Source organism: Dasypus novemcinctus, chromosome X (genome assembly GCF_030445035.2).
Source record: "Dasypus novemcinctus isolate mDasNov1 chromosome X, mDasNov1.1.hap2, whole genome shotgun sequence".
Taxonomy (NCBI): Eukaryota; Metazoa; Chordata; class Mammalia; order Cingulata; family Dasypodidae; genus Dasypus; species Dasypus novemcinctus.
In genome coordinates, this window is record NC_080704.1 from 174,672,122 (window position 1) to 174,744,210 (window position 72,089).

Consider the following 72,089-nt stretch of genomic DNA (forward strand, 5'->3'; position numbering starts at 1 on the left):
ATGGGGCACTCCTAGGCAGGGATGTCCCTGTGTGGCACAGCACTCCTTGCCCACGGCAGTGCTGTGCATGGGCCAGTTTACCACTCACTGGTTGGGAGGCACTGGGGATCTAACCCCGGACCCTCCATATGCTAGACGGGTGCTCTATCAGTTGAGCCACATCAGCTTCCTTGCAGTGTGTTTAACTTTTTATTGGTAATATATGTACAACTCACAATTTCTCATTTTAACCACTTTCAAGTGTATAATTCAGGAGTATTGTTGTTGAATTATAGGAGTTTTATATCCTGGATATAAACCCTTTTCTGATATTTGATTACCAAATATTTTCTCCCATTCTGCAGCCTCTCTTCTTACTATCTTGATAATGTTCTTTGATACGTACATTTTTAAAAATATAATGAAGTCCACTTTTCTTCCATTCCTTGTGCTTTTGATGTAAAATCTAACAATTCATCACCTAATATAAGTACTGATAACATTTTCCTATGATTTCTTCTAAGAGTTTCATAACATAACCCTTATATTTAGGACATTGATTCATTTTGAATTATTTTTTATATATGGTGGGGAACCAAATTCATTCTTTTGCACGTAGATTTCCAGTTGTCCCAGCACCATTTGTTGAAAGATGATTTTTCCCCTATTCAGTTGACTTGCTCCCCTTGATGAAACTCAGCTGGCTATAGATGTGTGGGTTTTTTTCTTTGAATCTCAGTTCTATTCCATCTGTCTATATGTTTATCCTTATGCCATCACCACATTGTTTCAATTACTATAGCTTTGTTGTAACTTCTGAAATCAGGAAGTGTGAGTCCTCTGACTTTTTTTCCCTTTTTTCAAGATTGTTTTGAGTATTAGGGGCCCATTGCAATTCCATAGGAATTTGAGAATCAACTTTTCCTTCTTGTAAGAAAGGCTGCTAGAACTTTGATAGGTATTGCATTGAATTTACAGATTGCTTTAGTTATTTTTTTCATCTTAACAATATGAAATCTTCCAATCCATGAACATGGAGTGACTTTGCATTTATTTAAGCCTACTTTCATTCCTTTCAGCAATGATTTGTAGTTTTCATTGTACGAGCCTTCAACTCCCTTTGTTGAATTTATATTCCTAAGTATTTTGTTTTTTATGTACTATTGAAAATGTATTGTTTCTTACTTTCCTCTTCAAATTGTTCAATACTGGTTCCCTAATGGTTTTTGAGTGTTGATACTGTACCCTTCAACTTTACTGAGTTAGTTCATTAGTTCTGGTAGCTTTCTTGTGGATTCTTTGGTGTTTTCTATACGTAAGGACATGTAGTCTGTAAATAGGGATAATTTTACCTCTTTAGATGCATTTTATTTCTTTTTCTTCCCTGAAATGGCTGGAATTTGCAGTACAATATTGAATAACAGTGTTGACAGTGGGCTTACTTGTCTTCTTCCTGATATTTGGGGGGAAACTTTCAGTCTTTCACAATTGTGTATGTTTACAGTGGGTTTTTCATATAAGAAAAAGAAAAAAAAAACAGAAGAAAAATATAAAAGTAGAAAATACAAAGAGAACCAAAGAGGAAAAATCACATACTGGAAAAAACTACTTTAGTATATTCATGCAAAAACTAACGGAACATAATAGCAAAAATCAAGACTTTATACAACGCAAGGTTGCTTAAACAAGTGTAGAAACTTGAAATAAATATAATCTATTAACATTTAAATGCTTTTTAAAAATCATCAGCATGAATATTACAAAGAAAGACATTAATTACATCTATTTAAGATGTTTTCTAATCTGGCAAACATAGTTGATGGTAGACTGTAAATTTACAAATCTGATTTTTTTAAAAGCAATGCTTTATTTGTAACCGCAGCAGGCACACCTTTTTCTGTACATAGATGATACTGAGAACCAGTTAAAATACACTTCACATAGTATGGCTTGTTTTTGCAACATACATTGAAGAAATACAATCACAGAACATAATACGTAGTTTTTCTGCAAAAACTTTAGAATAACTACAGAAAATTTCATAAGCAAAAGGGCTCAAAGTATGTTACACTTTTATTCTCCCATTTTATTACTTACTCGTAATACATATTTTAGCAACTTAAAAATTTATAGCTTTATCATCAAGGTCAGAGCTTTAGAGGATATGAATAAATGAAATTAGCTAATTAAATTAAGAAAATCCTGGGATATGAAATGGTTGAAGTCCATTTGCATACATGACTTTAGCAAAATTTTAGCTTTTCAAATTTTGTTTTTTTTCCAAATTTTGACTTGGATGAAAACTTAAGCCATGGAATCATACATACAAACATATTAGAAACATTTATCTCTTTAGTGAATACTAATTAAAAGGTTACCAAAGGTTTTTCATTTTAATATTAAATAAAAAATTAACCAACACCAGTGTTTAACTTGGCTACAAACTGTAGAGTCAAATTGCTTTCATTTTATGACCATTACTTCTCTCACGCCTTCACTAGTATATTTTAAACATTCCAAAGAAAGGACAGCATTATGCTGAATATTACATTTCAATGAGTTATTTAAAAGGTAAACAAATTAGCACTGAAAACAATCATATGAAAATTATTTAGTCTTAAAATTGAATAGATAAAAATGCATCTTTTTATCTCACTGTTTTAGAAAAGCAAAGCAAATAAATAAGCCTATATTCTCCAAATGGAAATGATATTTTTGCCTCCTCCCAACAACCTATAAGGATGATAATCCTTTTCATTTTAAAACTTCTGTTACTTTCAGGAAGATTTCAAAAAAATTTGGATGACAAACTCTCAGCGAAAAGCTTCTCCATACTTATTTCAGAAGTTTCAAATAGTGTGAATAAACTGGCTAATATAAAAAATGAAATACAAATACATGTCTTTTTAAAGGCTTTTTGTACTACATTTAGTAGTAAGCAGTCTGCTGGGTTATCTTGGGAGGGTCTCTCAGAGGGCACTGGGAAAGGGGAAAAGGAACTCGTTCTCCGTTCCCCAGTGCATGCAACAAGCAGCAAACAGCAAAGATTCACTGTAAGCTTGCACTTGCTGTGCTTTCTGCCAGCAGAACATCCATTTAGTCAATTTTGTAGATTTGGAATATTTGAACCTAGAAAGTGTCTGAGAACTCCCATTGACTGTGCTCCCATTACCTTTCTTATATGTACATATGTATAAATGCACCAGGAACCAAATCCGGAACCTCCCATGTGGGAAGCAGTTGCTCAACTGCTTGAGCCACGTCTGCTCAAAATATGAGTACACTTCCAATTGTTCATATAATTAGCTTTCCACCATCTTAAACAGTGATCATTTCCTGAAGATGCTACTCCTGTTCCTGTTTTATTCCATTTCACTCGCCAGACCTGAGAATTATGACTATCAAACTGAGCACTACGTGAATTTAGAATTTTGTTGGCCGACCAGAGGAAATAAATTCTATCCTGGCAGATTGTAAAATAAAAATGGTCGTATCTTTGGTTGCTATAGCTAGAATATGAAAACACATTCCCAAGTTGGAGAAAATGCATTATCATGTACAGGATCAGTGACTGTCATGAGAGTTTCTGTTTCTGCATATTTCCTGCTGTCTTATTATATTCAAAAGTCTGCATTTGAACCACTGACATCAGTTTGTACTCCTATCATGGGAGAATGAGCATAAGAGCTTGAAGGGTTCCAGGAAATACAACTATAGCTCAGCTTACATGAAATTTTCTGCTGCAGAGACTACTGTCTGAGGTCCCTAACATCTCATGTCTCCAACAGCCTTAGGATACCATCTGTTGAACAGGTTATTAACATAAGACCCATATGCTTGGGAGCAAATTTCACATTGGTAACTGATATTCTGCTTTTCACTAGAGCTATTATCTTAATCCAATGACTCTGCCCTTGCAGTTTAACATTTACTTCTCCTGTTTCTTCTCAAACAGCAACTGCTCAATCAAAGGAACAGGAAGTGAAAACCTTTCCAAACTCTGGCTGGGCCCATATCCTAAACCACACATATCTACCACGTGTCTTCACATCACCACTTTCACTTTTATCCAAGATCTTGATGCTCTTGGATAAAAGCAAGTTGCCATCTGCCGCCCATGGAAGTTGAAAGAGACGTGGTGGATGAGAACTTTGAGACTTGCTGCAATGCTGTGTGCAACAAACATCGGTCCCACCAGGCTCCTGTGTTGATCCTGTCCCGTCCCAAAGAAGGAGCCTGCGTGGTGGCTTGTGGGGACCTGCTGTCTGCTGAAGTACCAAAACTGCACAGATTATTTGTTGTTTTTTTTCCTTTCATTCCATTAATGTGGTGAATTATATTGATTGATTTTCTTATGTTGAACCATCCTTGCATTCCTAGGAGAAATCTCACTTGGTCATGGTATATAATCCTTTTAATATACTGGTTTGTGGTATCCATTGAAGATTTTTGCATCAATATCCATAAGGGGTATTAGCCTGTGATTTACTTTTCTTGTGATATTTTTATCATGCTTTATCTTGCAATATCAGTGTTATGATGCCCTTAGAGGAATAGAGGAAATATTCTCTCCTCCTCAATTTTTTGGAAGAATTTGAGAAAGATTAGTGTAATTCTTTAAATGTTTGGTAGAACTAAGCAGTAAACAATTTTTTCTTCTTCTTCTTTATTTTCTTTTGAATTTTACATTTAAAAAAATGAGGTCCCCATATAACCACCACCCCACCCACGCCAACCCTCCCACATCTACAAATTCTTCCATCAATGCGGCACATCCACTTCACTTGGCAAATACATTCTGGAGAACCGCTACAGCACATGGACAGTGGTCCATATTGTAGTCCACACTCTCCACCATTCCACCCATTGAGCCATGACAGGACATACAATTTCCAGCATCCATCCCTGCAGCGCCACCTAGGACAACACCAAATCCTGAAAATGCCCCACATCATATCTCTTCTTCCCTCTCCTGACCATCAGCAGCCATTGTGGCCACCCTCTCCACATCACTACTACATTATCTTTCCTTACTAATCACAATTCTTCCCCAGTGGAATACCAGAAAGTCCACTCTAATCCATACTCTATTCCTCCATCTTGTGGACATGGGATGGCTATGTCCAGACTCCTCTAAATCAAGAGGGTATTTAGATTCCACATGCATGATGGATGCAATTCTCCTTCTTGCAGCTGTAGGCACTCTCGGCTCCCTGGTGTGGTGGTTGACCCTTTTCACCTCCCGTTTAGCCGGCCAGTGTAACTCCAAGAAACCAGAGGGTAGGAGCTGCAAATCTGCTGAGGCTCATGGCCTGGTCATCACATGGACAATTCAGAGATTCAGGTCTCCTGAATATACAGCAACCCAAATGCCAACCACAGGTCTGATAAAGTAACAGAAGAGGCATGTGTAGAAAGTTTATATCTGAGTCCAACTCCATCACACTCAGGAACACAAACTCCCAGGTAGGGCCAAATGACATGGCCCTGAACTCCAGAGCCTTCTCCCTTGACCATAGAACCTGTGGGTCGCTGCAGCCCTCAGGAGAACCAGCACCTGGGTTTCCATCTACCTTTGCTGTCTCTGGTACCCTGCTGAGGCATGCCTAAGAATCACCCCCTGATGACCTCCTAACTCTTTTTTTTTTTTTTTAAAGATTTATTTATTTATTTAATTCCCCCCCCCCTCCCCTTGTTGTCTGTTCTTGGTGTCTATTTTCTGCGTCTTGTTTCTTTGTCCGCTTCTGTTGTCAGCGGCACGGGAAGTGTGGGCGGCGCCATTCCTGGGCAGGCTGCTCTTTCTTTTCATGCTGGGCGGCTCTCCTCACGGGCGCACTCCTTGCGCGTGGGGCTCCCCTACGCGGGGGACACCCTTGCGTGGCACAGCACTCCTTGCGCGCATGAGCGCTGCGCATGGCCAGCTCCACACGGATCAAGGAGGCCCGGGGTTTGAACCGCGGACCTCCCATATGGTAGACGGACGCCCTAACCACTGGGCCTAAGTCCGTTTCCCCCTCCTAACTCTTTTTTGGAGACTCTTAGCCATATAAACTCACTTGTCCTTTCCATTTCCACCTTTTTACCCAAAGTCAAAAATCAGTTTTTTAACACCTGATATTACATGTAAGCAGAGATATTCTGCCGGTCTGAGTTGACTTCTTTGTTCATGGTCTTTGTGTAGCTACATCATCAGCTGGATGCTTCGTAGTAATCCCTCGGTGCCGGCGAGGCTCATCCCTGGGTGTCATGTCCCATCCTGGGGTGAAGGCAATGCATCTACATGCTGAGTTTGGCTTAGAGAGTGTCCAATTTTGAGCAACATGGAGGCTTTCAGTAGGTAACACTTAGGCACCCCACAGCTATAAGCCTAGTTCATATTTCAGGCACACAGGTTCATGATCGGTGCCATCAGTATCAAGGGCTCATTGTTGGACCATCTGTCTTTATTGGCCTTTGCCATTACACTTGGGGGACTGTTGTTCCATTGGCGAATGTGATAGAGCTCCCCTGGTCAGGATTTCAGCACTCTCTCATCTGTCATTTCCATCTGGAACCACTATGAAATTATCCAAAACTTTCCATGTACCTGTATACATGCCCTGGAGATCGCCGTCCCAATGGTGTGCCCCCCACTAATGACACCCCACACAAGTGCTCCTCCCCCACCAAGTTGAACCTCTCTGTAGCCCAAAACTTCTTCACAAAGGAAGCCCAATATATTGCCAGGTTCCATTAATAGAAAAATGGAATATAGTGATGGGTTTAAAGTTTAGATACAGAATACATAGAAATTTATAAAGTTTAAATAATGTAAAAATAAATTGGTGTATCAAAGAAATGGAAAAAAGGAAAAAGCTTTGTTTTTGACGTTTTGCCTTTCATCACTGCTACAGGTATTGCCGTGTATGCAAAGTGGCAAGGTAATTTCTTCAATTTTTTCCTCAGTGTCTACCTCCTTTCTTTCTTTTTTCCTGATTATTAAGTTTCTCTTGACATAAGTTTTATGTCACAGTAATTAACATATACCATATATAGTACTGTCCCCGTCTCTTTCCCGCCCAGTATTGGCAGCCGGCGCTGCCCCTCTTTCTCCCCTTCTCCGTCTTCCGCCTAGCCGTTATCTAGACAGCCCACACTTTCTCCTTCTCCTCCCTTGCTCTTAACCCCTTAGCTAGCTTACTGTCTAGTAACTGCTTACTGTCTAGTAACCGCCTACTGTCTAGTAACTGCCTACTGTCCAGTAACCGTCTACGCAAGCAACAGCACCCGCCGGCACCAATCAAGTCCCTTTACGTATCCCTAGACCCTATAAAACCATGTCCCCTTCTACAATAAAGCAGACTTGTGCCCAGACCTTGTCTCCGTGGTGTTCTTGCTTGCACTGCGCGTCCCCCGTGCCTAAGCGGAGAGAGCAAGGGCCCAACGGCTTCGTGCCGACCCCCTCCTCTCCTTCAACCGTGAGGCAGCCCCCATCCGGAGAGCCCGCCCGGCCATCCGCGTCGACCCTCCAAGAGGCCCGCCGCTGCCCACATAGTACTCCCATATATCCCACATAAAACCCTTTGTCCCCTCCCTACAGTGATCTTTTTACATGTACATATTATATTTGCTGCAGCAAATGTACAGATGTTGCAGCAAAAGCTTTCAAACATGGTTCCATTTCGGTATACATTATGGTTTATATTTTAGACTATACAATTTTCTAAATTTTTATTTATCTTATGTTTTACATTATGGTTTATATTTTAGCTTATAGACTTTTATACATTTTTGGTGTAATTTAACATGACCTATATCCACCATGGCATGATCTTGGGGAACACTTCCATTGTCCCACAGTTACCCTAATTCCATGTATTCAACACTTCTTTCCCCCTCCCCTCAGGGTCCACCATGACAATCAATTTTCATTACTTGAGGGACCATATTCAGAGATATTTGCAAAAAATGTTGAGAGGTTGACACCCTTGATTGCCCTATCCCATTGAGAGCCACCGATTCTCTCAAGAGATACAATTCCCTGTTTGAGAACATCATTCCTTCCCAGGATGTGGGTATACCGTCACTCTCTTTGTATGGGTCTCCACCCAATGATCTAATTTACTATGACACAATGAGCACTCACACACTCCCCAGAAGCTTGTCCTGTGTCAAATGCCCCTCCCCCCCACTTAAGCATCCCAAACAGGCAACCTTCCATATTACATTCTCTAAAGAGTTTTCTCTGCACCACAATTTCAACCACATACCTGACAATCTCCCATGATCTAATGTTCCCCTCACCCTCTCCCAAATCTCTTGGGCAATCTGACCCATCCTCCCATCCCTAGTGCATCTAATGCCCATGCAGCCCCACCCAGAGTTATCCCTATGCCCCTATTTTATCCCCTCTCTGTACAAACACTTAGCTCCAACTTATCATAGATTTCACCCAAGTAGCTGTCAGCTCACCACCTTTCACTACCCTCCAACTACCTTGAAGAGTATCATTCAGTCTCTAACTCTCTGAGACAGCTTGTTTCACTTATTGCATATCAGAGAGGTCATGTAGTATTTGTCCTTCAATGCCTGGGTTGCTTCACTCAACATAAGGTTCTCAAGATTCATCCATGTTATCACGTGTGTTTGTACTTATTTGTTCTTATAGCTGAGTAGTATTCCATTGTATGTATATACCACATTTTATTTATTCGTTTGTTTGTTGATTGGCATTTGGGTTGATTCCAACTTTTGGCAATAGTGAACAACGCTGCTATGAACATTGGTGTGCATATATCAGTTTGTGTCCTTGTTTTCAGAATCTGGGTATGTAACCAGCAGTGGAATTGCAGGGTCATACGACAAATCTATACCTAACTTTTTAAGAAACCACCAAAATATCCTCCAGAATGGCTGGATCCTTATGCATTTCCACCAGCAGTAGATGAGTGTTTCCATTCCTCCACATCCTCTCCAACAATTGTAGTCTTCTGATTTTTTGAAAACTGCCAGTCTTATGGGAGTAACATGGTATCTCATTGTAGTTTTGATTTGCATTTCCCTAATAGCTAGAAATTTGGAGCATTTTTTCATGTATTTTGGCCCTTTGTATTTCTTCTTTGGAGAAGTGTCTGTTTAAATCTTTTTCACATTTTTTAAATGGGTTGTTTGTCTTTTTATTTTCAAGATATAGGTGTTCTTTATATATGCAGGATATAAGTCTCCTATCAGATATATGGTTACCAAATATTTTTTTCCCATTGTGTAGGCTCTCTTCACTTTCTTGACAAACTCCTTTGAGGTGCAGAAGGCTTTAATTTTGAGGAAGTCACATTTATCTATTTGTTCTTTTGCTACTAGTTCTTTTTGTGTGAAGTTCATGAAGCCATTTCCTATTACAAAGTCCTGTGGATGCTTCCCTATTTTCTTTCCAAGGTCTTTATGGTCTTGGATTTTATATTTAGGTCTTTGATCCATCTTGAGTTAATTTTTGTATAAGGTGCAATTTGGTAATCTTCTTTCATCTTTTTACACATGGATATCCAGTTCTCCAGGCGCCATTTGTTGAAGAGGCCATTCTCTCCCAGTTGAGAGGGTTTGGTGGTCTTGTCAAATACCATATGGCTGTATTAATGGGGATCTACATCAGAAATCTCAATTCGATTCCATTGGTCAGTATGTCTTCCTTGTGCCAATAACATGCTCTTTTCACTACTGTACCTTTGAAGTATGATTTGAAGTCAGGTAGTATGATTCCTCCCATTTCATTTTTCTTTTTCAATGGGTCTTTGGCTATTCAGGGCCTCTTTCCTTTCTAAATAAATTTCATAGTTACTCTAGTTCATTAAAGAATGATGTGTTGATTTTTATTGGGATTGCATTGAATCTGTACATCAGTTTTGGTAGGATAGACATCATAATAATATTTAGTCTTCCTATCCATGAACAGGGAATATCCTTCCATTTATTGTGGTCTTCTTTGATTTCCTTGAAGAGTGTTGTGTAATTTATGTGAATAAGTCTTTAACCTCTTTAGTTAAATTTATTCCTAAGTATTTGATTTTTTTAATTTACTGTTGTGAATGATATTTGATTCCTGATTTCCTCCTCAGATTGCTCATTATTGGTGTACAGGAATGCTACTGATTTTTTGTTCATTTACTTGTAACCTGTGACTTTACTGAACTCATTTATGAGTCCTAGAAGCTTTGTTGTAGTCTTCTCAGGGTTTTCTATATATAGGATCATATCATCTGCAAATAGTGAAATTTTGACTTCTTTCTTTCCTATTTGGATGCCTTTTATGTCTTGTTCTTGCTTCAGTGCTCAACCAAGTTCATCTAAGTTTATGTTAAATAGGAGGGGTGATAGTGGGTATCCTTGTCTTGTTCCTGATCCTAGAGGGAAAGATTTTATGATTTCACCATTGTAAATGATGTGAGCTGTGGGTTTTTCATATATAGTCTTTATCATTTTCAGAAAGTTACCTTCCATTCTCATCTTTTGCAGTATTTTTTCAAGAAAGGGTGCTGTATTTGTCAAATGCTTTTTCTACATCTATTGATATGATCATGTGATGTTTTCCCTTCAATCTGTTTATGTGGTGTATTACAATAATTGATTTTCTTATGTTGAACCATCCTTGCATACCAGGAATGAAACCCAATTGGTCATGGTGTCTAATATGTTTAATGTGTTGTGAATACGATTAGCAAGTATTTCGTTGAGGATTTTCATGTCAAGGTTCATTAGAGAGATTGGTGTGTAATTTTCCTTTCTTGTGGTGACTTTGTTTGGCTTTGGTACTAGAGTAATGTTGGCATCATAGAATGAATTAGACTATGTTCATTCTGTTTCAATTTTTTGGCAGAGTTTCAGGAAGATTGGCATTAAGTCTTTCTGGAATACTTTATAGAATTCACCTGTGAGGCCTTCTAGCGCAGGGCTCTCTTTAGTTGGGAGGTTTGTAATGACTGATTCTATCTCTTTACTTGTGATTGGTTTGTTGAGATTGTCAGCTTCTTCTTTTGCCAATATTGGCTGCTTATATATTTATAGGAATTTGTCCATTTCTTCTGAATTGTAGTTTTGTTAGAATATAGTTTTTGAAAGTATCCTCTTATGATAGTCTTTATTTCTGTGGGATCAGTTGTGATATCTCATTTCTTATTTTGTGTATTTACATCTTCTCTCTTTATTTCTTTGTTAATCTAGCTAAGTGTTTGTCAATTTTATTGATTTTCTCAGAGAACCAGCTCTTGTTGGGTTTTTTTTATGTTTTCAAGTGCTTTCTTATTTTCTGTTTCATTTAGTTCTGCTTTGATCTTTGTTCTTTCTTTCTTCTTCCTTTGGGGTTGATTGTTGTTTTTAAAATAACTCCTCCAAGTTTGATTTTAGTTCTTCAACTTTAACTCTTTCTTCTTTTTTGATGTGTGAATTTATGGCTATAAATTTCCCTCTTAGTACTGCTTTTGCTGCATCCCGTAAGTTTGGATATGTTGTGTTATGATTTTCATTAATTTCAATGTAGTAATTAATTTCATTTTAGATTTCCTTCTTGGCCCGCTTTTTTTCTAAGAGCGTGTTGTTTAACTTCCAAATCTTGGTGCCAAATCTGGGTCTCCAGCCCTTGCAGATTTCCAGCTTCATTCCACTGTGGTCAGAGAAATTATTTTGTATGATTTCTGTCTTTCTGAATTCACTGAGGCTTTTTCTGTGGCCTAGCATGTGTTCTATCATGGAGAATGATCCATGTGCACTTGAGAAGAATGTGTATCCTGTGTTTGGGTGTATTGGTCTGTATATGACTATTATGTCCAGCTCCTCTAATATACTGTTCAAAGTTTTTGTTTCTTTATTGATTCTCTGTTGAGATGTTCTGTCCAAAGTTGATGGAGGTATATTAAATTCCCCCACTTCAATTGTAGAGGCATCTATTTGTTCACTTAGTTTTACCAGTGTTTGCCTCAAGTATTGGGTGACACCCTTGTTTGGAGCATAAATGTTTATGATTGTTCTTTCTTCTTGAAAGATTATCCCTTTCACTAGTATGTAGCGTCCATCTTTGTCTCTCATAATTGTTTCGCATTTAAAGTCTATTTTGTGTTATGTTAATATAGCTACTCCTGCCTTTTTTGGTTATTGTTTGCTTGTAAGATTGTTTTCCAGCCATTCACTTTCAACCTCCTTGAATCCCTGGGTCTAAGATGTGTTTCTTGCAGACAGCATATAGATGGGTCATATTTCCTTATCCAATCTTCCAGTCTGAGTTTCCTGACTGGCGAATTTAATCCATTGACATTCAGTGTTATTACTTTCAAGGAATTAGTTATATTAGCCATATATTCTTTGGATTTGTGTTTACAATATTCTGTTTGATTTTCGTTCTTTCCTTTTGTCATTTTAGTTGCTCTTTCACTCTTCTCCAGCTCTGTCTCTCTTTTTCTTTCTTCCTGCAGAACTCCCTTTAGTATTCCTTGAAGGGCAGGATTCTTGTTGCATACTCTTTTAGTTTATCTGTGAATATTTTGATCTCTCCATTATTTTTGAATGCTAACTTTCCTGCATAAGAGTATTCTCAGTTGGAATTTTTTTCTTTTAGTAACTTGACTTTGTCGTACGACTTGCTTATTGCCTCCATTGTTTCAGATGAGAAACCAGCACTTAATTTTATGGCATCTCCTTTGCATGTGATGGTTCCCTTTTCTCTTGCTGCTTTTAGTATTTTTTCTTTGTCTTGAGTGTTGGAAAACTTGACAAGTATATGTCTTTGGGTAGGCCTGCTGGGATTTTTGCTCTTTGGGGTGCATTGTGCTTCCTGGACATGTACATCCTTCTCCCTCAATAGGTTTGGAAAGTTTTCACCCATTATTTCCTCCAACACCCCTTCTGTCCCCTTTCCCTTCTCTTCTCCTTCTGGGATGTCTATGATACATATATTTGCATGTTTTGCATTGTCATTCAGGTGCCTAAGGCCCTCCTGAATTTTTGCTATCTTTTTATCAACAAATTCTACTATCTGTTTTTTTCAAATGTTCTGTCTTCCACATCACTTAATCTCTCCTCTGCCTCTTCGAGTCTGCTGTTATTTGCTGAGAGTGTGTTTTTGATTTCTCAAATTGTACTGTTCATCACCAACATAGCCGTTATATTTTTGTGTATGATTGCAATTTCTGCTGTATTCTCTCCAATTGTTTTCTTCATATTCTTAATCTCTTCCTTCACCTCATCAAATTGGTCCCTAATGTATGTTTTGAGATCTTTAATTACTTGTTCAATGTTCTGCTCCTTTTTCTGGTTTTTAGTTTGTTCATTGGATTGGGGCATGTTTTCCTGATTATTGGTTTGGTTTATAGTTTTTTGTTGCTCTCTGGTCATCGTTATATCTTGATGGGCTTATCAGTTGCTTAGCTTCTTTGTCTAGTTTGAAGTTGAATTAGTTGCTGTTTTTGCTTGCATGTTGTCTTCTCTTTGTCTTTGTTATTCTTATTCTATTTCCTTGTTGTTGGCTAAGTTCATTGGAAGGAAAATATTAGGGCTAGAGAAAGAAAAAGGAGTAAGAAAAGAAAATGAATAATAGTAGTATTGATAGTAAATATTAACAGAGGAACCATGTGAGATATAGGAGAATGTATATTAGACTCATGTAAGGTATGTAGAGTTATAACATTAAGAAAAGTAGAGTGTATAAAAAGCTGAATATGGGGAGGAATACAGTGTGAATTAACAGGCCTGTGTTGGTTGGAAGAATACAGTATGGATTAGCATGGACTTACTGATATTCTATTCATGAACTACTGTGATTAGTAATCGACGAAAATGTGGCATTGGTGTGGAGAAAGTGGCCATGGTGGCTGTTGGCGGTAGGGAGTGGGAGGAAGAGATGTGATGTGGGGGCATTTTCGGGGGTTGGATTTGTCCTGGGTGGTGCTGCAGGGACAGTTACTGGACATTGTGTGTCCTCCCATAGCCCACTGTGTGGACTTTGGGAGAGTGTGGGCTATGGTGTGGACCATTGACCATGAGATGCAGTGGTGCTCAGAGATGTATTCACCAAGTGCAGTGAATGTCTCATGATGATGAAGTAGGTTGTTGTTATGGGCAGAGGAGTGGGATGAGGGGGGTGGGGTGTATATGGGGACCTCATATTTTTTTATTGTAACATTAAAAAATAAATAAAGTCAAATAAAATAAAAGGCCTGTGTGTTCAGGAGAGATGGAAAGGGAAAAGAGAGGACAATAATACAAAGAGTGAATATAAGGCAGAAAGCAGAAAAAAGGTATTAGTAATAAAAAGTCAAAAAATAGGGGGGCAAACAAAGTGAGGTGTAATGTAAGAGAAAAACAATAAATGATGGAGGATAGAAAGATGTAGAAGAAAGGGATTAGTGTTGGTGGCCAAAATCAATACACACAGAAAAGAGAAAATGGAGAATGAGGAAATACAGCAAATGTGAATCTTCCTGCAGGACCTAATGTAAGAAGAATAAGAAAGCAGAGAGAGAAAGAAAGAGAACAAAAAGGGACAAAAGGGACTGTGAAGTAAGCAGGAAAAAGAAAAAGAGATAGAAAGAAAAAAGAAAGAAAAAAAGGGCCTTGGGCAATTAAAGAGGAATGAAAAACAGGAAAAACCAACCAAATACTAGGGAAACTTTCAAGCAAGGAATCCTCTTTGTAGTTAAATAAAACGCTTAGGGATCTGACGTTCCCCCTTTTCTCCCTTCCTCACTTCCTGCTCTCCCAGGCAGCAGGAAAGCTGCCTGAGAGGTCCAGTAGGAGATTCAAGTGGGTCCTTGTTGAATCAGCTCCGCACAGAAAACAATGACTCTTAATTTCCAGAGAGAGAGCACCCACACCTCACCAGGAACCCCAAGTATGCTACTGGAGGCTTGGAAAGCAGCTCCTACAGTCCCTCTCCTTTAGGTGTGCTATGAAAGGGCTAGTTGACTTTCTGTCTCCACCTTTTCCCAGGCCAAGTTTCCTATCCCAGGGTATATACGTGAATCGGGCTTTCTCAGCAGATTCGCCACTCCTCTTTTCCCAGACTCTCCCAAAGCCAGCCTCCAAGTGCAACAAGAGAAAAAGAGAAAAGATAAAAAGGAGGAGTGGGCACCAGAAAATTGAACGCACACTAGCCAGTCCCCCCTAATGTACCCCCCACCGAATCCCTCCCACCCACTGAGTCAGTCCAAATCCAGAAGGCCAGGGCAATCCTGGACCTCAGGGAGCACTGGACTTGGGAAAGGGAAGTCCGGGACTCTGCAGTCCCAGGGAACGTTGGTCCTTGGAACACAGACTGTTGGGGGCTCAGGGGACACTGACTTCGAGACCACACATCCAGGGACCACGGGTCCCAGGACCGCCTCTGCACAACCCACAGATCTCAGGAAACACTGCGGCCGCCAGCTCCAGGGGGAATGGTCCCGCCAGCCCACAGCTTCCGACCTCTGTTCTTGTAAGCCGCAATTCTACCTTTAGCAAGCATCACTTCCACCACTCTCTCTCCAAATTGATGTCCACACACCTCTGCCCTGCAAGTCCCCAAGACACCTGCTCCAGCAAGACTCCAACCACACTCGACCGCCTCTTCGCAGGAGAGACAGTATGGTGCACTCCCTCAGATGCCATCTTGCCCCGCCTCTATAAGCAGTGAACAATTTTGACCTATCCTTTTCTTTGTGGGTTGGTTTTTTGTTTGTTTGTTTATTACTACTTTAATCTATTTAAGTATTACAGGTCTGTTCAGATTATCTATTTGTTCTTGAGTCAGTTTTGGTAGTTTATGCCTTCTAGGAATTTGTCCATTTCATTTAAGTTACCTAATTTATTGGCATACAGTTGTTAGTGGTATTTCTTTATAATCATTTTCTTTCTGTAATGTTGTGATACTTCTTCTTTCATTGCCGATTCTAGTAATTTGGGTCTTCTCTCTTTTTTTCTTGCTCAATCTAGCTAAGGATTTTTTGTTGTTGTTTTCTCTTTGATTCAGATGTGGTTTTTTAAATTTATTTTAGCTAAAGGTTTGTCAATTTTGTTATTCTTTTCAAGGACCCAGATAGGTTTCACTGATTTTCTCTATTATTTTTCTATTCTTTATGTTATTAATTTCCTAATATTTATTATTTCTTCCCTTTCTGTAGGATAAGTATGCTTTTCTTTTTTCCACTGTCTTAAGTTCAAAGTTTAGGCTACTAAAAGGAGATCTTTCTTCTTTTGTATAACAGGCATCTACAAGTATACAATTTCCTCTAAACACTCTTTAGTTGTATCCCATATGTTTGGTATGTTGTGTTTTGTATTTTCATTCATCTTAAACTATTTCCTAATTTCCCTTTTGATTTCTTCTTTGAACCATCGTTTATTTAGGAGAATGTTAACTTCCACGTATTTGTTAGTTCCCAAATTTCTTTCTATTATTGACTTCTCATCTATTTCACTGTGTTCAGAGAACATACCTTGTAGTATTTCACGTCCAAAACAGTAGCCACTAGCCACTACTAACATTTAAAATAATTTTAATTAAGTATATTTAAAATTCAGTTCCTCAGGCTGACTAGCTACATTTCAGATACATGGGCTAGTGACCACTTTCCAATGTAAAGTGCAGTTAATGAAACATTTCCATCATCACAGTAAGTTCTATTGGATAGTGCTAGTCTAAATCTCCTCTCAGATATTCAGAAATGCCAATTTCATCTTCACTGAGAAATTTCTCATGGAGCTTTTCACCTCTGACCAGTTCTAGATGGTTCTTCTCTTTGACTGATACCTGTTTCTCATCCTCGAATCTACTTTCATAACTCTTGGGGATACTTTGCCTGTCTTTTCCATTAAATCTCCAGTTTCCTGTATCCCTTGACTTTTTCCTTGGTTTGCTCCCTTTTTCAGTGGCATGAATCCTCTGGCAACTACCTTAGAGAGGGTTTATTTGTAAGTAAGTGTTTGTGTTTTTTTGTTTTTTATTTTGTTTTTGTTTGTTGTCTTGCTTCTTTTATTTTTATTTTTTTTCACTCTCTGCTTGGGTTTTTTGCTCATTATCTGGTCATTGTTTTTTTTCATTGTCTGCTCTTTGTTTTTGCTTGTGGTCTGCTCATTTTTTTGTTGGATGTCTGCTTGTTTTTTGTTTGTCTTCTTTCGGAGGCATTGGGAACCCAACCTGGGACCTCCCATGTGGGATGCAGGTGCACAACTGCTTCAGACATATCCATTTCCAGAAGAAAGTTTTTGAGATATTACATGCCTAGAAACACCTTTTTTCAGGACTTACTTTTTTTTACATAGTTATGCATTCATCACTTCAATCATTATTAGAGATTTTCATTATTTCAATAATAATAATTTAAAAACAGACAAAATTCTTCACCTCTCAATCACTCTGTGAATCCCTGCTATACATAACTGCTATTTCTAGCTATTCTTGCATGTTTACTTATTTAATTTTCCCTTTGATTGAGATATATTCACATACCATATAATTTATTCAAAGTGTATAATCCATGGTAGGTAATGATTCAATTGAATTCTTGTATATAGGTCTTTGCATAGAAGGTTATTTTCTTAGGATAGATTCTGAAAGGTAGACTTAAACATTTACATTTCTATTTACTTCTTTGTTTACTGTGCTTTTACAATGGAGGTGAACGTCACCCAACAAAAAATTAATTCTTCTAAAGCAAACAGTTAAGTGGCATTTAATAGTTCACAGTGTTGGGGATGTCCCAAACACCTTTATCATCCCCAAATAGAAACCCTGCACCCTTTAGGCAGGAAGCAGTCACTCCCCATCCACACACCAGCCCCCGCCACCCCCGGACCTGGCATCCACCAGTCTGCTTTTTTCTTCATGGATTTATCTATTCTGGATATATCATATACACGGAATCACACAGCTAACCACTTCTTCCACTTAGCATGTTTTTAAGCTTCAGTCACCCTGTAGTATTTATTCTTTTAAATGTCTGAGTAATACTCTATCGTATGTGTATATACCACAGTTTGCTTAGCTGTTAATCCGCTCGTGGACATTTGGGTTGTTTCACCCTTTTGGTTACGATGACTAGTGCTGCTATGAAACTGTGTGTACATATTTAGTTTGAGTAGCTGGTTTCGGTTCTTTCAGGTATAATTCGAGGAGTGTTATTGCTGGATCCTATGGTAATTGTCCATGTAACTTTTTGAGGAACCGCCAAACTGTTTTTACAGTGACTGACCTATTTCACATTCCCACCAGCAAAGTATATGTGTTTGATAACTGATTCCATCTCTATCTGTTATAGGTCTGATCAGACTTCCTTTTCTCAGTCAGTGTTAGTAGTTTGTGTGATTCTAGGGATTTGTCCTTTTTATATAGGTTATCTAATTTGTTGGTGTACAGTTTTTCACAGCATTCTCTTACAGTCCTATTTATTTCTCTTAAGTTTTATAGTGATACCCCCACTTTCATTTCTGATTTTAGTCATTAGTTTCTTTTTCTTTCTTCTTTATTTTTGTTTCTTTCAAAAAGCATCCATTGCTTTTATAATGAAAATAATATGTGCTTAACATAGAAGATAGAGAAACTTATAAAATTTAAAATAAAAATTCTCATGTCATCATCTATACGTAATATCAATTAGGCTTTTTTTTGTATTAGTTTATGTTTTTATTTTTTTACTAAATTGTCTTTTTTTTAAGGTACATAGATCACAAAAAATATAAGAGGTTTCCACATGCCCCACACACCACCCCCCACTCCCACATCAACAACCTTTTTCATTAGTTGGATGAAAAATTGCCAATTCTTGTTGATCTTTGCAAATAATCTGCTTCTGGTTTTTAAAATTTTCTCCATTGTTTTCCTATTGTCAATTTCATTCATCTCTGCTCTAATCTTTATTATTTCTCTCTTTCTGATAGTTTTAATTTGTGCACTCTTCTTTTACTAGTTCCTTAGGTTTCTGATTTGAGATTGTAAGTACAATCTGTGCTTCCTCAGGGACTCTTTCTGTTAAGACTCTGACCAGAGCAGCAAACATGAGAAGAAAGCGAGCAAGTAAAAAGGAATGGGCAGTGGGGAGAAGATTAGTGAGATCTGCATATGCCCTTGTACAAAGCTAAGTGGGACTTCAAGCCTCGCAATCAATTACAGAAGACAAAACAAATGCTCTCTTCCAGTTATCCTGTGGGGGTGCAAAGGTGGAGCTGTGAGCAGAGGGTTTTAGTTTGAAGGGTTAGCCAATAGGGCTTGATCCTCCCCTTTGCTTTCTCCTGAGAAAAATGCATGGCTTCATAATTTGGACAAGTTGAGTCATTTGCTTTCCAAGGAGTTCATAATACCTTCGACTCACACCTGCCGTACATTCCTTTTTTCATCCCTTTCAAATTGGTCAGCTTACTGTCTGAAAATGAGTCTCTGACATGTTTCAACAAAAATATCACTTCTTTCTAAGGCTGATTTGGAAGAATGTGGCTTAGGCGGGAGGGCCAAGGGGGCGTGCTAACTCCCTACCGCCCACCTGGACCTTGGGACAGCCCAGCTAAGGGAAGGGTTGAGGCTTAAGATTGACCGTGATCCAGGGTGTCGCCTTCCACTTGCAGACTCGTTCCTTGCCATGTTTCCACCCACTGTTTGCCACACACTCTATCGCACACTTTCTCAAATCTGCATCAAATTGTTTCCACCCAGGCACTCTTTTATACACTCCCAGTCACACTCGAGCTCCTGGTCAGATGGTTTGCCTGTGCACTCTCCAACACTGTCATGCTATCTTTGTATTGGTCTTTTCTCAGGCTGCCTGTCACACTCTAGCTTAGGTGGTCTCTGTCATCTCTTCACCAAATAACGTTTGTCACACTCTTTCTCTTTCATACTCTTCCTGTCTCACCCCCACACCTTGTCATTCTTTTTGGTCAAATTCATTCCCTGTCATATTTTTGAATACTACCACACTAGCTTTTCCCATTCTTTCAGATCCTTTTTGTCACCCACTTCACACACACACTCATTATCTTTACTTTTATCACCCCCTGCAGCTTTTTGGCTTGCTGCTTGCTCTCTGTCCATTTGCTGTGTGTTCTTCTGTGTCTGTATTTATTTTTATTTATTCCTCCTGATTTGTGGCTTGCTTGTTGTCTGCTCTCTGTGTCCATTCCCTGCGTGCTTTTCTGTGTGTGTGTGGTTTTTTTTGCTTGTCTCCCTTTTGTTGTGTCACCTTGCTGAGTCGTCACTCCGCGGCACTTGCAGGCCTAGCGGTACTCTAAGGAACCCATGCTGGCTGCTCTCTGAGGCATGCAGGCGAGCCTGCCTTCACAAAGAGGACCCGGGGTGCGAACCCAGGGCCTCCCATATGGTAGACAGGAGCCTAAATGATTGAGCCATACCCTCTTCCCACTCAGTAACTTTGGTCTAATTCTTTCACAATCTCTTTCACACATTGTCATATCACACAGACTAAGATATCTTGGTCAGATTTCTTGCCTGGTCACACTGTCTCTCCTTCCTAATTTATATGTCACACTGTCTTACATTCAGTCTCTGTACTGTTTTCCTATCAGACTGCATCTCTATCACTCTCTCCTTCATACTCTCTACTACACTGTTTTACATTCTCTCCCTGTCACATCCTCTCTGTCACACATTCTCTTTCCCATTCTTTGTTACACTCTTGCTGTCTGATCTATTTTCTGTCACAATTTCTCTGTGTCACCTTATCTCTGTCACATATACTGTTAACCTGCCTCTCTCAAACTCCCTCAGTCACACTCTTTCTCTGTCAAATCTTAGCTTTGCCAGACTCCATCTCTGCTATTGTTTCTGTACTACACTCAATTTTTGCTGCCTGCTTTTTCTCAGGCTCCCTGTATGCTCCTTTTTGGTCTGGTTCTCTCCTTGTCATACATTCTCTCTTATCATTTTTCCTGTCACATACTCTGTCATTCTCTCTGCATCACATTTTCTTTCTGCAACATGATCACCATCTCTGTGTACCTCTCCAATCTCTCTCTCTTTCTGTCATACTCTATTCTTGTCAGGTTATAGCTCTCTGTCAAACTCTGTCACCTAATGTCTCTTCCATCTATCAGATTATCTCTCGCTGACTCCCTCTTTCATTTTCTCTTCTGCATCCACACTTCCTGTTTCACATTTTTGTTCAATCGCTCTCTGTCACACTTTCACAAACTCTGTCACACTCCCAGTTTCACTCTCTCTCTCATATACTATTTGTGTCACAATTTCTCTCAAACTCACTCAGTCACCCTGTCTTTCACACTGTCCCTGATACATTCTCTCTGCCACCACAGTCTCTTTCACACTCATTTTGCTTATTCTCTTGTTGTTTGATCCACTTTCTGGAATAATTTTCCCATGTCACATAACCTGTATGACACTTCTCCCTATTACAGTGTCTTTCTCAACCTCACCATGAGACATTCTCTGTCTCACTCAATTTGTTTGAATCTGTCACACCTCAATCTTACTCATTATTACTCTTTATCTGATTGATTTTTTCCCACACTCTGATTCACTGTATTACATGCTTGCCTGTCATATTATTTCTGTCACAGACTCTCTGTTATATTCCTGTGTCACTCTATCAATATCTCAATCACACTCTGTCACACCTTATCTCTGTTACACCATATTTTGGTCTCACTATGCCACAGAGTGTCTCTGTCACTGTCTCTGCATCAAACTCTATCATGTTCTGTCTGTAACTTTCTCAGTCACTCTCCTTTGTTCAGAAACATTCCTGGTCTCACTCTCACACACTGTCACACTCCCTCTCTGTGTCATTGCCTGTGAAGCTCATCCTGTCATACCTTCTGTCTCCCCCTGTCTTTGTTAGACTTATTTCTGTCCCTGTGTGTCACGCCTTCTCTCTGTCCTTGTCATTGCCTTTGGCATGTCCCCTTACAGACCGCAGCTTTGAGACAGAACCTGCGCCTAGGGCCTATTGGGGCACTGTAATCATCACGGCTTTTGAGAACTGCGAGAACCAAAAGTCTTGTTAGATAACAGTGGGCTAGAGGCGGGATCAGGACCGACACAGGGAGGCCCCGTTCCCCCATTGTCAGCGGCACATCCTGCAGAGCGTCCCCTGAGCAGGGACCAGAATGTACCTCCTCAACTACAGAGGACGCTGAAGGAACAGGGGGAATCGCTCTGGAGGGTCGCCGAGAACAGGGCAGCAGGGCACCTTCAAAGTGCGTGGGGAGTTTAGGGAGGAAGGACGGCGTGAACCCTGACGGGGGAGAAAGAAGAGCTGATTGTAGATCAGGAGACGTGGGGGTTATTCCTGGCTATCGCACCAAGGGCTAAAGCTTGCAATAGAAAAACAGAACCTCCCAGGGACTCAGACCCCCATCTGCAAAATGGGGATAATGACCGCAACCCCCACATCCATCAAGTCGCAGAACAGGCCTGTGTCCTGACTGGAGCTAGACTTAAGGAGCAATGGGGCAGTGGGGAGAGACCCCTCGGGAGAGGTGCTGAGAGCGAGGGCCGGAATGTGGGGCAGGAGAGGCAGCCCAGTGCCCCGCGGACACCCGGCTGTCATCACTTGTCACCTCTGCTCCCCTGTGGGAATGGGTGGGGCTAAGGAGGGTGAAAGGAGCAGGAGTGGGTCAGCCCTGTCCTGCTCTAGACACCTGCCGTCTGTCCTGCCCTGCCCTGCTCTGCCCTGTCACAGAGTTCTCAAATGGTCAGACTTTTCTATATAAGTAGCAGCTTTAAACCGATGCCAGTTGCCTCCTAACAGAACAGACCAGAAAGCAGGGTGCAAGGGGCAGGCCACGCTCACTGCCCTACACCCCCACTTCCTGCCAGGGTGGGATCACCCCATCAGAACCCCTGGGTCCAGAAGGGTTAGGGCATCTGCAGAAGATGAACCCGAATCTCTGGGAGTTTAGGAGACTTGTTCGGGGTCTCCGTGGTTCCTGGCAGGGGGAGAATGAAACCTCACCCTCTGACTCAGCTCAATGCCCCTGCCACTCAGCTGTAAGTCTCTGTGAACAATCTCTGGACTTAGGCGTTTGTTCAGATGAACGGAAAGGGAAGTAGCAGCAAATAGCAGAAACAGATTCAGAAGCTCAGAGCTAAAAGGGCATCATGGAGCAGGTGAGGAAACTGAGGCCCAGCAGCTAGAGTACTCGGTTGACAGAGCATCTTGGTGGAAGTGCTCGATCAAGGCCCTGCCATCCCACCACGCAGGGGTCTGCTCTGTCCGTCAAGCCACATGCCTCAAGTGTTAGTAGGAGATGTTGAGAGCCAGCCCAAGTGGTGCAAATTCCAGAGAAAAGGCGAGGAATGGATAGGCATAGAGCACTCAGGCAGGGCTGGGCACAAAGGAAGCACCTGAATCCAGTTTATAGACAGATGCTTGCTTTTCCTAGCTGGAGATCCCCTCTACCCTCTTTCCATAACACGCCACTTGGCACTCACCAGCCTTCTTGCCCCATTGCACCCTGCTACTCACAAAGTCCATGCTTCCTCAGGACTTTTGCATATGCCATTTTCTTCTATAACATGGTTCTTTCCCTCTCTTCCTGGAAGTCTCTGTTCAAACTCCGTCAACTATAGGTTTTATCTACAGAAAATAGTAATCCTCCCACTCCAACCTCTCTATACTGCTCATTCTCTGGCTCAAGATGATCTTACTGATTTATTACTTCTCTGTCTTCCCTCACTTTAGAGTCACCTTCATGAGCAGAGCTTTTTGACTTTGTTTGATATAGTATCCCCAGTGCCTAGAGTAATGTTTGAAATATAGAAGCTCTCATTAAATATTAGGTGAAGAAGTGAATGACGGCCAGTTCTAGGCACTGCAGGGAACATGCACTGCTCACCCAGCCCGGTGTGCCAAATCCTGTCACTCTAGGACATTGCCATTCTTTTCTTTGTCATTTTGTGTTTATTAGTTTTTATTTATTAACAGTGTATATTCATGAAGCAAAGGCTCCTCCTTCCCCCCTCCCCATCCTCTGTTAAATTCTAATCCACTGTTTGAATCTGCAAATATCCTATTTTTAGAAATTTGATATCACAGACATTGTTACATAATTGTCTTGCACCTTGCTTATTTCACTGAGCTTTTTGTTTTCAAGGTTTGTCCATGTAGCAACATGTCTCAGAATTGCATTCCTTCCAAAGACCAAATAATACTCTGTTGTATGTAGGTACTACATTCTGTTATCCATTCATCTATTGGTGGACGCTTGGCTTGTTTGCAATTTTTGCTCTTGTGTATAAGGTTGTTGATGACATGGGGGTACTAACATCTGTTTGAGACCCTGTTTTCACTAACTTTGGGTACATACACCTGAGAGTGGACTTGCTGAGTCATAAGATAATTTCACATTTAAGTTTTTGGGAACTGCCATATTGCTATACAAATACTAATCTATACTTTTTAAAAATTTCATTAATTTCGCCTTCAGAAGCAAGAAATAACAGAACTAAAAGGACTATCAGATGACTTCCTAATGGAGATGTTAGCATACCTCTCTTAGTAACTGAGAAACAAGCATACAAAAAATTCTGTAAGGATAGAGAAAGTTGACCAATGCAGTAACTATGCTTACACAAGAGTACTCTGTACCCAACTACTGTACAATGTATTCTTTAAAATGTGCATGGACCATTTACAAAAATGAACTGTGTGCTAAGACCTGAAGCAAATTGCAAAGTAAGGAAAACATACAATATATGTTCTCTGAACAGAGAGCAATGAGGCTAGAATGTAAAGGAGTAACCAGAAACTTCAAAGTATCTTAAAATTAAGGTTGTACTTCAAAACAACCTGTAGTCAAAAAAATCACAGTAGAAATTAGAATTAACTTTGAACTGAATGATTATGAAAATGTTATACCTCAAAACTGGTGGTAGCTAATAGCAGCTAAAGCTGCACATAGATGGCAATTTAGACCTTAAATGTGTATATCAGAAAAGACGAAGGCTTCAAATCAACGATCTATCCATCTTAAGGGTAAAAAGGACATCTTACATGAAAAAAGAACAGCGAATGAACACCCCCAAGTGAAAAAAAAGAAATAATAGAATGGAGGGGATTATAAAGACACGTACAGATGTCTTTGTTAGGAGCACTTCTTAGCAGTAGTAGCCTTCACTGGCACACAGTAGAACCGACCAGAACCTAATCCCATGAACTTATCATGCTGCAGAAAATGTGCAGTTCTGTATTCCTAACATGCAGGAATACTATTGTTCAGGAAAGTGAGAGCCAGTACTGGGGACAATTAAGTCTCTACCACAGATACATTAGCTGGGGACACCTATTGGGCACCAACGTGGAGATGCTGAGACTGAATATAAGAGTCAGGAGCTTAGGGAGTCATTTAGGCTGCAGGTGTGTGTGTAGAAGCCAGGAAACCACCACACAAGGCAAGATCATGGGGGAGCACATGGAGAGACGAGAAAGGGGCAACACTCAGAGGCTTCGTGTAAATTCCCAGCATAATTATGAGTTTAAAGGGAATTTGGATTTTTAAATCCCTGAACAAAACTGCCCCTCGGTGAGGCTGTTCCTTTTGACCATAGAAGTATATGAAACTATTTCGCCTCACCCTTTCAAGAGTAGAGATTATTATTTTTTTAAAAAATATATGTTACCAATTTGGTAGGAGAAAACTCTAACTCTGTTTTTTAGTTTTTAAATTCCTTTTAAGATGCAGACTTTTTTTTCTTCTTTATTGGCCAATTGTCTTCCCCTTTGGTGAGATGACTATGTGTTTTGTTCCTTCTTGTATTATGGTAATCTTTTTTCTTATTGATTCACATATGTTCTTTAAATATCGACAATATTAACCTTTTGTCTTTTATATTGTAAATTATTTCCCCAATTTGTGGTTGGCCTGTTTATGGCTGTAAATTTTATAGCTTCAAATCTATCACTTTACTTTTATGATTTGTTCACTTGGGTTTATGATTTGAATCGTTTTACTTACCCCCAAGTTGGAGAAATTTGTATCTATTTTTCTGCTAAATTTTTAAAGATTCCTTCTAATATCTAATTATTTTATCCATTGTAAGTGTTTTGATATGTGATTGCCTCTGTAGTTCACTACAAACATTTGAATACTTTGTTACTTCTTAGAAAAACAGAGTGGAGCTTTTCATTTGTTAAGAAATTTCATAATAAGCCAAACGTCAGAGTCAAAGCTAGGTGAGCTGGTTTGTTTCTCCAAACGATGGTCAGTTCTGGTGAAGACACCAGGTCTGTAAACTGTTCAGTTTAGTACAAGTGAAATGAGGCTGTACTAGAATTATAAAACCATTCTTGACCTTAAGTTGCTAAGAAATAAAAAGCATAACCTTGTTGCCCCAATGTGGAGTTCGACCCTACTGTGGACCCGGAAATAATAAATCTGCTCTTCTACCACTCTGGAGTGCTGCTGTTGGCAGCACTGGAGTGCTGCTGTTGGGTCTTTCTCCAGTTCAGAACTCCTGGCTTTGCTGCAATATTTGGTTCCCTGACCAGGAAACCCAACCGAGCTGGCCCTTTGAGCCTCTAGTTTGGGACTGGCCGACACACAGCCAGCCTGCTTCCAGGGAAAAGGTTCCATTTCCTGAATTTGGTCGTTATGAGAATCACATCCCAATCCGTTTATATTTAATGCTTTGCTTTTTAGAATATATGAGTGGGGCAAAAAAGTCTCCACCTGAAAGACCTCACATTTGCCACCACCTGGAGTTGCCCGGAGCCACCCTGCAGGGGCTGTTGCCCAAGAGGGGCTGCCTGGCTCCCTGACCTGGGGCCAGACCAGCTCGGCTGAACCGCGTGTGGCCCCCAAGCCCTTCCCTTCGGGTGCTGCACATTTCTTGTTTCAGGGCACAGTATATAAATATGCATGCAGGAACTCGATTTATAGCTGCCATTCTAAAAATCCTACTTTTAGAAAGTATCTTCCATTATAATTTCCGAATAAATAAACCTATAGACCTATATATCGGAGAAAAATTTCTGCATTAAAAAGTGGTAGCTTTTCCTATCCTTTTTTGATATACACAGCAGCTTCTAGGACAGCCACCACCAACACTGGCCACAGAAGCATCAGATGGCCGAGTTTCCATCCACACAGCGAGTCCCGGCTGCACGGCTGTGTGGATGGGAAGGAGAGCAGGCTGCTGCGGGTACAACTGGGATGCACTCTGCTGTCACCCGCTGCGGGTGCTGAGCTGGGCGTCAGGTAGAGAACATGTGGGAACAGTCCTAGTGCACGGGCCATGTAAGGCTTCAGAGCACTCAGGGTGGTTCTTGAAGCTCGACCCCACACCAATCATCCCTGCAAATCTGCGGGCATCCCATAGACACCCCTGCCTCCTGCTGAGCCACGGGGAAGAGGCTACCTGTGGACGTGTGTCCAGGTGCAGGGGAGGATGCGGACGCTCGTGGCTGTGGAGTTTGAGGCTCCAAGCTGACCTGCTCAGGCCAGGAAAGCTACACTTCGTATTGACGAGCATCCGTTTCCTCGTCGCCAGCATGTCAAAGATGGGGTCCCTGCTGGTTCTGGCATTTCTGGATTGCGTCCACTCCTCCTTCTCCTGGGTGAGATGCGGAGCACCACGTGGCTGCCTCCAGCCCTGAGTCCTCTGCTTCTGTCTTCCAGGCTTGGATAACTTGCCCTTTGTGGCTCGGGGTATGAAGCTCAAAACAGTTGGGCTTGCGCAGGAGGTCTTGCAGCTCTCTTATGCTGAGGGTTTCCAGCGAGTTGCCCCGCCTGGGCTCCTTACCTGGTGTGTGTTTGAGGAAGTAGGGGCGGTAGAGGGACAGGATGAACCAGCAGCCCTTCCAGGGCTCCACTCGCCCCCGGGCGTCAGGAGCCAGCCCCCGGGTTCAGGATGGAAGAACATGTGCCTCAGGGCATTGCCATTGTCCTCTGGGCTGTAAACGGTTCGTGTTGAACACTTTGATATAAATTCTGCAGCCCCTGCTCAGGCAGGTCCCTGCCCTCCTGGGTGCCCTGCTCCTGGGGCCTGAGCGCTCGGCCGTGGGCTTGTCCCGCACGATGTGGTTGTGGAGGCTGGTGTTGAGCAGGATGAGGTGAAGGACAGTGTGGAGCACGTGTCTGTGGGCTGGAAGACCTCGGGGTGACACGGGGAGCAGCATGCCACCAAGGCCTCCATCCTGCCATCAGTGCTCCGAGTCTCCCCTGGATGTCAACAGCTCCCCAACATCTGCCTTAGGCTGGTACCAGGTCGAGCTCAGCAAACGCGTGGAGCTCCATGGAGGCCTGAAGAACCTGAAAGGGAGATCCGTCCCTTTTGCCCACCGAGTGCCAGATGAGGGTCTTCTGTAGGCTTTCTTTTCAAAGGAACCGGGCTACGTCTTCTGGGGAACGCTGCAGCAGGTCATTGTTCCTTTAGAAAATGAATTCCCTTTTTGGGAGCCGCATTGAATTTCTTGCTTCCCATAGCGATTTGTTTCTTCCTCTGAGTTGTTTTGCTCTCCTCTACAGAAGTTAGCTTGTCAATCTCTGCCATCACTTCTGCAGGTTCACACTGCAACCTCTCAATGTCATGGATAAATTTCTTTTTTTCTTCGACAAATACTTCAAATTCTTTCTCTCTCTTCTTTTTTTAAGCATTTTTATTGTATTTCTTTAAGAAACATAGATCAGAAAAAATGTAACATTAAAAATAAAAGAGGTCCCATATACCCCACTCCCAGCCGCACCAATCTTCCCACATCAACAACTTCTTTCATCAGGGTGGCTCATTCACTGCATTTGTTGACTACATTTTGGAGCACTGCTGCCTCACATGGGTAATAGTTTACCTTGTAGTTTATGCTCTCCCCCAGTCCATTCAGTGGGTTATGGCAGGATATATAATGTACAGCGTCTGTCCCTGCAATATCATTTAGGACAACTCCAAGTCCTGAAAATGCCCCGCATCACATCTATTATTCCATCTCCCTGCCCTCAGCTTCTACGGTGGCTGCTTTCTCCAGATCAATGCTACATTTTCTTCCATTACTAGTGACCATAGTTCTATAGCAGGATGCACTCGAATCCACATTTTATTCCCCCAGACGAGCTTCTGAACTCAGGCATATAAACAGCCTCTAGACAACCAGCATGCCAACCCACAAATGTTGCTCTTCCTGTGTGGGTGACGGAGCCAACCACCAACAAGCGCCTGGACTTCCGCAGTAGCACGTGTCCTACTGCAGGAGGACGTGAGCCTCATGGAAGCCAGAGGTAAGGGTGGTGGATGCGCAGCCGCCAGGCCGGGTGGGAAAAAAAGCACAGCGTGCATGTCAGGCCTTTGCAGAAGACCCCACTGCGGGTGGTGGCACAAGAGAGCAGGACAGCCAGGCTCAACAGAGTCACCTCCACTTAGAGCCCAGCACCCACCCGCTGCCCTCTGCGTGCCTCGTGGCCCCGGGCTCCTACCCCAGCCTCTGGCCCACACTCTGCCAGCTGAGCAGCTCTGCAAGTTATGCTCCAGGGACTTTAATTTTTGAATCCAAGTACGTAGCTCATTAAAACCAATGGAAACGTTTTACCCTCTTTGACTAATACCCATGGATAAAATTGTGAATTGAATGAAATTTGACCTTGGCATTCCTTTCTGTTCTCAACTTTCCTGTGTCCCAGTCATCGGGGCCTTAAACCTGCTGCCTGGATCCTGAGGCTCCCTACAAAGGCAAATCTTGGGTGCCCTGATCAGCTCTAGATAACTTCAGGTGCCCTCGCATTCTCCAGATTGCATCTTTACTATATCCTGTCAGGCCTCTTAGTGCAATAAGATTATTTACTCAAAGTGTGGAAATTATCTGTTGACATAAAGTAGGACAAAGGAGTTATGTTTTTCCGTATAGGTCAACAGCTGCTTAATCTTATAAACACATTCATCTATAATTAAATTTCTAAATGCACTGCCCGTCACAGGAAATATCCTTCTTTAACAGAGTCCTTTTGGAAATAATTTTTCCTCATAGTTGAATAAAATAGTGTGTATGTGTGTTTGTGTGTGTACACGCCCACATACATGCGTGTGCGTGTGTGTTCAGTCAGTTAATCTGTTCTAAATCCATCTCCTCTGCTGCTCGCTCTCTCTCTTTCCTATGGCATGCTATATCATCTCCCCAATAGCCATAGATTAGCAACAGAAACTGCCTTCACAACTCATCTGTGTGTTCTGGTGATAAAATTAATTGGCGTCTTGGAAGGTTCTTTGCCAACTACAAAATAAACAAGGCTCTTTCTCTTATTGCAAAGGAATAATTGCAGTGATCATGTGTTTTTTAATGGAACAGGTCAGTCCCAGGGTAGTTTTTGACAACCAGGGCAGTGCTGAGCCCTTTGAGTCACATGGGTGCTGTCTAGCCTCTCAAGCCTCTGGTCCTCTCGGCGATGCAATGCGAGCTAAATTCACACTCTTTCCTTTCTGTCAGAGTTGAAAGCAATTCGTGTGAGACTTTTCTTTGATTTCAGGATATGCTCTCAGCCTCCCCTTCCCCCAGGAAAAGATCTAAAAATACAAAACACACCTTTAATAAATCCACTTTCTTCTTGCTTCCAAGCCTGGTTCTGAATCAAGGAAACCAAAATTCCTTGGAAAATGTCATCTCATTTATTTCCAGGATTCTTTTTGTTTAGTAGAATGATATGAATTCTATGATGACACACATAATTCTTCTTATTTAATAATGTGTTATTTATGTGATCTTTGCTATTTTCAGGAGCTATGACAGTTTAATATTCTCTTTAAATGTGGATTAACCATTGAAAAATATCCTTTTCAAATGATTACGTAGTTTGAAATAGAGTTACGTCATTGGTGCATTCCTATTTCTCAATAAATTTTCTGTATATTTTTTTAGAGTTCAATAAGGGGTATTAAACTTAGCTTTATTTGTGAAAACACTCAAATGACTGTTGTAATAAACAGCACTTTTGTCACCTTAAAGACTTATCCACTACAAAGTCACTTTCAAATGCATATGGTTCAAAACTTGCATTTATATTTAAATGAATCGTGGATATTTGCAATGTATTACTTAATTTTTCTTTTTTTTTCAGCTCAAGATGACCTAATAAATCAAGGATTTATAAAAATTCAGCGAAATTGTAGAAAATTCCTACTTTAAGGCGTTATAGGAGCACTTCTATTAATAAGAAAGAACATAAAAAACTGGATAATTTTGTCAGCTCTTCATGGGCCTCTTAAGGACAGTTTTCTAAAATATTATTCAATGAGCTAAGAATTGAATAATCACTGATTTTCTGGAATTCATTCTAATTGTAAGTGTTTACTTTAATCAGCCCCTTCAGAAACAATAATTTCATCGTAGTTTGCCACTTACATGAGTCTTTGTATTTCAATTTTGTGGTCACGACTTATACATATTTTTAATGGTAAAAATCTTTACTAAATGTTCCAACACTAACATGTCTATTTCTTTGCCTAGCTCTTTACATACTGACAAAAGACACTGTACATTTCCAAAAAGCACATTAGGGCCCAACACACTTGAGCATATATCCCAAACTGTTAGAGTTATGTTATTATTGGAGGCTAATTATGACTCTCTGCTGTTCTCACACTGAATCTTTCTTGAATCCCATGACTCACTGAGACTCCTGGGGTGGTTTAAATATTTATTGTCTCACCAATGAGGCATGATGAATATTTTCTTAAGCCTAAATTTGCCTCGGGCAAGTTTGAAAACATGAAATCCTAGCACAGTATTTGAGGATTTTGGAGAATAAGTCTAGCTATCATGGATGTGTAATACACATTTGACTAATGAGAAATAAACTCTGGAGTAAAACAAAATATTCCACGTAAGATTGCATTTTACTAATAGTCCAAGCAGAATCGAGAACTAATTCCAATCCAGCATGAAAGTTACCAAAGTGAACTTAACATAGCGATGGCATTCTGTTGTATGAAGATTATTCAACCTCTCACCCCCACAAGACCGGCACCACCTGAGTACCTGAGTTTAGAGGGCTCTGCTATAATTTCCATCCTTGTTTTGACGATTTGCCTCTTGTGGCACATTTGCCTCTTGTGGCAGTTTGATATTATTTAGGAATTCCAAAAAAATATATAGATTATGTGTATAAACTGGTCTGTTCCTCTGGACATGATAATCCTTTGATTGTATTAGATTCAGCTGAGATGTTTGATTAAACTATGTAAAGATTAGGGCTTTGATTCAACCACATCAATAGAGTGCAACTCAGTGTTGAGTCCCTACCATCTCAGTGGGGATAAAACAGACTCCCACACGCAAGTAGACCTGGAGAAGATACACGGACGATCGTGTGGTTCCAGGAAGAAAGAAGACCCTGATAGTTTACAGCTGGCCTTGTGGGGAAAGCAGAGCAGCTGACGCCAGAAAAAGACGGGTCCCTGGAAGAGAGATGAGCCTTATGCCAGCCTACAGATGGGATCAGAATAAGCTGGGACCATGCAGCCTTAGGAGGAAGAGGAAGTCTGAACCCTTGCAGAGTCCAGGAGCCATCTTGTTCCAGCACGCGGCAACAGACTTTGGTGAGGGAAGTAACTTACTCTTTATGGCCTTGTGACTGTAAGTTTCTACCCCAAATAAATACACTCTGTCAAAGCCAACTGATTCCTGTTACTTTGCATCAGCACCCCTTTGGTTCACTAATACAATATGCTTATACTTGGGGATAGAGGGAATACAATCACTTTCCCTGTATGTGGCCAGAATCAGAAGACCAGAAGTCTCCGGATTCTTTTTGTTTTCAAACAGTTTAATTGAGATATATTCACTCACCATGTCATCGATCCAATGGGTACAAACAATGGCTGTTAGTATATTCACAGAGTTGTGAATTCATCACCACAATCCATTTTAGAACATTTCATTACTCCAAAAAGAAAAACCCATTACCCTTAGCCGTCACTCCTCAACCCCTCCATCATTCACCAGCCCTGAATAACCACTAATCCATTTCTGCCTATATAGATTCATTTATATATATTTTATACAAATAGAGTCATACTAGATGTAGTACTTTGTGTCTGCTTTCTTTTACTTAACATAATGTTTTTTCTTAACTAGTATCATTATTTTAAATAGAGAAGTGTAAGGTTTACATAAAAGTCACCAAAAATTCAGAGACCCAATATACCCCCCTATTATTGAGACATTGCATTGGTGTGGTACCTTTGTTGCAATTGATAAATGAATGTTAAATCAGGACTATTAATTACAGTCCCTAGTTTACATTACATTCAATTTTTCCCGTAAACCACCCTATTACAAACACCTTATATTAGTGTTATATATTTGTTAAAATTCATGAAAGAACATTCTTATACTTTGCTATGGACCCCAGTCCGTTGTCCACAACAGGGTGGACTGTGTTAGACAGTCCCATGTTTGATCTTCTAACTTTCATTCCCGGCCCAAAAGGTCCCCTTCCAACCACATTCCGATATGTAATTCAGCACTGTTAATAGCGCTCACAATAAAGTGTTACCATCACCACCATCCACTTCTAAACCTCTCCCTTCAGCCTAAACTGAAATTCTGTACAAACTCAGCATCGCCTCCCCATTGTCCATCCCAATCTATCTTCTGGTAAACTGTACTCTAGATTCTAACTCTGTGACTTTGCTAAAAGTAATTGGTTCAACTAAGTGATGTCACACAATATCTGTCCTGTAGTGTCTGGCTTATTTCACTCAGCATAATGTGCGCAAGTTTCATTATCAGGACTGCATTCCTTTTTACAGCTGAATAACATTCTATCACACGTTTGTGCCACATTTTGTTCATCCATTAATCGGTTGATGGACTCTTGTGTTTCTTTCATTTTCTGGCAATTGTGAATAAGGCCACTAAGAAGATCAGTGTGCAAATACCTTTTGATTCCCAGCTTTCAATTCTTCTGGGTAAATACATAGTGTTTGAATTGCTGAGTCGTACAGTCATTCTAAATTTAGCTTCCTGAGGAACAGCCAAACTATTTTCCACAGTGGCTGCGCCATTTTTTCTTCCCAAAAGCAGTGCAGGGGTGGTCACAGTTCTTCAAATCCCCTCGAATACGTGTAGTTTTCTGTTGTTTACTAGTAGCCATTCTAGTGGGTGTGAAATGATGGCTCATGGTTTTGATTTGCGTTTCCCTAATAGGGAGTGATGTTGAGTAACTCTTCATGTGCTTTTTAGCCATTTGAATTTCCTCTTTGGAGAAATGTCTATTTGAAACTCTTGTCTATTTTTAATGGGGTTGTCTTTTTATTTTTGAGTTGTCAGTGTTCTTTATACATTCTGGTTATTAAACCCTTAACGGAGATGTAGTTTCCAAATATTTTGTCTTACTGAGTAGGTTGCATTTCACTTTCATGACAAAGTCAAAATTTTTAATTGTGAGGAGGTCCCATATATCTCTTTTTTCTTCTGTTGCTTGTGCTTTGGGTGTAAATTCTAAAAAATCTATTGCCTAGCACAAGATCCTGAAGTTGCTTCTCTTCATTTCCTTCCAGGAATTTTATACTCCTGGCTTTTACAGTTAGGTTTTGCCACAGTTTGAGTTAATATTGTATATGGTGTGAGATAAGGTTCCTATTTTGTGTGTGTGTGTGTGTGGATATTGATATCCAGTCCTCCCTGCACCATTGGTCGAAGAGTGTATTCTTTCCCAATTAAGTGGTTTTGGCAGCCTTGTCAAATATAAGTTGGCCAGGGAGCATGATGGTGGCAGAGTAAGGAGCTCCAAGTGTCATCTCATGCTACAGGACGGTCAGTAATCTAAACAGAGCTATCTAAAGTACCAGTTTGGGGACCCAGGAAACCAGAAGGGCATCCTGCAACATCCTTGAAAGAATGAAGGGAAGAGACTGCCCATCTGCCAGGAAAATTCTTGAGTAGAGCACTCCAATCTTGAAGAGTTTGGGCAGACGTGAAAGAACCAGCAGAGCCTAAGGATGACAGTTTAGTAAGGGAGGAAGAAGTAGATTCAACCCCAGATATTGGTTCTTCTGAGGGCTACAGAGACCCACAGGTTCTATGGTCATGGCAGATGGAGTTCAGTGCCATGTCAGTTGGCCCTAATTTGGAGTTTGTGTTTCTGTGTGATGGAGCTGGACTCAGATGTGATCTTTGTCCACAAGCCTCTCCTGTTACTTTTACCAGAACTGTAGTTGGTGCTGGGGTTTAGTGTATACCCAGGGGACCTGAAACTCTGGACTGACCATGTGATAGCCAGGCCCTGAGCCTCAACAGTCTTGCAACTCCTACACTCTGGTTTATTGTACTTACCCCACTCAGCTAACATGGAGGTGAAGAAGGTCAACCAGCACACCAGGGATTTAAGGGTACCTACAACTGAAAGCAGGAGAATTGCATCCAGCCTCCATGTGGAAACTAAGCCTCCTCTTGATAAAGATGTGGAGTGGACACAACCATTCTAAGGTCCACAGGATGGAGGACTAGAGTATGGATTAAAGTGGACTTACTGATATTCTATTCATGAACTATTGTGATTAATAATCAAAGAAAATGAAATGTGGCATTGGTGTGGAGAAAGTAGCCGTGGCAGCTGCTGGGGGGTAGGGAGGTGGAGGAAGAGATGTGATGTGGGGGCATTTTCGGGAGTTAGAATTGTCTGGATTGGTGCTGCAGGGACAGTTACCCGAGATTGTATGTCCCCCCATGGCCCACTGGGTAAAGTGTGGGAGAGTGTGAGCTATGGTGTGGACGATTTACCATGATGTGCAGCGGTGCTCAGAGATGTATTCACCAAGTTCAATGAATATCTCATGATGGTGGAGGAGGTTGTTGTTATGGAGGTAGGAGTGGGATGAGGGGTGTGTGGGGTATATGGGGACCTCATATTTTTTGAATGTAACATTAAAAAATAATTAAAGACATTAAAATCTTCTTCACCTAAGCAGCTGTGAGTCTTTGCAGACATAAATGAGACAGCTTTCTATTAATCTAATGTTAATAGTTTACTCCTTGTTCTTCTATTGCAGAACATTAAACAAACCTTTCCACTTACCTCTTGGCATCATTTGTTCTTTTTCTTTTTTTTTCTTCTTGTTTTTCTTCTCCCCTACCCCTCTCCCTTGCATATATAAACCCTAGCTCCCATTTTCACTTTGAACTCGTTTGGGGAAGATTATCGCTGTTCCTTGCTTGTGCACTTGCAACAAACTACCTTCTCAATGATCAACATGATTTTCTTTTGTGGTGAGAGTAGATGGGCCCTTCTTTAGAAATAGCTATATTTATGGTACCAAAATTCACTTCACCTCCTGAGGGAAGGAACTGTAAGTTCAGTTTGTATAGGAATTGGAGGAATTTGTGTTCCCTTCACAAGCTACCACCAAAACTACCTTTATATCTTGCCTTATTTATTAGCACGGGATTATTTTGTAGTTTACCTGTATTCATTTCACCGAAAGATTAAAATATCAATTGTATTTGTTTAAAAATGTTAATAGTTCACTAATTCAAGGTAAAATATGGGTTTTACTTTTTCATTAATGTCCTAGAATTTTCTATTCATGGTTTATAGCAGAGCTTTGAATGACTTTTGAAGATACAGAAAACCTTCTTACTTGATTTGAAAGTCTTGGTTTCGGGGAACTCAGTATTTCCTGCAATTTTCAAACTAGCAATATCAATATTGGAACTGCTGAATGATGTGATCATATCAACAAATGTGCTTTACGTAGCATTACTGAAATTTATTATGAATCTAATATGCTAATCATCATTCATCCTTTGAATTTGTTTTTATTTATATTATTATAATGGTAATATTGGAAGATTCGTTTTTGAAACTGACTGCCCTATAAGACTGATAGCTTGGCTTTTCATTATAGTAAAATAATCACCAGCTAAAATAAGATAGGCCCAGTCTATGCTATCGAGAATCTTCTTCACACAATGCAACACCCTATATTTGGCTAATTTACTTGAATGACATTTATTATGTTGCTTGCCTGAACACAGGGGATGTAATGAACATTATATTTTTCCATGTAACCCTTACTGTCTCTTTTCCATAACTTGCCATTTATTGGTAATTTCTCCAGGACTACAAATCTCTGAAACTTGGTTCTCTCTTATTTTCTATTTTGGGCACTGTCCTACTGTTATAACCAAATTATACCCATAATTGACTTAAAGATAGGTATATTACTTCTAGAAATTTCATTGAATGGCTTCAACTCTGATTTTACACAGTTCACATAATGCTGAAACTTAAAATTGTACCCACAGAGAACATTTTTAAATACATTGGCCACTTTATCACAAAGTGAAAGAAATTCCAAGAAATAATTTTAGGGGCTCCGATGGGTGCCCTTAGGTGGCTGGGGTTTTTTGTCTTAAAACAAAGCTTAAGAAAATCGTGGTTTTTCTGCTTGCTTATCTCACAAAAGAGGAAACAGCCCAAACTGCTCCTCTTCCTCTCCATTTCAGGCTCTTTATTTCGCTCCCCAGACAAGGAGATCCTCTATTCACAGATATCTCATTTTCACAGGCAAAACACAAGTGTCTACTGCCCATGGTGTAAGTCAATGTTTAGATGTGTGGGTGTGTCCTCTTGGACACTGAGCTGGGGCAGAAGGATAAGTGCCAGGGTGAGATCCTGGACGGGGGCCTAGGGAGTGTTCTCCAGCTTTCCTCTGTGCCCACAAGTCTTTGGGGGTGAGTATTATGTCCTAGGGGGGCACTAGGTCTTCCCATACCCTAGGCTCTGGGCTGGGTTCTGAAGGGAGGGATTTTAGGTAGGCCTCAGCCAGGAAAGGGCTCAGGCATGGCACCCAACTCCAAGCTGAGGGCTGACGCAAATTATACATCTGATTTGAACAGTACCTAATGAACCTATGGGACACCATCAAATATACTAATATACACACTGTAGGAGGTCCAGAAAGGGAAGGAAAAGACTAAGGGGAAGAGAGACTATTCAAAGAAATAATGGCTGAAAACGTCCCAACCTTATTGGGAGACATCAATAAATACATCCAAAACACTCTAAGAACTCCAGATAGGAGAAACCTAAATAGATCCACACCACCACATGTTGTCATGAAACTTTTGAAAGCCAAAGTCATAGAGAATTCTGAAAGTTGAAAGACAGAAGCAGTGGGTCCCATACAAGGAAGCCTCAATAAGAGTAATTGCCAATTTCTCATTGGAACCTATGGAGAGAAGAAGGCAGTGGGACAAAATATTTAAAATGCTTAAAGCAACAACAAAAATGTCAACTAAGAATTTTGTACTTGGAAAAACCGTCCTTCAAACATTAGAGAGAGCTTAAGACATTTCCAGAAAAACAAAAACTGAGGAAGTTTGTCACCACTAGACTGGCCCTACAAGAGATGCTAAGAGAGCACTGTAGGTTGAAAGGGAAGGACAGTAGACAGTAGATCCAAACCACCTGAAGAAATAAAGAAATCTCAAAAAGGAAATGACTTAGGGAAATATAAATGAAAATACCATTGTGTTTTGGGTTTGTTGATCCACTTTTTACTCTCTATGGTTCTAAAAGGCAAATGCATAAAATGTATTGATATATCAGTTATTTTGGATTCATATTGTATAAACATTTGATTTATGACAAAAACTACATAAAGGTGGGGGACCGAGTATATAGTTTATATACTATAAACTATAGTAATATAGTTTGCGTATACTGTTGAAGTTTAGTTGTTATCAGAGCAAATGAGTGTGTTATAGGCCCTCTGTAACCACAAGGAAAATATCAGAGAATATGCAAACTCCCTGTGGCAGTTTGAAATTATTTTATGAATCTCAAAAAGAGAATGAGGATGTTTTTGAAATAGTTTATAAAAATAAATCCCTTTCATAAAAGCCAGCATTTTCTGTTACTTTGCGTAGAAAGCCCTTTGCAAACTAAAACATTCCTAGAGATAGAAAGTACAGAAAGTAGAGTACAGGTTGCCAGTGGCAGGGAACGGTGAGTATAATGTAAAATGGGTGTGGCCTCTCTGTTTGAGGAAATAGGTAAAGATTGACAATGGAAGGTGTGATGGAAACATTGTCAATTTGATGAATGTCACTGAATGGCATACTTGGTAGAAGTTGAATCGGGAAAGTTTATGTCTTATATATGTTGCCATGATTTTAAGAAAGGAGCAATTAAAGAGAAAAATGACAATTAAATGTAATATATGATCAGGGACAGGATCCAATCAAGGAGAAGAAAAGGCTCAAATAGCATTACTGAAACAAATGAAAAAATGGAATATAGATTGTAAGCTTTAATCAATGTTAAACCTCTTGAATTTGAGGACTTCATTTTGGGTGGTTATATAAGTGAATATTCTTGTTCTTAAGAAATGCACATGAAAATAATAAATGTTCAAGGATCGTAATGTAAACAACCTACAATCAGGTGTTCAGAAAATCGATTGATAAAGAGATTAAGATAGAAGGATTGATGGATGGACAGATAGATAGAATGTGGAAAATGTTAATCTTGGTAGATTTGGGTTTCTGGGGGAGGAAATGGTATGTTGGAGTTCTTTGTATGGGGTCTGTCAAGAAGGTTTAAAAGTATTTGAAACTAATTTTTTTTGTTAATTCAGGAAGTAGTCTTTCCCAGGCATGGTTTCATGGCTGAACTATAGGCATTAACAATCCTGGGAGGAAAAACACAATAATGAAGAGAGCTATTTAATGTGATCCATTTGCAGCCATGATTTGGACGGAATGTTTGCTGATAAGCATCCTTACTTGGCAACGTCTACCTACTGATTAGTTCCCTAGAGTTTCAGTGGTGAATTTACGTAGGAAATAAAACGCCAAGTGCTTCTTCCTGGAAAAGAAATTAGGAGAGAGAATAAAAAGAGAGCTCACTTACCTCTCTCCCATTTTTCCACTTGCCATTTAGGAAGCCCAAGGGAATTCATTTTTGATTTGGGATAAGTTTCCTTCCCCACCTTCCCTCCACTTGCTCAGCATTGGCTGTGCAGCTACCCAGGATGTGTTGGAGCTTGGATCTGTACCACATGTCTGCAGGTATGTTGGGTTGTCCCAGAGCAGTGCATGACTCCACATGTCTATAATAGCAACACACTGACTTTGGAAAACACTGCTATTTCTCATATACATGCCCACTCCTGAGGGCACACACTCCTCTCTTTCAAATGGATGACCTAAACTGGAATTAGTCCTGATAGTCTCAGAAGAAGGTGATATACAAGTTCAAGCTACAGTCCAGAAAGTTTACTTTTATTTCAGCACCATCCTGCAGATCATTCATCATCAAGGTGATCTTGACCCCATACTGGTCTACACATAACAAAATTGGACCCAGCATTCTTCCCATTTTCTGAAGTCCTTCTCTTCTGCCTTCTATGTCATTAAAAAACTACCCAATATCTTCAAATTCTTTTCTCAATATTACTTTCACCTCCTTGCTCTAACTGAAATGTGACTGTGCCCTTAGGTATTTGCTTTCCCTGCAGTCCAACTTTTCAACTGTGCCTATAGTCTTTTGGCTTATTTCATTAATTTTCATGGCTGTGTAGGCCTCATTTTCGGCATTCATATCACCAGTCGTGAACTCCTGAGGTACCTACTTGATATCTACACGTGATAGTCATCTCAATCAAATAATTTGTGGCAGAAGTTTTTCTTCCCTCCCTCTAGTCTTCTCCTTCTCAGAAAATGGCCCCATTATCCACTTAGTTGCTCAAATAATAAACTTAGTATTCTAGTATTTCTGCCCTTTCCTCACCCATATCCCACATCCAATCCATTTACAAGTGCTATCAGCTCTTCCTTTGTAAGAGACAGTATAGTCATACCAGCCATATATTAGGAGGGTTCCAATTTGTCCACTTAGCAACACTTATTTTCCTTTTTACAAAATGATAGCTATTCAATTAAGTATCAGATGTACCTCCTTGTGGCTCTTATTTGCATTTCCTTAACGACTAATGATGTTCAGCATCATTTTAATGTGCATATTGGATGTTGGTATATCTCCACGCAGAACTTTCTATTCAAATGCTTTGTTCATTTGTTAAAATATTGGACCATTTTGTTTTATTGTTGAATTGTAAAGGCCTTTATATATTCTGGATACAAGTCTTTTATGAGACATATATTCAAATATTCTTTCCCATTCTATGGGTTGACTTTTCGCTTTCTTAATAGTATCATTAACATAAGAAAGGGGTTTAAGTGTGATGTACTCCACTTTCTTTTTGCTTTGTTGCTTGTTCTCTTGGGATCACAGCTAAGAAACCATTGCTTAACCCACTTCCATATGTTTCTTATCTCCATAAACCTGGCCGAAAATTTCTCAAGCCTTTTAATTCAACAGGTGTTTTTGTAAACACTTGCTGTGTGCCAGGCCCTATTCTAAGTAATGAGGATAAAATGATTAACAGCTAGCATGTGGCAGTGATTCCTAACTGCTCGCCAATATTCAAGTTCTTCTTATCTAGAAAGACTACATTTCTCACCTCCCTTTTCAATTAGATGTGGCTTTTTGAGTTCTTGCCAGTGCAATGTGAGTGGGGTTAATGTGAGCCTCTTGTAAGCCTGGACTATAAATATTCCTCATGGGCCCTTCTTCACGTTCTGTTATGTTTCAGCAGTTGCAAGAGAAATGGCTTCAGGGGTCTTGGCAATACTGGCAAAAAATGTCCTCAAGGGGGTCTGGATAAGGATTAAAGAAGAATATGAATACTTAGCATGATTCCTGTTCAATAAATGTTACTTCTGTAGCTATTATTTGGGTCTACGTGGGCCCGAGTAATCAGCAGGGGTAGAAGAGTAGTAAGAATCCCCCACAACATTCAACAGATAAATAGGGCAACTAGCACTGCACTCCTGTAGACCTCGTCTCAGAGTTGATGAAGTTGGCAGTCTTTCTGCACAATTTCTCTATTGATGACCAAAAGTAATTCTAAACAAACTTAAATAATATTGAAGGGACGATAATTTGGGAATCTCTGATCTCATGAATGCAGTTGAAACCAAAGGCAATATAAGAACCTTAGTTATAATGGTTATGACATTTTTACATGGTGGATAGAACACCTTGCACTTGGGTAACACTGGTCTATTAAAGTTCTGTAGCAAAGTGTCTGATTCTATCTTTGATGTTGGATTTCTCACAGCTTTTAAGCCTCACCATTTCCTCTTCCCCTTATGTCAATATCTGGGCAAGCTGATAAGAAATCTTAGATGCTCCCTGCTTTAGGGCTGGTGGGAAGTTCAAACCAAAGAAGCGCTAGCTCACATGCAAGAGCACTTAACCCAGCCTCACATGCAAATCTCCATAAATGCCAAGCCAGTCTTGTTTCCCTGCTCTCAAGACATCACATTCTTGTACCTGATGGGAAAACTGCTGTTCCCAGGAAGCCTCATGTAAGTAATCAATCCTTTCATACTCCCTTGGTACATGACACATAAGGCATCATCACTCTTGACATCCAAAACGGATTTTGCATGGGATCCCATCCTCCCTCTGTGGGTTGTCCATAACAGTTTGGGCTATGGGAGTAGATCTAAGCATTGTCCACCATCACTGGGATTTTTTCTTTGTCTTTGTCTCTATAACCAGATCTTTTGCTGAAGAACATTCACTATGAGGTAGTACCTGCTGGCTAGTTTGTGCTTTGAACTGTGAGATTTTGTGCTACATTTGCTGACTTCTAACTAACCTCTCTCATAGACCTAACCAATTGAAGCTAGAAATATGATGTTTAGGGACAGCATTATGCAATTGGAAGTTTCTTTAAAGTAGCACGGTATCGTGTTCTCAAGCACTGACCAATCTGCAAATGATAGATTGAATCGTGTGTCTCAATTCCAGCATAAACTTTCCCTGACACTACGCTAAAGGTAACAACTTTTACTTGTAACCTCTGGTAATGTGATGCAAGCAGGTCTTCACCCCATTCTGTAGAGAGCTCAAGGGAAAGACCAATAACCTGTGCAAAGCACGGGTCCATTCGGTCTTCCTCACTCATGTGGAGGAAGAACAGGTGCAACGTGGGACTCAGAGGTCTCACTCCTAGGACTTTGGAAAGTGTTTCTACTGCTCCTACCTATAACTTTGCCTCCAAAAGAGATCCTGATCCTCACAGTCATAGGGAAAACACCCTTGACAGCCCTGAGGCACAGCCTAGGTGTTCATTCAGCCATGGGTAAGGGGGGAGGCCCATAACTTTACCAATACTGATCTGAAGCTCTCTGGAAGAAGAAGCCTATCAATATGATCAGGATGGAAGTCCCTCCCCCCAAAATATACCCAGTAACTACACGCACAGACATACAGATAAATACACGCACACACACACACACGCACACACACACACACATACACTGGACAAGTTGCCTGATAGTAAACCAAGTAGTGAATGGTCTTCAAGACCATTGTTGGAGGGAAGTGGGAAGATTCACATCATCACTGAGACCTAAATATAACCACATTAGCTCAAAGGGGTTTTATGTGAAACTACCAAATTTCTAGGTAATGGTGAAGAATGGAAGAGAACAGAATGTACCACTGAACGGGGGTGGCCAATGGAAAAGGTTCGGAGGGAAACATCCTCTCTCTGCCATGTGAACTACCTACAGTTGAGCCACGGGGGATAAGGAGAGGGGACAGGTCCCTTTGGAAGACATTTGAAGAAGCACGGGTGAAATTCCCCCTTTCTCTAACCAAAGCACATTGGCATTTCCCACATCCCCTCCCCCACCGCTAAGCAATGCTGCTTTATGATGTCTTGGACATCCTGGACTACCATTGGCTGGGGACAAGGCCTTGCTGACAAGCAAAGCTGAAGGTGTGGTTTTCCCCTGTCATGGGTACTTACATATAGGAAGGTCAGGAGCAGTGCAAGAGGCCACTATTGTCTACACCATGGGACAATTGACCAGTAAAAAAGATGAGCCTAAAACAGATCCAGAAAACCCTATCATGAGCACAAGAATATCAACCACATGCACCGGAGGGACAGAGAAGACGAACGGTTTAAGAATGACCAGAGAAAGTAAAAAGGTCAGATAGGCCTACTCATCCTCCTTTTCTTCCCCATTGACTCCCCACCCCAGCATTCCCACTGTCCTTGCCTGGTATAAACCCCCTCCTCAGCACTCACCCCTGATTACAAGCCCCCTTACCATCCCTGTCCCCCCATCCACTCCCTCCCAAACTAATGCCCTCCTGGGCTCACTCTTTCTCTACAAGCAAAAGAAGATGACCAAGATGGCAAACCTCATCCTTCAACAGATTTCAGAAAAGCATAGGACAAAAAAAAGACTCCAAATATTGGTCATCTATCACAGGGTGAATAGGAGAAAGATCCAGATTAGGAAAAACCAGAAAGAACAAACACCAGAGAACTCTGCCAGTCCAAGTAATGTCCCGTGCCTCGTAGAGTCCAGAGGCCTTGAATTACCCAGTGTCTCTAGAGAAGAGACCCCAGAGAAAATGACATGTGGATAGAGAATGAGTCATACACAATAGGGTACACTTATAGTGATAAAGTTAAAATAAACAAGTTGTGAAAAATTTCTCTTTGCGGGAGCTGTAAGTGTCTCACTGTGGGTTCTCTGACGGTGGGACAGGTGGAAGGAAAAGAAGAGTCAGGTGTGTGAGGAGGGAGGGAGGTGGGCTCCTGAAGGGTTCGGGCAGACCATCCAGACATTGGGGATCAGCACTGAGTCAGGATTGACTATTGAAGAGAAAATTCCTCCTTCAAACTTGAGTCCCTGAACAAGCAGAACGAGACTTGGTGTTTGTATATTTTGGAGAGGAGAGAAAGAGAAAGGTGACATCAAGGGTTAGATTGCCAGAACCCATGGTGGGGGGGGGGGGGAGATGTTTTGTTATTTGTGTGTGGATTGGCAGTATGTAACAGATTCCGCCTCCATTGGTGATGGTTGACTTCTGACAGAGTTTAAGCCTCACCCTTCCTGATCTCCTTTCTCCTACATCTCCACAAACTGAGAAGAAAACCTTTGTGTCCCTCCTCCCACCCTTGGCGTTGGCAGGGGATTCAAATCATGGAAGCCCCTTCACACAGGAATGCTTACCCCAGCCCCATCCTCAAACCACAATAAAAGCCCAGGCTGGTCTCCTTTCCTTGCTCTCTCAAGCCATTTCAGGCCTGCTTGAGCCTCCTGCCCTGCTCCTCTTAGACACCTCCATTAACTCAGGAATGAACCTTGTCATGCCCTCTTGATGTACGTGGGGTCCATCAGTCTCGACTTCCAAACAAATTTGGGGTGGGGGTTCACCTGCCTCTGTGGATGGATGACCTGAACAAATGATGATGAGAGCAACAGTCCTAGACAGTGGCCACCGCCACTGAAATCTTTCTTCTCTTGCTTTGGCCTCCTAACAGGCACCTCTTCCTGCTAGCTAGCTTGTGCTTGTAGCTGTGCTATGCTGCATTGCAGTGCTGAGTCCAATGGAGCTTCTGTTACAGATTCTGCCGAATTTAGTTATCAGTTTTGAGAATACGCTAGTGATAAGGGACAAGAAATTGTGTGACTTATAAGACAACACATACTCAATTCTATATAAATATGTTTAGGAAACCAGAGAAATCTTTACTTTTTAAGGAAAATATAAATTAGCTAACCCCAGTAAAAAGAAACTTTTGTGTATTGTTCAAAAGCAACCCGTATGAAAAGCACTAGGTTTACCAAATTCAGAGGGAAATTAAACAAAATATTCTAAGATATGGGTAACTCCAATGCTATTTAAGTTATTCGCCCATGTGATTTTATTTGAGGAATGCAAGGATGGTTAAATATTAGAAAAGCTATGAATATAATTAATCATTTTCGTAGACAAAAGTGAAAAATCATGTAATCATCTCCACAGGTGTTGAAGAGCTCATTAACAAAATTCAGTAGCCATGCTTGCTTTACAAAAAAAAAAAAAAAAAAAAACTCTCAATAAAATCAGATGGGGGAAAATTCCTTAACATGATACATCTATACCAACCCAAATTCTAGCACTATGATTAATGAGAAAAACACTAAAAGAATCCCTATTAAAATCTGGAACAAAATAAAGATATCCTTTATCAACACTACAATTCAACCTTCTTCTGAGGATAGACCATAAAATCAGAGAAGAGAAAGACATATATATAAATATAGAGGAGGTGGTTAAAGTATCATTATTAGAGGATGATGTAACTGTTCACCTAAAAAATACAACGGAATCCAACTGAAATACTATTAAAAATGATAAAAGAATCTAGTAATGTGACCCAGTACACAACACAACTGATATGCACAATTCAAGTGCCTGCACAAATACAAGCAGTAACTAGTAAAGATAAACAAAATGCCATTTGCAATGATAAGAAAAACTATAAAGTACCCAGGAATACATTTAATTAGAAAATGGGCAAGTGAAAACTTTGGAAGCTTATTAAGGGATACGAATATAAGCGTTGAACAAATTAATTTTAGTAATATGCTTTATTTAACCCAACCATATCCAAAATATTATCATTTCCACATGTAATCAGAGGAGAAGGCATTAGTGAGCTATTTTCTATTCTTTACTGACTTTGAAATCCAATGTGTGCACTGACATCTCAATTCGGACTGTCCACAATTCAAGTGTTCAATAATCACTTGATTTCTGGCTACCATAATGGGACAAGCACCCTCAAACTTTGCTGCTGGGCAAGTAAATATACATAATCTACAGGAAAATGAATTTGACTTTCTTTCAAAATTTAAATACATCATTTGACCCCAAAGTGTCACTGCTAGGAATTTAATACAGAGAGTTTATTCGGGGCATTTGGGATTTTCATCTCTTTGCTCACATGGCATCTTTTTTTTTTTTAAGATTTATTTTTATTTATTTAATTTCCCCCCCTCCCCTGGTTGCTGTTCTTGGTGTCTATTTGCTGGGTCTTGTTTCTTTGTCCGCTTCTGTTGTCGTCAGCGGCACAGGAAGTGTGGGCGGCGCCACTGCTGGGCAGGCTGCTCTTTCTTTTCACGCTGGGTGGCTTTCCTCACGGGCGCACTCCTTGCATGTGGGGCTCTCACGCGGGGGACACCCCTGCGTGGCAGGGCACTCCTTGCGCACATCAGCACTGCGCATGGGCCAGCTCCACACGGGTCAAGGAGGCCCGGGGTTTGAACCACGGACCTCCCATGTGGTAGACGGACGCCCTAACCACTGGGCCAAAGTCCGTTTCCTACGTGGCATCTTTTGTCCACAAAAGTTTTAATGGTGTTCTCTTTAGGAGGTACTGGCATTGAACCCAGGCACTCCTCCATGGGAAGCAAGTGCTTAATGACTGAGCTCCGCATATTCACTTTGACCACACTGTTGCTTTAATCAATGACATGTGCAACATTGTTTCAATTCACATTTCTTGGATTTTGACGAAGACTCTTTTTATTTTCTTCTTTATTTTCTTTTAAATGTTACATTCAAAAAATACGAGGTCTCTGTATACATCCCACCCCACCCCTCCTACATCAACAACCTCTTCCACCATCGCAGCACATCCACTGCAACTAGCGAATACATTCTGGAGCACCGCTGCAGCACATGGACAGTGGTCCACATTGAGGTCCACACTCTCCCCCAGTCCACCCAGTGGACCACGGCAGGACACACAACAGCCAGCATCCATCCCTGCAGCACCACCCAGGAAAGCTCCCAAACCTGAAAATGCCCCCACACCATATCTCTTGTTCTATCTCCCTACTATCATCAGCCACCGCGGCCACCCTCTCCATATCAGTTTAACAATTTCTTCCCTTACTATTCACACTAGTTCCCCTGCAGAACACCAGTAATTCCACTCTAATCCAAACTCTGTTCCTCCATCCTGTGGACACTGGGATGGTTATGCCCAGTCCCCCTCTACAATAAGCGGGGCCTTAGATTCCCCATGGATGATGGATGCAATTCTGCTTGCAGTTGTGGGCACTCTTGGCTCCCTGGTGTGGTGGTTGACCCTCTTCACCTGCCTGTTAGCTGACTGGGGTAAGTCCATCCAACCAGAGGGTAGGAGTTGCAAGTCTGCTGAGGCCCAGGGCCTGGCCATCACATGGACCAAGACTGGTTTTTGATCAATATTTTTATTAGTCATTTTGCTTCTTCCTCTGTGAATTGTCTTTTAATGTTTTTTATTTTGCTTTTATGTTTCAATGAGTAGGAATTTTTTCACCCAGTTAGATAAAGTTAATAAATTGGTACCATAGTATTATTTTGCTTTTCAGATAGAAAATTTTCTTTCCAATTGACTTTGCTTCATTTTTATGCAGAGAAATCTATTAGTTTTCCTTTGTGAGCTCTTTCCTTGCTTCGGGAGTTTCATTCTACCTTGAAAAAGCTTTTTGGGGAAATGTCATATTGCTTTCCACAGTGGCCACACCATTTTACATTCCCAACAACATACCAGAGTTCTAATTCCTATGCATCCCCTCCAACACTTCTCATTTTCTGTTTTTAAAAAAATAATAGCCATCTTTGTGGGTATGAAATGGTAACCAATTGTCATCATTTTTTACATTCCCCTAATGGATAATGTTGCTGAACATCTTTTCATATTGATCACTTGGTTAATATTTTCCTATTGACCCCTTTAGAAAAATGTCTATTCAAGTTATTTGCTTTTTTTTTTTTAACTTGAGACAATAACCACGTGTTGCTTCTGCCCTAGGTTGGAATGATCACGGATTCATTTGTTCACTACTCTCTTGTCAATTGGTGAATTGACTGGAGGCTGGTGTATCTAGGATGGAGTCACTCACATTTCTGGTGATTGACTCTTTTTTTTTTTTAAGATTTAATTTATTTCTTTCTCTCCTGTTCCCCCAATACCCCCCTCCCCGATTGTCTTTTCTCTGTGTCCATTTGCTGCGTATTTTTTTGTCTGCTTCTGCTGTTGTCAGCGACACGGGAATCTGTGTCTCTTTTTGTTGCGTCATCTTGTTGTGTCAGCTCTGCGTGTATGTGGCACCATTCCTGGGCAGGCTGCACTTTCTTTCGTGCTAGGCGCCTCTTCTTACGGGGTGCACTCCTTGCGCGTGGGGCTCTCTATGTGGGGACACCCGTGCGTGGCATAGCACTCCTTGCATGTATAAGTACTGCGCATGGCCCAGCTCTGGTGACTGATTCTTGTTTGCAGCAATGAAGGTGACTAGGACACATAATCTGGCAGCCTAGCCCAGTCTTGTTCACTTGGGCATGCAGGGTTTGGTTTGTAAGTTGCATTTTCTTGATTCAGTACTTGTCCAGTTAACACAACATTTTCATTTTTTTCCAGAGCGCTGAGGAAGATGACTCTGCCAATGTTTTCTAATTGTTCAAAGTTTCTGTGGGAGAATGGAACCCTGGATCACCTTAGGTCACAATTTTTAATAGGGTTGTTTCTTTTTCTTGTTGCATTGTCAACCTTCTGTATCTATTCTGGATATTAAGCCCTTATCTGATACACGGTTTGTAAATTTTTCTCCCTTTTAGAGGTCATATTTTCACTTTCATGATAATGTCCTTCAATGCACAAAAGTTTTTACTTTTGATGAATTAAGTTATCTATTGTTTCCTTTGCTGTGTGTGCTTTTCTTGTAATATCGAATAATTCCTTTCCAAATCAGAAGGCATGAAGATTTTTTCCTGTATTATCGTCTAAGCATTGAGGGGTTTAGCTCTTATATTTAGGCCCTTGGAAGTGATGGCCCAAGCATTACAGACCTTAAATGAGGAGGATCAGACCTGGGAAATTCCAGACAAAGTTTTTTTTAAAAAATATTTAAGTATGCTGAAAGAGCTAAAGGAAAATAAGAAAAATAAAGGAAATCAGGAAAGTGATAGATGAAGACAAAGAGAAAATCAATAGACAGAAATTATGAAAAGGAACCAAACATAATTGGAGACCATAGCAAGAGAGATGAGAAAGTTCGCAGAGGGGTTCAACGGCACAGTGGAGTTGGCAAGTACTCATGTGTTTATAAATGTTATATCTTATTGAATTGGACATTTTTTCAATATTTAATATCTTGTAACAATTTTAACTGAAAGTCCATTTCATCTGATAATATAGTCACCTCAGTTCTCTCTTGATTCCTATTCATTAGAATATTTTCCATCTTTCAATTACAAACTACTTTTTTCTTTGCCTCTAAAAGGAATCTCTTATAAACAGCATATAGTGGCATCTTACTTAATCCATTCTGCCATCTCTGCTTTTTTCTGGGAATTTTCATCTCTTTATTTTAAGGTAATTGCCAATAAAGCAAGACATACTTCTGTCATTTTGTGAATTATTGAAAGTCTTAAATATTTTTGTTCCTCTTTTCCTTCCTGACTGTTTACGTTTTGTTCAGACAATCTTTTGTAAGGATCCCTTTGGAGAGCTTCTCATTTCCCTTTGTGTAGACTTGTAAGTTAATTTCTTAGTGGTTACCATGGGGATCACTTTAATATCCTGAATCTATAACCATTTAGTTTGCATTGATGCCAACTTGGCATTTTTCTTTCCATTATTTTCCACTCCATCCTCTTCCAAACACTCTGCCCTGGGGTTAAAAAGAATTTGTTCAAGCCTTGAATGTGCTTACTAGTGTTGTATGAATGTTAATTTCCCAGATTTGATCACTAAATCATGATAACGCAAGATGTTAGAAATAGGTGAAAGTGGGTGAGGATTATATGGGCTCTCTCTTTCTATCTATCCTACTTAACTGTAAGTACAAATTCATTTTGAAACTTAAAAGTTAAACAGAAAATTTCCAGAAGAAGAGACACAGAAGGGCAGCGGCTGTGGCCGGTTGGGGAAGGTCAGTGGGCTTGGAGCACAAGGTCGCTGCAGGGAGGGCGGGGCGTGAGAAGTCAGCAGGCCTGGGGACAAGTTCCTGGGCCAGAGCAGAGGGGAGGAGAGCACAGAAGGGGCAGAGCTGGGGCAGAGGAGCGCCCCTCTGACAGGACTTACCTTGTAAAAATTTACTCCTTTCAAAGAACCAAATTTGGCTTAGTTTTCTTTACTATTCTATTCCCCTTCAAAAGTAAGAAATGACAGAACTTAAAGGACAATTAGATAAATTCCTAATGGAGTTGTTAGCATACCTCTCTTAGTAACTGAGAAAACAAGCATACAGAAACATCAGCAGGGATACAGAAGAGTTGAGCAAATCAATAAATATGCTCACCCAAACATATTGTGTACCCAACAACATACAATATAGTCTTTTAAAATGCACGTGGACATTTACAAAAACGAACCATGTGCTAAGACCTAAAGCAAATGGCAAAGTAATGAAATCTTACAGAGTATGTTCTCTGACCAGAGTGCAAAGGTGCTACAAAGAAAAGGAGTAAACAGAAAACTTCAAAATATCCAAAAATTAAGAATCTACCTCGAAATAACCCTTAGGCAAAGAAGAAATCACAGTGGAAATTCGAATATACTTTGACCTAAATGATTATGAAAATGTTATATCTCAAAACTTGTGGTGGCTAATAGCAGCTAAAGCTGCACATAGAGGGACATTTAGACTTACATTTTTATATTAGTAATGAAGGAAGGCTGCAGAGCAATGATCCATCCATCTTAAGGAGGAAATATCACGCGTGAAAAAAGGAACAGTTAATAACTCCCCTGAAGGGAAAAAAGGAAAAAAATAGAATGGAGGGAATAATAAAGACAAGTGCAGACTCCTTTGTTGGGAGCACTTCTTAGCAGCGGTAGCCTTCCCTGCCACTCAATCCAATTGGCCAGAACCTAATCCCATAGACACTTCAAGCTGCAGAAAATGTGCAGTCATGTATTCCTAACATGCAGGGATACTATTGTTCTGGAAAGGGAGAGCCAGTACAGTTGACGATTAAGTCTCTACCACAGATGTGTTAACTGGGGACACCTGTTAGACACCCACGTGGAGAGGCTGAGTGTGAAGATAAGAGCCAGGAGCTTAGGGAGTGGTTTAGGCTGCAGGTGTGGATGTGGAAGTCAGGAAACCACGACACAAGGCAAGATCATGGGGGAGCACACGGAGATACGGGGAAGGGGCCAACACTCGGAAGCTTCGCATAAATTCCCAACATAATCATGAGATTAAAGGGAATTTGGATTTTTAAATTCCTGTACAAAACTGCCCCTCAATGTGGTTGTTCCTCTTTTTTTTTTTTTTTTTTTTTTAATTTTTTTATTTTTTATTGACTTTGTAATAATATTACATTAAAAATATATATGTGAGGTCCCATTCAACCCCACCCCCCCACCCCCCCTCTCCCCCCCCCCCAACAACACTCGTTCCCATCATCATGACACATCCATTGGATTTGGTAAGTACATCTTTGGGCACCTCTGCACTATTTCCCGTCACCCTATCAATAGCAGAGGTTTTTTTTTGTTGTTAATGATTTATTTTATTTATTTCTTTCAACTAATCCCCACTTGTTGTTACTCTCACTGTCTGCTGGTTGTGTGCTCATCTTTTTTTTTGTATTTTTAAATTGAAGTATATCATTCATACCTGAACACACATAAAGAATAAGGTGGCTGCTGGGTGCGGGGAACGGGAGGAAGAGATGAGATGTGGAGGCGTTTTCGGGACTTGGAGTTGTCCTGGGTGGTGCCTCAGGGACAATTACGGGACATTGTAGATCCCCCAGGGCCCACTGCATGGAACGTGGGAGAGTGTGGGCTATGATGTGGACCATTGACCATGAGGTGCAGCGATGCCCAGAGATGTACTTACCGAATGCAATTGATGTGTCATGATGATGGGAGAGAGTGTTGCTGTGGGGGGAGTGGGCGGTGGGGGTGGTGGGGTTGAATGGGACCTCATATTTTTTTAATGTAATATTTTTTAAAAAATGAATTAAAAATTTAAAAAAAGAATAAGTGTATATTAAAGATTGCAAACTTACAAAATAAACATTCATAACATCACATAACGGTCTCATTCATCACCCCTCACCAACTGTTTGCATTGGTGTGAAACATTTGTTACAAACTAGGCAGAGCATTGTCAAAATAAAACCACCAACTATATTCCTTATCTTACATTTGGTGCATTTCCCCCCCAATCCATAATATTTTTATTAAATGTATTTTTGTAACAGATTGTGAATTTGAAAAACAATCATGCAGATGTGTTACAGATTATGAGATAATATCCTCAGACTATTACCACCAATCATGGTCCATAGCGTACATTTGGCAAAGGTTTTCAATATATCTCCATTATAAACACAGTATAGCTTGGCATTAATGCAAGAAAATTATAGTATTGCTGCTAACCACAGTGTATATGTTACACCAATTGTAGTTTTCCCATGTTTCTCCATATTCCCATCGCTATCGGGAGCACCAAAGGAAAACGGATGCAGTTGCTGGGGGAAATGCACTGGCCGAAGGGGCGGCTGGACAGGCAACCAAGGGGGTCCCCGAGCTGCAGCCCCACCACTGGTGCCTCACCTGTCCCTTTTTAAACAACGCACGGAAAGGCTGAACTGCACCCCGGGGAAGCAGGAGTGGGCAAGGAAGGGGAGGGACTCCAGACCCCAGAAGGAGCTGTCTCCTCCCAGATGGCAGGGCGTGCATCCCAGAGGGGGCCGTGTACACCCTGGTTCGACCATACCACCAGCTCGCCCACCTGGGAAAAACTGCTGTAAGGCCCTGCTCAGAAAACATTGCTGCATTTGCCTGACGACCTCGCTCTGCACCACTGTTGGCAGCCGGGGCCAACCTGCGCTGAACGCGACCCCTCCCAGGACCCCCAGGCCCTGGCCGGCTTCCAACACGCAGGAGGTGCCCCTTTAAGAACTTAACAATGGACTCTGCCAAGGTGAAACCAGGTCAAAGGCATAGGTGCTTGTTAGGAATAATGTGCACCTCCTCGGGCTGGGTCAAGGCCTTTCCCACCCACACTGAGAAACAAGGAAAGTACTAAAGCTTCGCTCTGACAGATAATTCCCCGGCACGGGATGCCTTTATCCATAAGCAGCAGCAATGGCCCAGCTTTCCTGCCAGCCACTGTCCAAGAGCTAGCAAAATGTTAGGGATGAAGTAAGACCTCCACACAGCATACAGGCCCCAAAGCTCAGGGAAAGTAAAATGCAGAAATCAAACCCTCAAAGCAGCCCTAACCGAGGACTGTAAAAAATAAAAAAACTGCCCTCCTGTGAGGAAATCTACTCCCATTAGCCCTCCTTAAGGGCAGACTGCACCCAAGGACCCTCAGGCATTTCACCTTTTGAAGTTCCCTTTAAACAACCACCCCCAATTATTCAAAACTTCAAGGGAAATCTCAGGTTCCTAGGAAAACCTGGCCAGGATTCTCTCCTCCACAGTTAAAACACCCTAGCCCAAATCCACAAAACTGTCCTGTCTCAGGATCCCATGCCATTAGGAAACCTCATTTGGATTAATAAAACAAACAAAAAACAAAAAACCTGAGAAGAGCGCCTCTACCCAAACTGGACAGGCCGTAGTACTTCTACCCTTGTAACCCCCACTGCTCTCAAAGTGTCAGGTACTGGCCCTTGAATTCATCATACTAGAGATAAAAGGGCACACTCCTATGAAAAACAAAACAACTGGGCAACTCACCCTGTACCTGACTGCCCCTTGAAAATCTGAATTACCCAGAGCCACCGCAAATCGCCATCACCTGACTAGATGAACTCCTCTTCTCTTTGGCTCCTACTCCTCTTAGGACTGCTCAGCTTTGCAGTTTGGGACTGGACTGGCAGCTACAGCTCCCAGAGACTGGAGTGTGGCTGAAAGGACACTAATCTCACTAGTATAATTGTGCATTGTAGGATGCTTGACTACCTTAAATTGTCTTTCCACTTAGCATGAGTGACACATTATAAAAAGTACATAGGGGCATCAGAGGGGGTAAATGTTGAGAAATAAAATGCATAACCTAGCAAAAATATCTAACAATCATGCCTCCCCCCACTTCTGTGGGTCGGGCTGTGAGGGCTTGGCCCTGCAGGAGAATGTGAAGTGACTAACTCCTGCCCCCTGTTTCTGTAAATCACCCTGTGAAAAATGACCTAGTAGAAAGATATCAAACGAGTGACTCCCCCACTCCTGCTTCTGTAAATCAGCCCGCAAACTTGCAGCTGCATTATGCCTCTGTAACCCTCCAGCTTCCAAAATATCACCTAGCAACACATTAGTCAATGAGGAAAAGTTATGCTGATCCCACCTGAAATCCTATATAAACCTAAGAAACTGAAAAACGGGGCTCAGAATTTGGCGATTGCCTCTTTCCTGGGCCCGCATGTAGTAAATTTGTTCCTCCATCACTCTGGAGTTTCGCTTTTGGGGCTTTCTTTGGTTCAGAACTCCTGGCTTTGCTGCAACAAAGGAAATCGCTCAGAGGTTCCAGTTCCTTAACCTGGCAAAGTAAAATGTCATTGTTACAAAAGGGATTCCGTCTTCCCTATTTTTTTCCCGGGACAGAGAAACATCTCAAATTATATTCTTCCTTTTAAACCCCTCCTCAAATGCTCATGTGAAAGTTCTCTACTTTGAGTTTTCTTTTGGGTATTGATTTCAAAACCTTAATTGCACTGCATTTAAATGCTTTATGATACAAACTCTTTGAAAAGTGTTGAGACAGATATTATGGCGACCACCCCTCGAGTCCCTTCCCTGAGGTGAACTGTCCTGGGCCCCCTGCGCCAGCGGCCAGCTCTGCCTGGGCCCCCCTACCCCTCTCCATTCTGCCCTGAGCGTTCCCAAGGCCCCCACCTGGGCCTGGGCACCAAGCTGGAGACCTGGAGGCATGGCCTGCGCACACCTAGCTGCCCGCTGTCCCTCCTCTGGGGCCATGTAGAAGGCCGAGCTCCCACAAGACCGCATGTGCCCCCTGGGTCGGGCACCTCTAGATGGAGCGCCAAGCGCCTTGACATGCTGCAGTGACCAGGAGGCACGAGGGCTTCTCTGGTCATGCCACTCCTGCTCCTTGCTGGGAAAGAGGCGTCCCCTGTCCCCAGGCTCTGAGGAAAGGAAGGTCCGTGCCTGACAGTGGTGCAGGTGCAGGTGCAAGCCCTCCCAGAAGCGTGGCTCTGGTTCTTTCCCGGCTCCTGCCCAGGCCCCCAGTCCATAAGCCCCCTCCTGCAGGCTCCCAGAGCTGGGCTCCCATCCTCCTCAAGTGCACTCCAAATCCCACTGGCTTCCCATCAGTTACTGGCGCGGGAAGTGGTCACTCTCCCTCCATCGGCCTCACCCATGTATGGTCACAGACAAAGCCAACTTTACATAAAGACTCACCTGCCTGCTGTGGGCAGGTCAGACCAGTGTCCTGCACAGGCCAGGATTACTGAGCCCCTGACGCTTCTCCAGACACACACACACGGCTCTACATGCATGTATTAGGTATCTGTATGTGCATCTTACACATGGTGCACATGCGTGCACACACACTTACTCATCAAGTTGAAGGTGTACAGAATTGGCATAGCACCCAGCTTTGCCTGCCCTTCCTGGGTGCTTCCTGAGTTCTGATCCTTCCTGGCCCAGGTCAACTCCCACCCACAGACATCTCCTCCCACCTCCTCTGGATACACCTAGAAGTGTCCATGAGCTCTCTAGACACGTGATGGGGCCTAGAAGATCTCAGTGACAGGACAGGAACTGCTCTGATGTCAGCGGGCAGAGGGGCGGATCAGGGGGGACTGGAAATGAGGAATCGCACACAGAGAGCCCAGAACCCTCTTGGGAGGGGGTGCACCCTGGCTTAGAAGAAGAGAAAAAGCTATGGAATTGGAGGGGCTTAGGGGTGAGAGATGAGAACCATTGGGATGCAGTGGAGCCGGGCTCTCTCTTTGTGGGAAAGGACCATTTCCCAGGACTCTGGGGAGGTCCAAGGCCATGTCCAGTCCATCAGCACCTCCCGTTGTCTCGACCTTCTGGATTTCTTCACAATCTGCTCACTTCTCCACACCTCCACTGTCCGCATCCTGGTCCCAGCCACTGTTTCCTCTTGAGTGGATAGCCGGTCTCCCCACGTCGGCCCTGGCCCCCTCAGCATGTGTTCAACGGGGAGGCAGAGGGATCCTGCAAAGCTGTGAGGCAGGTCACGTCCCCCTCTGCTCACCCCCCTCCAGGGCTTCAGTTGCTCCCAGGACTCCTTAAAGTCTGGCAGCTCCTTCCTGTCCCAGTTGCATCTCCCACCACGGGCACCTCCTTGCCTACCTCTGACACCCACACCTGTAAAAGGAGGGTGAAGTTGGGGCTGGGACAGACCTGGATCGTTCTGGGTCGAGGAAATGGAACTTGGTGAGACGTGATGAAGGAGTGAGTGTGTCCAGCTACTCTGTGCAGGAAGGCACTGCTCTAGGAGCTGGGGTACAATGGGGGGGACACAAGGCAGGTGGGGAGGTGGGTACCATTGTCGATTGGGTGTCCAAGATGACCTCGCTGAGGGGGTGGTTTCTGAGCAGGACCTGGAGGTCTGGGAGTGAGCCAGGTGGAAACCTGGGGGAAGAGAGTGCCTGACTGCAAACAGCCAGTGCAAAGGCCCTGAGGCAAGAGTGGGCCTGCTGTGCTTCAGAATAGGCTAGAAGCCCAGTGTGGCTGATCAAAGGGAGAAGGGGCAGAATGGGAGGAGTGACGACAGAGGGCTGTCTCATATCAGGCTTCCTCAACCCCTATAACCAGTCTTCTGTTGGGAGGTTCACCTTCTGGACAAGAATATTATATTGTATACCAAGAGTTCTAAAAATAAATAGAAAATTAATTTAACTCAATAATTCTACCTCTAGGAATCTAAATTAAATAGCCATTCGTGCAAAAATAATACAAGAATGCAATTTTATAATTACCTATAATAGGGAAAAATTGGAAATGTAAATAATCAATAATTAGAATATAAAGTATTATTTATGTATCCATTCTATTGATTTTAGAAAGAGGAAAAGTCATGTATTAAGTGAAAAAATCAGGGAAAATTAATGCTAAGCTTTTATCAAGCATACATTATTATTGTTATATATTTAATATATAAATCTGATCATTGGCAAAGAAAACATTCCAGGCACTGACAGTACTTCAAGCTACATGACAGAGCAGAGTTGCTTTTAATTGCTTTTCCATTTTCTAAATCATCTTAGTTAATCTGCACTGCTTGCATACTTGAATCCCCAAACATCTCCTCCAACCGAAGACAAGGTAATAAAATCTGGATGTGCAGGAAATGAAAAGAAATTCAGACAAGGAGTAGCAAATCAGCTTTATTTGATGCACTTAAGAGACAATTAAATGCCACACGAAATAAGTGTGCCCAGAGCGCAAATTCGGTGCCAACAATAAAGCGGCAGGGCCTCTAGGGACCCAAGCTGCCTGGGAAGGAATGCAAGATTAGGTCTCAGGGCTAGTTCCAGGTGAGGCTTCGTGGAAACGGGAGCCCAATGCTCTGGATGTTCCACATGATCAGGGAGAGCTCGTTGAGGAAGGCGTTGATGGAAATTCGGAGGAGGGCAAGGTCTTCAGCTGCCCATCTCCTGCAAGTGAGGGGCAACGATCAAGTTGAAGGTGAGACCTCTGTCCTAAGTCTAGGGCTTCAGGCACCTCCCCCCCCACCCAGAGACCCAACATTGGGGTGGCTCCCCGTCTCCATGTCCACCTTCCTCGGAGTGAGATGGGCCCCACACCCGCCGCCACCCTCCAACCGGGCCCCGTCCAGAACTCACACAGCCAGGACGCTGCCATTCACGGTGATCTCCTTCCGAACAACTTGCCCTTGGCAGTGGATATCAGGCATCAGGGAGCTGTAGACCATCTCCGCCTCCAGTGCGGACCCGAAGGGCACCATGAGGGTGCTGGGGGAGGCGGGGTTAAGGCACCATCGCCTGCTGCCTTCGCCTGGGCCCCGGGCCACCTGGCCCCTGGGAAGCTCTCCTGCAGTGGCCCACTCTCCCCCTCCTGTCAGCTCAGGCCGCTCGGGCCTGCCTCCTTCCCCCTTCCAGCCCTCAGGCATCCCCTTCCACCATCCGCCCTTGAAGCCCCCAGACCGGCCCCCACGGCAGCCCCTCCACCTAGAGCCGGCCCTGGCCCCCCCATGGCCCCTGTAAAGGATACAAGGTTAGAAGTCGGCTTCCTGCCCCTCCAGCCCCCGGCACTGCGTCTCCACCAGACCCCGGGGCATGTGGTGCCCGCGCGGCCTGGGGGGCACCCCCGGCGGCAGCGCCCTCCCCTCCCGCGCCGCAGGGGTCACAGGGGCTGCCAGGGCCGCTGGCGACCCCCGAGCCTTCGGAGTCAGCAGGGATGCTCTGGCAGACGGGGCGGCCGGGGCCACCCTGGCCATCAGGGCCGCTGGGGTCGCCCTGGTCGTCAGCACCCACAGGCTCCTCGTGGCGGTCGGCGTCCCCCATGGCACCCTGGCCTTCAGGGTAGGCGGCTTCACCCACAGCGCCTGCGCCTCCGCCTTCCCTCTCCCTCACAGCTGCGGGAACCAGGCTTCCCTCCACCTGCCCCAGGCACTCAGCCTTCCTCACGGAAGCGCCGCCCCTTAGCCTTTGGGCCGCGTGGGCTCTCAGTGCGCCTGCGCAAACAAGCTCCCAGGGAGGCGGCAGGACACGTGACCCTTTCTCACCAACCCAGCCCCGCCCCAGCCATGGAGGAGCTCAAGAGCACTCACGAGGCTCCGCCCCTTAGCGAGGGACTTCGCTGTCCTGGGCATGCTCAAAGGGCGCCCTCGTTATACCTCAGGCACGTGACCTATTCCTCCAAGCAGACCCTGACCATGCCCTGGAAACTGTCAGCCTGAGCTGGACAGTTCTGCCAGATACAGAATTCTTGGCTGGCAGTTTTTCTCTTCCAGTACCTTAAACATTTCATACCATTTTCTTCCTTCCTCCACGGTTTCTGATGAAAGGTTGGCATTTAATCTTGCTCACGTTCCCTTGTATGTGATACTTTGTTGTTCTCTTGCTGCTTTCAGAATTCTCTTTATGTCTGATGTTTGTCATTCTGAATAGGAGGTGTCTTGGAGTAGGTATATTCGGATTTCTTTTCCTTAAGGTGCATTTTTCGTCTTGGATATTGATAATTATGTCTTTCATAAGAGTTGGTAAGTTTTGGTCATGATTCCCTCAGATATTCTTTCTGCCCTTTTTGCATTCTTCTCCTTCTGGGGCACGGATAGCACATAGGTTTGTGTGTTTTGCATTGTCATTCAACTCCCTGAGACCCTGTTTCATTTTTTTCCTTTCTTGGTCCTTTCTGTTATCCTGTCTTTTCCAGTTCCTTTTGACCTGTTCCCGAAAAAATTAATTCTATCTTCGAGCAATTCAACTTGACTGTGTGCTTGTAATGTATTTTTTAAAGATTTCTTTTATTTATTTCTCTCCCTCCTCGCCCCCCACCATTGTCTGCTCTCTGTGTTCATTCCCTGTGTGATTCTCTGTGTCCACTTGCATTCTTGGCAGCACCAGGAGTCTGGGTCTCTTTTTGTTGCATCATCTTCCTGCATCAGCTCTCCATGTGTGAGGCGCCACTCCTGGGTATGCGGAGCAGTTCAAGGTGGGGCGCACACCTTGCACGTGGGGCTCCCCTATGTGGGTGACACCCGTGCATGGCATGGCACACTTTGTGCATTACAGGAAGTTATGCACAAGAACCAGCCCACCACATGGACCAGGAGTCCCTGGTTTTGAACCCTTGACCTCCCATATGATAGGTGGATGCTCTATCAGTTAAGCCACGGCAGCTTCCATCTAATGTATTTTTTAAGACTTATTTTTTATTTATTTCTCTCCTCTTTCCTCCACACTCCTGCCCATTGTCTGCTCTCTGTGTCCATTTGCTGTGTATTCTTCTGTGTCTGCTTGCATTATTGTAAGCAGAACTGGGAATCTGTGTCTCTTTTTTTTGCATCGTCTTGCTGCATCAGCTCTTTGTGTCTCTGATGCCACTCCTGGCCAGGCTGTGCATTTTCACCACAAGGAAGCTCTCCTTATGAGGCTCATTCCTTGCATATGGGGCTCCCGTATGCCGGGGACACCTCTGCGTGGCACGGCACACCTTGCACGCATCGGCACTGCACGTAGGCCAGCTCACTACATGGGCCAGGAGTCCCTGGCTTTGAAATCTGGTCTTCCCATATGGTAGGCAGACACGCTATCAGTTAAGCCATGTCAGCTTCACTCTAATATATTTTTAATATCATCCATTCCGTCTTTCATTCCCATAATCTCTTTTACTTCTCTGTGAAGGCTTTCCAGTTGTTCTGTATTTTCACCCAGTGTCTTCTTAATATCCTTTATTTCCTTCTTAGACTTTCCTTCTTGGATTTAAGAGAGTTGTTGATTATCGTTGATTAATTGTCTTAAATCCTGAATCATTTTAGGATATTTGGTTTTTTTTTTCCGTTTGGCTGAGCCATCTCTGTTTCATAGTTTGTCTTGTAAATTTTGCTCATGTATAGGCACCTGAATATGTTGGTGAAATTTTTCTGATGGCCAAATTCTTTTTCTTTGCAGTGTATTTTTCCACAGCTTTTCTAAGATTTTTAGTTCAACTTATTCTTTATTCTGAGTCTTTAAACTGCCCAGCTTAAGTTAACAAAATCAGGTCAGAGATTCACTAACATGGTGTAGATTTCCTCCCAGGGGGCTAAAGAGAGACCTAAAAGCAGTTTTTATTCTTCCAGTTTCCTGTTCAGCCAGCAGAGGCCATTCATTGGTAAACCTATCCACAGAAGTGTTTTTTTCAGCCTCTGTTTTCCAGTGTTTCTGGTCTGGCTAGAGCCGAAATTCAAAGCAGGCTCTGATGGACAAATTCACTGAAGAGAAACCCTCGGACTCACCCTCCCTCTTCCCTTGTAACAGCTGACAGGGAGGAAGGTGACTGTTCCCCTCTCAGTTAGCTGTAGGGAACCAAGGGTTTCACCCAGGCTTAATGTCTTGGGAATGGGAGACCTTTTCAGCTGCCTCGGGGGGTGGTAACTCACGTTTGTTGTTTCAGGTGCTTTGTCCCTCTGTGCCTCGCCCTCCGGAAGTTGTGCAGCACTGTCTTGGCCTGCTGATCCCCAAAGCAGGTCCCTTGAGCAGCCTTCTGCCCTTCCTCCATGGCTTTTGTGAGAGAGTCTAACCCTGCCTGCCTACGTGATGTCATCTTCCTGGAATGAATGGCTGTTCTTATTTGGAATGTTTAGCAAATTCATATTTAATGTAAGTACTGACAGTTTGGATGATATAAGTCTAATATTCAACTGCTCGTTTCCTTGTTTATACTTTTGTTTTGTTTTTGGTTTTTGCTTTACTTGGGAAAATTTATATGCAAAAATTGGACATATCTTAGGTATACGGTTCTATGAGATATGAAAACGTTTATACAGCCAAAATCAAGAGGCAGAACATTTCCATCATGCTCAATAGTTCCCCTTGTATCTCTACTGGTCAAGCCCCTCCCCCACATTCTGCCCTAGATAATCAATTTTCTGCATTTTTTCAGTGAGTGTTAGCTTGATCTTTTCTAGAATTTCAAATAAATGGAATCATACAGTAGGTACGCTTTTCAGTATACTTCTCCTTTTTTTCACATAGCAGAACGATTTTGAGATTCATCCACGTTGTTTTGTGTAATAGTAAGTCATTTCTTTTTTATTGCAGTGTGGTACTCCATTGTATGGCTGAAACATAATATGTTTAAACATTCGTCTGTGGGGGACCTTTGGTTTGCTTCCAGGTTAGGGTTATAATTAATAAAGCTGATATAAAACTTCACATACTATCTTTGTGTGGACATATATTTTCAGTTCTCTTGAGTAAATAACCAGAAGTGAGACTGCTGGGTTATAATAGTAAGTGCAAGCTTTGCTGTATAAGAAACTGCCAAAACCATTTCCAATACGTTTTTACCAATTTACATTCCCACCAGCAAATGTGCAGTTTCCAGTTTTGGATTTGATATATTCATATATACAGAAACGTGGAGCAGCTGGATTATTTTAACATTTCTATATAGTTCATCTCTTTTTCAAATGTCTAACATCAGTCATCAATGAGCAAGCATGATTCTATACATAAAAGTTTCTGAGAAGCAAATGGGTCTTCTTGCCACGTTTAATATCCTCTTGAAGAGGGTGAGTTATTTCAGTAAGTAATGATGTACATGTTAAGATAGTTTAGGAGTCAGATGATTTTATCAGATCGTATTGAATTTTCATGTAATTTTTGCTTAAACCCAAGTGGAGTATGTGTGAAAAAATTATCATTTCATGGGGAGGATATATAAAGGAATAATAACCCGCACCGTAGTCTTAAAAGAGTGAAATAACTAATAATGTTAACATATTCTACTAAACTATTTTTATTAGCCTCCAGTCAGAGAAACAGACTCGATATTATGAATTTCATCAGAGGGAGTTTTACAGGGAAGTAGTCACAGAGGAATAAGGAGAACATGAGGCACCTAAGAGTTAACACCTGCAACACTTACCAAATCCAGAGCTGGGAGGAAAAGGAAAGGAGGTGGTAATGCCAGAGTACAGGAGCCAGGGCTACCCATAGGGAGCCAAAACCTTGGAGGAAGAGACAGCCGAGGACTTAGGAGGCTCGACCCACCATTCTGGAGCTTGAACCACGGAGGAGAGAATCCCTGGCGGGGTCTGCAGCCCAGAGGATTTTTAGCCACTGACAGGAAAGCCACACCCCCTTCTTTCTTCTTGTCCTCAAGTGTCACATCAGTTCCTCCCATTGACCAAAACTAACTTGAATCCAGTGGGCAAGAAAAGCAAGAAAATGTAATTTGTGAGCTGAGCAGAGGAGGGTGAAAACAAGGAATGGATATGAGAGCAAACAGGAAAATGGTTGGCACCTATGTCAAGTGCAAAGACATAAATGAAGGATTTCATAAAGAACTGGGCAAAAAATTTGCACTTTCTTTCACAATCAAAGTCCAATATCCTCATGCTTTCTCAGTGGTGCCAAATAATAAATATCCTTTCTAGCAATTAAAAAATTAGCATAATATTGACTTTGAAATGACAAACTTAAATCTGTTTTTTCACCTTATTTGAAAATCTCTGTCATTCTTATCATTTCTCATGGTTTCTGAAGTTGGAAACACTAAGACTCTTTGGAACTGCTAACCTTCTTTTCCCACTTCTCTCAGTGCTTAGAAATGCCCACATACCCTAAAGTATAGTTGCTTTTAATAGGATGTGTTTCCAATATACTAGTGCTAATATTTCATAAAATGGCGAAGTTATCTGGGACTGAAGAGGCAATTTACTTAGTATAATATAATGGTAAAATTATATAGTACTGTTTTACAAATATGGAGCAATAAATAAGTTTTATTTGATTAAATCAAAAGCATATCACACTAGATAAATGAAGGGAGATGAAGTATTACATTTAGGTTGACATGTGTCAGTGTAATAATAGAAGGGTAGAATTTGAAATCAAGGTAAAGGTAAATCATTTCTGCCTCTGGCATCATCTCTCCTCTAATGTCATAGACTCTAGATTCAACTTTTGGAAATAAATGTCCATCCTTTTCTCAGTGCTAATCTTAATTACTTGTGTCTTATCTTTGTTTCTTAATCAGACAAGTCAGATATGTGGAAAGTCCATTTGATTGGGAAATCTGTATTTTTTCCTCTCTCAAAATTTCTGCTTTGCCTTCATCACTCTGAGAGAGGTAGAGGGGTCTGAGTTGTTCTGTTTGAACATGATAGGATGAATGACACCTGTGGGCACAGGTTGGCTGACAACATATATTGGGTTCCTCAGCTCTCTCTGCATGTTCCTAGTAAAGGATCCGGTGATTCTCCAAACCCCTCCAGGACGTGTATTGGTTTTCTATTGCTGCGTAACACATCTCCATAAACTCAGAGGCTTAAAGCAACACGCATGTATTAACTCAGAGTCTCCATAGGTGAGAAATCCAGGCAAAATTTAGCTGGGTCCTCTGCTCAGGGTCCGTCAATACTATAAGGAAAGTGTTGGAAGAGTTGTGGGTCTTATCTGAAGCCTGGGGTCCACTTTCCAGCTCGCATGGTGGATAGATAAATTCATTTCCTTGCCATTGTGGGACTCATGGAGGCTGCTCACACCAGGCCAGCAGGAGAGACTCTGAGCACAGGGACATCTGATTAGGTCAAGCCCACCCAGGGTGATTGCCCTTCTAAATAAGCGAAAGTCAAATAGCTTAGAGACCTTAACCTTCTACATCACACAGCTAAGGAACCTTCACCTTCATCATTACACAACTTAGCGACTTCCACCTCCGACATCACACATTTAAAGGGCCATCACCTTCTACATCACACATCTTAGAGATCTTCACCTTCTCCATGACACAGCTAAGGGACGTTCACCTTCTCCATTACACAGCATAGGAATCTTCACCTTCTACATGACATAGCTCAAGGACCTTCACCTTTTATATCACAAAGCTTAGGGACCTCCACCTTCTCCATCTTCACATCTGCCAAATCCCTTCTCATTTCCCACATAACTTAGCCTAAGCACTCATGGGCCATTCACTATGGTCACATCACAGGGGAGGTCATCATACAGGACAGGCACTCTGGAGAGTAGGAATCTTAGAATCCTCCTCCCCACCACTGGTAGACAGGGAGAAGGAAAGATTAGAATTACCGTTTCTCTCTTATTGGCTTTTGTATCACTGATTTTGTAGTTTGAGGCCTTGCTGGTTTTCCCAGGCCAACCAAGTTCAGATGAGTGCTGTGTGCTCATCCATGTCCTTGGGAGGTAAGTGGCCACTAAGGAGCCAGCGAAGCATATTGGGCAGCAGATTGGGACACTTTTAGGCTCCATCCTGTGCTGCTCTCTTTACCACGATCAACACCTCTTTCTCTCTCAGTCTCTCACACCCTGACTCATTCCTCCTCTGGGTATAACTACTTGAGACCTGGCTGCTCTTGATTTCTGTCTGTTCTGTTCACCTGGTGTTAGACATATGGGACAGCAAGAGGCACCTGTTTGGAGCAGTTGATTTAGAGCAATCAAGCCCCAACGCTCAAAATCATAGTGTGAATGTCTTGGGAACACTTAGAAGAGTGAGTATGGGTGTTTCCACTCCAATTGCTCCTAATCCTTCTTTAAATCTGTTCTGTTTGTTGTCCTGAGATGTGTGGCCACTTGTTCACAAGTTCAGGTTTGAGTTCTTGTGCTACATGATGTAAATGGTGTTTCCAAGAGCCCACAACCATGTATACCGGTGTCCCCAGTTTGCATTAGCTATAACCTCCATTGTGAGCGTGGTGATGAGTTGTGGCAGTGGAGATTTATACTCGTCGCACTCAGGTCCCAACAACACTCCACCTAAACAGAAATAGTGACTCAGGACACATGTCTGTTGGCCGCTACCTCCTGGACTCCAGGAAACTCTGGTCAAACCAGTGCAAGTCAGGGTGCTGGAAGAAGACAGAGGGGAGGCCACACAGCTAAGTGCGTAAGAGCATGGGTTCCGGAACTTGGGCAGGGATCTGGTTGTATTATCTTCCATTGACAGCTGTGTCGCCTTTGGCTAATAATTTAATAGATGTGGACCCAGGCTTTGTCGTCTGTGGACTGGGAAGTGTAAGAGTCCTTACCCAGCAGAGCTGTCATGAGAAGTGATTGAGTAGATGTAAACCAGCTGCTTACAACAAGGCCCCTTACAAATGCAATGCTGGGTCAGCGTTGGCATCATCATTTCACTGTCTTAATCTTATCACCACTGCAATAGGTTCCAGTCCCTGTGGCTGCACAAGAAATTACCCCCAAATCTCAGCAGCTGAAAATGCACTTTAGTTGTGCCTGCTTATTTTGTACGTGAGGCAATGAGACAGGGATCGGTGGGGAAGGGTTATCTGGGGTCTCAGCTGGGGCGCACACCGCTGAGGGTCCTTTGGCTCATATGGGATGACACCAAGGCTGGGAGCCACGTGGCCTCTCCAGGAAGCTTGGCTTCCTCACCACAGGGCGGCCTCAGTGGGACTCCATCCAGGGAGGATCCTAGAGCAAGAGCTCCCGCCAGCACGCCAGAAGCTGCAGGGCATTTCGTGTCTCAGACAGGAAGTCACAAGGCATCCCACTGGCTGTTCTTGTGAGGACCCTTCACAAGCACTTATGGGTTCGTCTTCATGGCTGATGAGAGAGGGACCCCGCGTCCCCTGGGAGTCAGGCGCGGCCATGGTGTAGAAGAGCACATGGAGTGGGGCCGTTCTGGAGAAAGCGCCCTGCCACACTTCTCTACCGTTTTCACGTGGCTCTGCCTAGAAATCCTCATGAATATGTTCTCTCTTTTCCTAGGAAGGCACTTTTTCAGTTAGCAAAGAAGTCGTGACTTGGAAACAATGTAGATACACCAGGAGCCCCACAGGGGTTTTGAACAGGCATCATTTTTCTCTCCGCTGGGCTTACAAAAATAGTGATTTCTGCCATGAAATCATAACCTATGCATCTTCTGCCACCGAGTATCGGACTTTGTTCCTATGAGAAGTGTCAGGAACCCTGTATCATTTGACCCAATGAATAATTCCTACCCAAAGCAGAAGGTGAAAATGCTATCATTTGCTCAAGCCTTCATTTCCTCATTTATAAAATGGGGATAAAAACAGCACTGCCTTCCCAGGGTTATTGTGGAGATTAATTGAATACATACAGATATTTTCAAAACAGTGCCTAGCGTAGAACAAGATGCCGGATAACTTGTCAGGACAGATGCCTCGAGCAAGACCAGTGGTCAAAATTTGTAGGGGAGGAATGGTCTGAAAGGCGTCATGAAAAACATCCTGAATGCTTTGTGATTTTAATCCACATGCAAACAAGCTATCTTCCCAGTCGTGGGGGTCAGTCCACGAGGGTTGGTTGAATAACTATTTGAACAGGATGACAGTAGAAATGTGGGGTCAAGCTGGAAACCTGTCTGAAGCTTCTTACAGATTGTCTCTTCCTACAGGAAGGGCAAAAGAAGATAAAGCATCTTTGTTGTGAAGCAGGAGTTGCTGTCACCAAGAGGAAATTTTTCTCCATCTGAAGAGGCCCCTGAGTGCCCCCGTCATGTCTTTATTCCTCAGGCTATAAATAAAGGGATTGAGCATGGGTCCCTCCACGGCACACAGCAGCACTGTGGCCACCGAGTCCCCAACTGTGCAAGAGGAGGAAGGTCATAGATACACCCCAAACAGAGTGCCATAGAACAGCGACACCACTGCAAGGTGGGACCTGCAAATGGAACATGCTTTACACTTGCTCTGGAAAGAAGGCAGTTTTAAGATGGCAGAGAAATATGCATATAGGAAAGAGAAATAAACAGGAAGGCAGTGACAGATGAAAGCTCCACAGAGTGTACCCAACCAACACATTGATAGAGATATCTGAGCAGGAAAGCTTAAGCAATGCATCGAGCTCACAGTACATAGGGTGAATTCGGGGCCGGCTGGAGGAAGGTCAGCGTGGCCGGAGGAGGTGCGGGGGAGGGCAGGGAAGGCTTGAGTGGGGAGGTGGAGGCTAGGCCTGGGGGGCAGCGGGGCTGGGCAGGCAGAGATGATGCAAGGTTTGACCCGAGGGAATGGACAAGGAGGTGGGCCAGGGGGTCACGTGGTCACAGGGCTGAGGTGGGAGGAAGGCTGGCCTAGGCGCACAAGGAGGCCTGGGGCCCAGGCAAAGCTGGTACTGAGTCCAGCGCCCTCAGAGGGCCTTTCCCATCCTGAGTGGACGTGGAGCTTGCGCTCGGGTCCCTGATCCCCTTCCAAGGACCTCCCCTGCAGGCGATCCGGAGGGGGCTCTCTGTGACAGACAGATTCCTGGTGGTGTCAGTCCCGGAAGGAGCCTGGGGTGGTGATGGTAGTGGTGTGGGGTGGGATTGGGGTAGGGGGTCGGCACCCGGGCAGGGTGGTGGGGTGGCAGCCTGGTGCAGGGTCAATCTCACCCGAAGGATGAATAATGGAGACCAAGAGACACCTAAACGTGAGTTCTAAAGAGGGGCATAGTGCACTGGGCCTAGGGGACAATTTACACTTTGGGTTTGATTTCCCTTTGTTCCCCTATTTATTAGCAGATGGATTGATGAAGACCTTGGGCTACTCCGAATTCCTTCCACCTCCTTCCTGCAGAAGCGTTTCCCTGTGGTCTGGTCCATGATCCGCTTTGGGCCCCGTTTCCTACCAAGTGTGGACAAAGAAAGGGGGCCTGAAGCCTCACCTTGGGTCGCTTCCCAGGCACTGCTCCCTTCTCTAGGGCACTGATTCCTGGAGTCTGTGTCATTTTACGTTTGCAGTCTAATTTTTTGGCCCATGTTCGCTGTTGGATGCTCGTTTTGTTCCCCAGTTGCAGGAAGAAGAGCGAGCTTAAATTGTTGTTACTGCAGAAAATAAAACTGAGATAACACTCTTACATGTCCAAGTTTCTTTTCAGCGACCGCTCACCCAGATTTTCTTCCCTATTTCCTTGGGTTGGAGGGGACGTTCTGGGATTCAGATTTTCAGATATTCAGGGTGGTACAAGGTAATTAAGACAATTTAGGATACGTAAGGAAATGAAAACCAACTGTGCCCTGACATTCAGCATAACTGCACTGAACGTCTTCTTACATTTATAATTGTATTAAGACACTAAACACATAGAAATCATGTACAATGTTTACTGCTTTGAAAGTTTAGGATTAAATTTTTCCGTGCATTTTTTTCCATTTTGTTGATGGTTTTTTCTCTTGCGAATTTTTTAAAAAAACACTATTGAAATGGATGTATAAAGATGCATTATAAGGTAATCCTTTAATACTTTAAATTGTCTTCAATTTTTCCTTATTACAGGTAACGATTCAATTGAATTCTTGTATACAGTTCTTTGCATCAAAGGTTATTTTTTAAGATAGATTCAGAAGGGTAGAATTCCTGAGTTAAACATTGACATTTCTACTTACTTGTTGGTTTAGTGTGTTTTTAAAATGGAGGTGACCTTCACCTAAGAAAAAATTAACTCTTCTAAAGCAAACAGTTAAGGGGCATTTAAAAAGCTGACAGTGTTGGGGATGTCCCAAACACCTTCATCGTCCCCAAATAGAAACCCTGTACCCTTTAGGTAGTAAGCAGTTCCTCCCCATCCACACACCAGCCCCCCCCACCCCCGGACCTGCTTTTTTCTTCATGGATTTACCTATTCTCGATATACCATATAAATGGAATCGCACAGTTGGCCATTGTTTCCAATTAGCATGTTTTCAATCATCAGCCACTCTAGCATTTACTATTTTATATGCCTGAGTAATTCTCTATTGTCTGTGTATATAGCACAGTTTAACTGGCTATGAATCCTCTGATGGACATCTGGGTGGCTTCACCATTGGTTACAGTGGCTAGTGCTGCTCTGCACCTGTGTGCACGTGTATATGTTTGAGTAGCTGTTTTCGATTCTTTCAGGTGTACTTCGAGGAGTGTTATTGCTGGATCATATGGTAATTGTCCATGTAACTTTTTGAGGAATCCGCAAACGGTTTTTACAGTGATTGAACTCCTTCGCAATCCCACAGCAAAGAAGATGGTTTTGATAACTGATTTTATAGGTCTGATCAGACTTTCTTTTCAGTCAGTGATGGTAGTTTGTGTGTTTCTAGGGATCTGTCCTTTTTACATACGTTATCTAATTTGTCGGTGTACAGTTATTGCAATATTCCCTTACAGTTCTTTTCATTTCTCTTAAGCTTGCTAGTGATGTGCACACTTTCATTTCTTATTTTAGTTATTAGTTTCTTTTGTTTTTTTCTTGTTTTTTTTTCCGGTTTTTTCAAATGGCTTCCATTACATTTATTATGAAAATAGTATTTGCTTAATATAGAAAATAGAGATCCTTATAAAATTTAAAATAAAAAGTATTCTTATATTAGCATCTGGATGTTATACCAAGTAGGATTTTTTGTATGACTTTATTTTTTTATTCTTTTCTAAATTTCCTTTTTTTAAAGGAACAGAGACCACAAAAAACATGAGGTTCCCACATGCCCCACCACCCATCCCACACTCCTCCCACATCAACAACCTCTTTTTCCTTAGCTAGAGCAAAAATTGCCAAATTTTGTTGAAATTTGCAAATAATCAACTTCTGGTTTTGTTGATTTTATCCATTGCCTCGGTGGTAGGTGGATTCTGTGGGGGCCCATATGTTCTGGGGGGAGTGTCTCAGACATCCTCAATATACTCCTATTTATTTCTAACAGGTCATGGAGCCCCACGCTTCTGCTGCTCTGAGGATGGTCCCTGAGGCCACAGCCTTCATCTCCATGCCACATCCGAACTAGGAGTGAGGGAGGAGGAGCCTCTGACTGACAATTCTGCCTGTGACCTCCCAAGGCCGGCAGCAGGGGCAGCTTTCAGGGGTGCCCGCTCTTTGTAGGGGTGGGACGCTCCCTTAGTTTTCTCTCCGAGTCCTCACCTTGACGCCTAGCAGAGCCTCGGACCCCTCCCTCAGCTGACCACAGTCTGTCCCCTCAGACGGAAGTCAGGTAACACCATACCCAGGGACTCAACCTGGGACCTCCCTGGCATAAAGGACCATTTTCTCTGGAGTCTGTGGTTGTAGATCCTCTCAGGCTTCCTGAGGGTTTTTCACTCGAATCCTGGCAGGGCCTGGAACCTGTCCCTGTGTTTATCTGAATCGTTGCCCAGAGGAAGCCTCACTTCCCTCAGAAGCCCAAGTTGGAAGTCAGGAAACAAAATTCGGGGACCCTGCCTGGGGCCTCTCAGGGCACAAAGAAGGGACAGGGCAGGCTGGGTCCCCTTCTGCCTGGGGTAGGAAGAGCTTCAGTCCTCCCTCATCTTTCTCACTTTCATACTTGGCAGAAACTGGGTCCCCTCCCTCCTCTGACCTGAAGACTGGCTCCTCGGACCAGGGCTCTCCCCTCTTGGACCATCTGGACAGAAGTCATATACTCCACATCCAGCCACGAGGTCCTGCAGCTCCCAGGGCTGATAGCAGGTAGGGAACTGCCTTCTATGTGGTCGTGTCTCTCTGGGGTGGGAGGACCTCTCCTTCAGGGTCCTCGCCTTGATGCCTGGCAGAGCCTGGACCCTCTCCCACTTCCTACTTGAGTTTGTCCTTCACCGACGATAGCCCTCACCTCCATGCGACACCTGAACATGAAATGACAGGGCTGAGAGGGGAAGGGGACTCCGCTTAAGTGACCTTCATGGGTTTATGGGGACTCACATCAGGTGCAGGCTAATTATATTGCACGT

General features: G+C 42.4%; 2 pseudogenes; both read right to left on the reverse strand.

Annotated features, from left to right (window-relative positions):
* Window positions 1-3,223: 3,223 nt before the first annotated feature.
* LOC101419792 (nucleoporin SEH1 pseudogene) lies at window positions 3,224-4,165 on the reverse strand (annotated as a pseudogene).
* Window positions 4,166-16,609: 12,444 nt separating this feature from the next.
* Window positions 16,610-28,940, reverse strand: LOC101446699 (cytohesin-3 pseudogene; annotated as a pseudogene).
* Window positions 28,941-72,089: the final 43,149 nt, after the last annotated feature.